Source organism: Elgaria multicarinata, chromosome 4 (genome assembly GCF_023053635.1).
Source record: "Elgaria multicarinata webbii isolate HBS135686 ecotype San Diego chromosome 4, rElgMul1.1.pri, whole genome shotgun sequence".
NCBI classification, from domain to species: domain Eukaryota; kingdom Metazoa; phylum Chordata; class Lepidosauria; order Squamata; family Anguidae; genus Elgaria; species Elgaria multicarinata.
Genome location: NC_086174.1, coordinates 2,400,553 through 2,466,454, shown reverse-complemented (window position 1 = coordinate 2,466,454; position 65,902 = coordinate 2,400,553). Strand labels below are relative to the sequence as shown.

At 47.3% G+C, this 65,902-nt stretch overlaps 2 protein-coding genes across 2 annotated transcripts; one reads left to right on the top strand and one right to left on the bottom strand.

The window, feature by feature from the left end:
- The first annotated feature begins 6,387 nt into the window (after positions 1-6,387).
- Positions 6,388-18,581, top strand: CIMIP2C (ciliary microtubule inner protein 2C). The gene is made up of 4 exons (XM_063123779.1): positions 6,388-6,486; positions 10,164-10,437; positions 18,043-18,155; positions 18,548-18,581. The coding sequence occupies exons 1-4, from the start codon at positions 6,413-6,415 to the stop codon at positions 18,561-18,563; spliced, it is 477 nt and encodes a 158-aa protein (XP_062979849.1). The 5' UTR covers positions 6,388-6,412; the 3' UTR covers positions 18,564-18,581.
- Positions 18,582-39,790: 21,209 nt separating this feature from the next.
- On the bottom strand, positions 39,791-42,917 carry CIB4 (calcium and integrin binding family member 4). The gene is made up of 3 exons (XM_063125366.1): positions 42,680-42,917; positions 39,997-40,107; positions 39,791-39,882 (listed from the first exon to the last, which is right to left on the bottom strand). Exons 1-3 carry the CDS (start codon positions 42,915-42,917, stop codon positions 39,791-39,793), a joined length of 441 nt encoding a protein of 146 aa, XP_062981436.1.
- Positions 42,918-65,902: the final 22,985 nt, after the last annotated feature.

The window sequence follows — 65,902 nt, the reverse complement described above, 5'->3', positions numbered from 1 at the left end:
TGTAGAGCGCATTGAGAAGTCGAGCCTCGAAGTTACCAGCTCGTGCACTACCGTCTTTAGGTCTTCCAACTCTAGGAAGGGGCGCAGCTGGCGTTAATGTTTTCCTCTACCCTCACTGTTCCCTTTCCTTGTGTGCTGATTGTAAACTTGTAGGCAGTTGACTGTCTTTTTTCTCTTTTTTTACTGAGTGCCTGTAAGATGTTCTGGGAGCCTTTTTGGCTGAAGAGCAGGATAAAGCTGGTTTGGGTGTATAGAGATAGATGATAGACATGCTAACAATGGAAGCTTCCACAAGATTACCTTGGAATGTTCAAGCTGGCCAATGAGAGAACAGCTCAGCTATTCAGAAAAAGAATCCTGGGTGTGGATGACAGTTGGAGAGAGAAAAGAACAGAACGGAGGAAGGGAGACCGGGCCAAGGAGGCCTGCTTTCTATGAAAACGCTTGAAGAGGAATTTTAGGCATGGGAGAACTGGAGAATCAACTCCCCAAACAGAGCAATGTACCGAAAGGGCTGGAAGAACCCAGCCACAACAAGAGTGGAGGATGAGTAACCCTGCAGATCCGGGTGAAGCATCAGTTGTGCTGGCATCTCACAGGTGGAGAGAGAGAAACTGTGTTGGAAAAAGCACAGAGAGAGCAGAGCCAGGATTTCTACGGACAACAGACAAATGGGAACGCACTTCTCGTGTCAAAGTAAATAGTGCCATTCTTGTTCTTCCCACTCTTGTTCTTCCAATGTGACCCGAGCAGCACACACTTGGGGCCCAGGAGATCTCCTCCCCAGGTAGCTTATAGGGCCAGACCTGAATAGCTACAGATTCAGCAGCATATGGAGCACACAACATCCTACGGACTATTCTTTGGGATGTAGCTAATGTAATAGTGCATAATGATGGATTATTTAATTTTTAGAGACAGAGAGAAATTATACCAGAATAGTTCTCTAATTAATCAGTCATTTGACTAGCTATTTGCTAATATAAATCACTCCACATCGTAGTTGCTGCTGGAGGGGCAGAGCAGGGAGACACAGAACTCTGTGATATCAGAGGACAACAGATATAAGGACTAATAGATGTTATGTGGGGCAGGAAGGAGCTCAATAAATAGTTAATGTTTTTTTGGAGCAAGGCACATTAATAAAAGGGTCACGGCTTATTCGATTCTTCCATCTGATTAACAAACTAGCTAAAAGTGGGCTAGATGGAACAACTATTAGGTGGATTCACAGTTGGCTACAGAACGGAACCTTCTCAAACTGGGGAGAGGCAACGAGTGGGGTACCGCAGGGCTCAGTCCTGGGCCCGGTGCTCTTCTACATTTTTATTAATAATTTGGACGAGGAGGTGCAGGGAACGCTGATCAAATGTGCAGACAAAAGACAGAAACAAACTTCAAAGGCATCTTGATAGGCTGGAGTGCTGGGCTGAAAACAACAGAATGAAATTTAATAGGGATAAAGGCCAAGTTCTACATCTAGGAAATAGAAACCAAATGCACAGTTAAAAGATGGGGGATACTTGGCTCAGCAATACTACAAATGAGAAGGATCTTGGAATTGTTGTAGAACACAAGCTGAATATGAGCCAACAGTGCAATATGGCTGCAAGAAAGGCAAATGCTATTTTGGGCTGCATTAATAGAAGTATAGCTTCCAAATCACGTGAGGTACTGGTTCCTCTCTATTCGGCCCTGGTTAGGCCTCATCTAGAGTATTGCGTCCAGTTCTGGGCTCCACAATTCAAGAAGGACGCAGACAAGCTGGAGCGTGTTCAGAGGAGGGCAACCAGGATGATCAGGGGTCTGGAAACAAAGCCCTAGGAAGAGAGACTGAAAGAACTGGGCATGTTTAGCCTGGAGAGGAAAAGATTGAGTGGAGACATGATAGCACTCGTCAAATACTTAAAAGATTGTCACACAGAGGACGGCCAGGATCTCTTCTCGATCCTCCCAGAGTGCAGGACACGGAATAACGGGCTCAAGTTAAAGGAAGACAGATTCCAGCTGGACATCAGGAAAAACTTCCTGACTGTTAGAGCAGTATGACAATGGAAGCAGTTACCTAGGGAGGTTGTGGGCTCTCCCACACTAGAGGCCTTCAAGAGGCAGCTGGACAGCCATCTGTCAGGGATGCTTTAGGGTGGATTCCTGGGGGGGATCTACACTACAGCTTTAAAGCGCATTGAAGCGCTTTATAACAGTTTTGACAACTGTTGGGGCCCAGGACACACTGCATATACAGGTTTCAAAATGTTTTCAAAGTGCTTTAAAGCGCTTTAAAAGCAGTAGTGTAGATCCCCCCCTGCATTGAGCAGGGGGTTGGACTCGATGGCCTTGTAGGTCCCTTCCGACTCTGCTATTCTATGTTTCTATGATTCCTAAATTATTAGAACTGAACCAACCACCTACAGGGACAATGCACCTTGTCCTTGAACATTTCTCCTAAGGGTCCCGGTGCCCATTCCTTGTATTCTGATCTCCACACTTTGGACCGCTGTCCTGGGTGGGTGTCACAGTGGCTCTGCATTAGCAAGGGAGTCGTGGCTGCTGTGGTAAGCTGAGCTCCTCTGGTCTTATATCCGGGCTGTGCCTTGCCTTAGGCCAGGGAGCTGAATGTATAGGGGTGGTGGTTTTAGACCTTGGAATCAGAGGCCTACGAGCATCCTATGCGTCCAATTAACCCCCTTTTCCCCCCTTAGGAATAAACTGCCCTTGGACACCTTGCAAGGGCAGGTAGTCAGTGGAGCCTTCAGAAATCTAATGAATAAGGCAACTTTCCTTGTTCCTTATTCCTTCTCACGGTAGCAAGGAGCATTCATATTTTGTAGCCATCGCAATCCATGCAATTAAGACCGCGAAGAGTCCCCCTGCCTGCAGGCTCCCGCCTGAGTTGTGATGTGTCACCTCGTTTCCATGCGCTGCCTTCCATTGCCTTCTTTCTCAAGGATGTGAGTTTTCCCGACATGCAAGGGGCACCTCAATGTGTCATATATGTCACCTTAGCAAAGAGCTCAAAGCTATTGCTTCAACGGCCTGGGAAGCCTCTGCAAGGTGATTTTGCCAAGGATGTGCTACTAGAATATGGCTTGGGATGGATGGTGGGATTATTTTCAAGATAGGAATGACGCACAGAAGACTTGTGTGGTTCCTTAAAGATGAACTGGCTTGTTGTTGTGGCACAAACTTGCATTGTTAACAGCCTATGGAAGTGGAAAGTGTTCACACAAGCCCCTTTGTTTGAAAGCAGGATTTCAGTGCTTATGATGATTGCTGACATACTCATGCCACCAATATCCATCCAGACAGGAGCACTCAGAATGGCCTCTCTCTACCTACGTTAGTGGTTATGTTTTCTACCTTCATTGCTTTAGCCAGCCTGCAAGAAAGGGCCCATTTCCCATCAAGAGACCAACAAACTAGGCCAACACTGGATGTGCTGTCTTTCATAGAATCATAGAATAGCAGAGTTGGAAGGGGCCTCTAAGGCCATCGAGTCCAACCCCCTGCTCAATGCAAGAATCCACCGTAAAGCATCCCTGACAGAGGGTTGTCCAGCTGCCTCTTGAAGGCATGTCTTAAAGCACCAGACAGATTATAGGTATGATTGTGGAGTCAGTGTCCAGTGGAAAACAGGATCAAACATCTCCCCCCCACCACCCAAATCAAGCCTCTTAAGGGTTGATTCACAAAACCATCACTTGTCACCTTCTGCAACCTGGTGCCCTCCAGATGTTTTCAGAGGGCTCATAGAGCTACCATTCAAAAAGCCTTGTGGCAGTGCAGCTATCCTATTTATTTTATTTAAGCTACTTGTATACTGCTTGACATCCCAGGATTTCCAACCAGGTTGCATAAAATCACATATGCAAGAGAGAAATCTTCCTGACTGTTAGAGCAGTACAACAATGGAACCAGTGACCTAGGGAGGTTGTGGGCTCTCCCACCCTAGAGGCCTTCAAGAGGCAGCTGGACAAGCATCTGTCAGGGATGCTTTAGGGTGGATTTCTGCATTGAGCAGGGGGTTGGACTCGATGGCCTTGTAGGCCCCTTCCAACTCTGCTATTCTATGATTCTATGATTCTATAAGAGCATAAAAACAGAAGAAGAGCCCTGTGGGATCAGTCCAAAGGTCCATCTAGTCCAGCACTCTGTTCACACAGTGGCCGACCAGCTGTTTCTTTCGTCAACCTGCTCCGAGGACCTTGATGGGATGTCCTGAGAGATGAAGGTGTTCACTGGCAGGCTTTTTGATGTTCTTAGTCTGTCCGATCAGTGCTTTTTAGATGGGTTGTGGGTTTTTAAATTGTTTTATTCAGACCGGCGTGTGATCTGTAAATCTTCTGCTATTTCTTCCCCCAATGTTTCTAACTACTTTTAATGCTCTTTTTATTTTTTTGGTTGTTCTTTCCATCCTAATTTTATGGTTTATAATAAAATGTACTTTTCACGAGATACAAGTGCTGTGACATAAGTAATACATGAGTGTGCCTAGGCGCTGGGCTGCCTCGTGTGTCACTGCGCTCTCGTTAAATTATGATATATAACCAGTAAAGCATGAATTCCGTTTTTATGCGGACTGAGAACTTCCAGGGGATGGTGGTGGCCGTGTTTTAAGTCCCTAGTATTTAGGGTTGCAGCTGTAACAATGTAATCCTACACACATCTACTCAGAAGCAAGCCCCATTGAGTCCAATGTTGTTGTTATTTATTCGTTCAGTCGCTTCCGTCGCCACCCCCAGCTCCCCCAAGGTCAAGTCTGTCACCTGCAGAATATCCTCCATCCATCTTGCCCTTGGTCGGCCCCTCTTCCTTTTGCCTCCCACTTTCCCTAGCATCAGCCTCTTCTCCAAGGTGTCCTGTCTTCTCATTATGTGGCCAAAGTACTTCAGTTTTGCCTTTAATACCATTCCCTCAAGTGAGCAGTCTGGCTTTATTTCCTGGAGTATGGACTGGTTTGATCTTCTTGCGGTCCAAGGCACTCTCAGCATTTTCCTCCAACACCACAGTTCAAAAGCATCTATCTTCCTTCGCTCAGCTTTCCTTATGGTCCAGCTCTCGCAGCCATAGGTTACTACGGGGAATACCATTGCTTTAACTATGCGGACCTTTGTTGCCAGTGTGGTGTCTCTGCTCTTAACTATTTTATCAAGATTTGTCATTGCTCTCCTCCCAAGAAGTAAATGTCGTCTGATTTCCTGGCTGCAGTCAGCGTCTACAGAAATCTTTGCAGTGCACCCAACTTTGTGAGTCCAGTGAGACCCACTCAAAAGTAAATGTATGTGGCAAACGATTGCAGCCTTCAATCCTTCTTTTATATATATAATTTTTATTATTTAACAACAACACAATAAATCATATACATACATAACATAACATTCCTCTTATTTCTTAGCTATACATTCTACTTCTTAAATAACTCACATTAATAAGTGCCCCCCACCCTCAGGATCTTATTCTAGTTTCCAAAATTGCATTGAGTCTTCTGGAGGAGTTCTTACTCTCCCTTTTAACAATACATGTTCATAGAATCATAGAATAGCAGAGCCGGAAGGGGCCTACAAGGCCATCGAGTCCAACCCCCTGCTCAATGCAGGAATCCACCCTAAAGCATCCCTGACAGATGCTTGTCCAGCTGCCTCTTGAAGGCCTCTAGTGTGGGAGAGCCCACAACCTCACCAGGCAACTGATTCCATTGTCGTACTGCTCTAACGTTCAAGAAGTTTTTCCTGATGTCTAGCTGGCCTTATTGCAGCCTTCAATCCTATCCCCCCTTATCTGGGGGGCCAGCCCCACTGAGGAGCTGAGCTTACACTGCATGTTTTTATTTATTTATTTATTTATTACATTTTTATACCGCCCAATAGCCGAAGCTCTCTGGGCGGTTCACAAAAATTAAAACCACAGTAAAACACCCAACAGTTTAAAACACAATGTTTTTTATGGTGTTTTAATTTGTGTTGTACCCCGCCTCGATCCAGAGGGAGAGGCGGGTAACATTATTATTATTATTATTATTATTATTATTATTATTATTATTATTAAAGTAAATCCCATTGAATACAGTGGATCTGACCTTTGGGAAACTGTGCCTAAGATTGGGCTGTGGACTAGCTAGCGTTAATTGAAGACTTTTTGTTGTCGTGTGTATGTATTAACACGTGTGCGCGTATTTTCTCCCCAGGGCGGTGCGGGCGGGGGAGGTTGAGCTCGAGTGACGGGCAGCTTTCTGCGCCTGCGCAGCTGAGCCGCTCTCGTTTCCCCCTCCCTTCTCAGCTTGCATCGTTGCCATGACGACGGGTTTGTGACTGCCGCGGCCTAGCCAGGCCTTGGTCGGCTTGAAGCCTCGGCCTCGCTTGGGCAGCCTTCCTCGTTCCGTCCGCCTCTCGCCGCCGGAGGAGTAGCAGCCGCCATGGCTTCGCGCAGCGCCGGGACCCTCCTGACTCAGAACAACGCGATCTATGTGCCGCCGGGGCTCATGCCCGGGTGGGTGGATGGGATGATGATGATGATGATGCTTCCGAACCGGGCCCCGTTGGGGGAGATGGGGGTGTCGGTCGTATAGATATATATAGGGTGACCCTATGGAAAGGAGGACAGGGCTCCTGTATCTTTAACAGTTGCATAGAAAAGGGGATTTCAGCAGGGGTCCTTTGTAGGCATGCAACGTTCCCTCTTCATCATAACAGTTAAAGCTGCAGGAGCCCTGCCCTCTTTTGTATCTGGTCAAGAAGGCAGAGTTCCTGCAGCTTTAACTGTGGTGATGAAGAGGGAATTTCACCAGGTTCTCCATATATACCAATGACACCTGCTGAAATTCCCTTTTCAATACAACTGTTAAAGATACAGGAGCCCTGTCCTCCTTTTCATAGGGTCACCCTAGATATATAGGGTTCCTTATCGCATCTCAGCCTGTGAGCTCAGGTTGCCGTGAGCATGTGCAACCCGCGTTTTAGTTCTTTATATCCGGACTTTAAAGCGCAGCTCTCTGCATGTGCTCAGAGGCATTCTTGCCCTTGTGTTAGCTTTTACCTTTAATGAGCTGGTCCTGGCCTGTGTGTGCTCAGAGGCTATTATTATTATTATTATTATTATTATTATTATTATTATTATTATTATTATTATTGAGTCCATACCCCTGCTCAATGGATTCCTGCATTAAGCAGGGGGTTGGACTCGATGGCCTTGTAGGCCCCTTCCAACTCTGCTATTCTATGATTCTATTATTATTTAAATTTCTGCTTTTTTTCCTCCAAGGGACCCAAGGTGGTGTACATAATCCTCCTCATCTCCATGTTATTCTCACAACAACAACCCTGTGAGGTAGGCTGGGCTAAGAGTGTGACTGGCCCAAAGTCACCCAGTGGGTTTCCATGGCCGAGTGGGGACTTGAACCCAGATCTCCCAACTCCCAGTCCAACACCTTAGGCGCTACACCACACTTAGACTAAGATTTTATTTATTTATTTATTACATTTCTATACCCCCAATAGCCGGAGCTCTCGGGGCGGTTCACAAAACATTCAAAGTATTAAACAACAGTATAAAACCATAATATAAAATACAATATAAAAGCTCAACCAGATAAAAACAGCAGCAATGCAAAATTACAAATTGAAAACACCAAGTTAAAATTTATTTATAGACTGTTAAAATGCTGGGAGAATAAAAAGGTCTTCACCTGGCGTCTGAAAGCATATAATGCAGGTGCCAGGCGAACCTCCTTAGGGAGCTCATTCCACAGCAGAGAAGGCCCTGTTCCTGGTAGCCACCTTTAATAAGCTGGGCCTGGCCTGTGTGTGCTCAGAGGCTACTACTACTATTATTATTATTATTATTATTATTATTGGGCTGAGAGTCTGCAACTGACCCAAAGTCACCCAGTGGGTTTCCATGGCTGAGTACGGACTTGAACCTAGATCTCCCGACTCCCAGTCCAATGCTTTAGCCACTACAGCACACTTAGACTAAGATGCCATGTTTTTTGAAAACAAAGCGAATGCAGAATTGTTGGAAACAAAAAGATGGCAATGTTTTTATGCTGCACACATAGACCCCTGCCATAAGATCCACATCCATCTCATAGCACCAAGGAAGCCGCACCGTCACACACACCACTCTCATCTAACGGATCAGGACCCCTCAGATGCAGTCCAGGTCCCTTCGCAACACACATTGCTACCGTTTTTATCACCTCCCACACACCCTTTTCTTTATATCCACCCACCCACAATCCCATGCCAGTAATTTCCCCAATTTTTAATTCATTACCTTACATCTCACCTTTCCAGCAACTCTTCATGGCAAAGGCAGCTTTTTAAAGTGCTCCCATTTTATAGATGGGCTGAGCTTCTGGGTGAGCTCTGAACTTAGATAGGGTGACCCTATGAAAAGGAGGACAAGGTTCCTGTATCTTTAACAGTTGCATAGAAAAGGGAATTTCAGCAGGTGTCATTTGTATATATGGAGAACCCGGTGAAATTCCCTTTTCTATGCAACTGTTAAGGATACAGGAGCCCTGTCCTCCTTTCCATAGGGTCACCCTAACTTAGAGCACCCCTATAAAATCTAAGGCTGCCATCCTATGCAAGTTGAGAGAGAAAGAATCCCACAACTCTCTAAACATTCATAGGAATGTGCTCTACGTTGCTTATATTATTTATTTATTATTTATTTATTGAAAGATTTATATCCCGCCCTATATCACAAGGATCTCAGGCCGGCGTGCAGATAAAATCATACATATAAAATAGAATAAATATACAATTCTAAAACAAATTAAACCATTAATATGTTAAAACCAATGTGAAGTTGTAAAACAGTAAGAAAACTGTAGGAAAGGACAGTAGCGAGAGGGCTATATAAAAAGCAAATAAATGACATGATAAGTTAAAGGCAACCAGTTTTGGTTAAACAGCTGCACTAAAGGACTGGGTTGATATATAACAATAATTGTGTAGTAGAGGGAAGTTATGTAGGTGCAGCTTATCACGTGAGAGGTGAGAAAATAATGCTGCTACTGAAATTCCCTGGGTGATTCTGAGCTAGATATAATGGAGAGAGGGGAACCATGTCCATTGGAGGAAAATTGGCTTATAAATGCAATAACTTTCCTCTTGATTTTTGGAAACGTTTTTCCAACAACCTGGAGATCACACGAAACACATAGTTAAGAAATTCATTGATATGGTGAGTAGGGTGACCCTATGAAAAGGAGGACAGGGCTCCCGTATCTTTAACAGTTGCATAGAAAAGGGAATTTCAGCAGGTGTCCTTTGAATTTCACGAGAGAACCTGGTGAAATTCCCTCTTCATCACAACAGTTAAAGCTGCAGGAGCTATACTAGAGTGACCAGATTTAAAAGAGGGCAGGGCATCTGCAGCTTTAACTGGTGTGAGGGAATTTCACCAGGTTCTCCATATATACAAATGGTACCTGCTGAAATGTCCTTTTCAATACAACTGTTAAAGATTCAGGAGCCCTGTCCTCCTTTTCATAGGGTCACCCTAATGGTGAGGGCTACTGCCACATTAAAAAAAAAAACTCCTTTAAAACTGAGATTAGACTGGGGTGCAAATTGGGCATTAGTGTTGCATAGTCGTTTAAAAATAATGTTAAATGATGTCGTTTCTCAGAGGCTTAGTGAGGGCAGTAGGTCAGCTAGACTAGCACTTTTGCAGCAGCTTTACTTTGGACCTCTTCAGGGAGCCTAGTTCGGCCATTGAATGATGCTGGTGGGAGCATGAGATAGTCAGAAATGTGCACTACTAGGCAGCTGTTGCCAGGGTGGGTGGGTTTCATTTTGTTTTGCTGTGTTTTTCACCATCGTTTTTGAGTTTACTGAGCAACCTTATAGGTCCACAGCCATTCTTATTTTGCCCCATGGCCAGCTCTTGAGGGCAGGAACACCTTCCCCACGCATTGAAAACACTTGCTGTGGCACGGAGGTAATATCCGAAGCAGCCCTCAGCTTCAGATCTGCATCTGCAAGATTGGCATATTAATCATCGCTTGTGGTGGTTGTGGAGACAAATAAGCTACTGATTGCAAAGCACCGCGCACATTAGGAGTGTTACTGAGGTGATTAAAAGTAATGAAAGTCACTTGGTCTCCTCTTCCCCCGTTTCACACGTCTTCCTTTTCCCTCCCTCCCTTCCTCCAGGTACCACGGACATGTCCCCAATGTGGCGTTTTCCTTTGGCGACACCTACGGAAACGCCACCATGAAATATTTCCAAGATTTCCGAAGCGCTGCCATGGAAAGCAGCTGCAGCCCTTACAGCAAAGGGGGGCAATTCCCCACGCTTTTCTCGCCGGACCCGGGCCTGGTTCTTGGTGCGAGGGCTCGGGGCTGGGACAGGTGGCTGCACACCCCCACCTACTCTCGCTTCAATTTGGATTTCAACCGCTCAGAGGAACTGAAGGAGTTCTACAAGGTAAGGCGGCCTGACGGCATGCGCCTCCCATGTGGTCATTTATGCCAGGGGTGGGCAGGCTTTAGGCTTGCAGGATCTACTTTATTTCTTACTAGGGCTCTTAAGATTTCACCAAGGTGCAAATGAATGGCTTAGGTGAGTGTACACCGGCTAAGAGTTAACCAATAGTTGCCTTGGAGCACATGCTCAGCCGAAGAATTTGTAATCAGTGCCAGAATCAAGCTGTCAAAGGCTTTCTCCTGTTTCCCCCCACAACAGTTATTTTCCAGCGACTGAATTTAGAGAGGGGGGAGTCCTTTTAGTTGTTGTTCTCGTTTGGCAACGATTCCTGATTCCTAATTGTCTCTCTACCATAAATCACCCAGAGATCTACCAGTAGATGCCAATTTATCTTCTTTTCTCCCTGATTTACACACAGGCTTGATTGTCAGTGGATTCAAAATGTGTTATAGACATACTTAGGGTGACCCTATGAAAAGGAGGACAGGGCTCCTGTGTCTTTAACAGTTGTATTGCAAAGGGAATTTCAGCAGGTGTCATTTGTATATATAGAGAACCTGGTGAAATTCCGTCTTCATCACACCAGTTAAAGCTGCAGGAGTCCTGCCCTCTTTTAAATCTGGTCACTCTAGTATAGCTCCTGCACCTTTAACTATTGTGATGGAGAGAATTTCACCAGGTTCCCTATATATACAAAGGACACCTGCTGAAATTCCCTTTTCATAGAATCATAGAATAGTAGAGTTGGAAGGGGCCTACAAGGCCATCGAGTCCAACCCCCTGCTCAATGCAGGAATCCACCCTAAAGCATCCCCGACAGATGCTTGTCCAGCTGCCTCTTGAAGGCCTCTAGTGTGGGAGAGCCCACAACCTCCCTAGGTAACTGATTCCAATGTCGCACTGCTCTAACAGTCAGGAAGTTTTTCCTGATGTCCAGCTGGAATCTGGCTTCCTTTAACTTGAGTCCATTATTCCGTGTCCTGCACTCTGGGAGGATTGAGAAGAGATCCTTGCCCTCCTCTGTGTGACAACCTTTTAAGTATTTGAAGAGTGCTATCATGTCTCCCCTCAGTCTTCTCTTCTCCAGGCTAAACATGCCCAGTACAACCAGGGTGACCCTATGAAAAGGAGGACAGGGCATCTGTATCTTTAACAGTTGCATAGAAAAGGGAATTTCAGTAGGTATCCTTTGCACATATGGGGAACCTGGTAAAATTCCCTCTTCATCACCACAGTTAAAGCTGCAGGTGCCCTGCCCTCTTTTAAATCTGGTCGCTCTAGTATAGCTCCTGCAGCTTTAACTGTTGTGATGAAGAGGGAATTTCACCAGGTTCCCCATATGTGCAAAGGACACCTGCTGAAATTCCCTTTTCTATGCAACTGTTAAAGATACAGGAGCCCTGTCCTCCTTTTCATAGGGTCACCCTAGACATACTGTACCTAACCAATTAATACTGTTTCATTATTGTGCTAGATACACAGTACCACAGTAGCATGGCTCTGTTCTGCAGAATAAACTGTTTATAGTCTGCTAATAGTTGAGCAGTTTGTACGATCAGCAGGATAAAGGGGCAAAACCTGTTTTGGATGATATAACTTCAGGTGCCTTCTGTGTGGGGGTGGGGGGTGAGGGTGGGGAATGAATATTTGAATGTTCCTCATCTAAATATCTCTGCACAGAGGCTGTTACTGGATTACAAAAGCCATAGTCACGCAATACCTTTACTAGGACCAACTTAAAATACGCAGAATTGTGGGCAAGTTTTCAAGATCTCCAGATTCCTTCAAGATGTAAACAAAGAGTAGGGTCAGATGAGGAAGAGATACGTTGAAGTGAAGGCGTGCATGGTGAGAGTCTTAAGATGGAGTGGAGGAGGCTGAGGCTTTTTGGATGGATGGCTTTTTGGCAGATAATAAATAAATAAGTCTGCAATCACATGCATGTTTAGTGAGATAAAAACGTCCTACTACAACTCCCAGTATACCCCAGACATCATGGCTGTCTGGGGCGTGTTGTGAGTTGTAGGACTTTTTTTGCTGTCGAAACATGCATGGGATTGTACCATAAATGCATCAGGCTGTACTAATTTATTTATATTTATTTTATTTTATTTATTACATTTATATAACGCTCCATAGCTGAAGCTCTCTGGGCGGTTTACTAAGTGTTAGAATACACACCTAGGACTGTTTCAGGTTACACACCTAAGACTCTTGGGACAAGCAAACACATAGTGGCTGAGTGTCCCATTTTTGAGAATCTAAAATCCAGTTGTTACTCTGACTGGATATTTTCAGAACCACGAAGAATCAGCAATTATGTTTGTTTGTCTTAACAGTCCTTCCTCTCGTCCCTGACAAACTGAGGTTCGGCTATTGGGCGGTATAAAAATGTAATAAATAAATAAATATTTTTTTCCACAATTGGGGAGTTTTTCGTGAAAGAGCATTCAAACATGGCACACAGAGACACCTATCTGCACCTTGGAGTGGTACAGTCCAAGTGGTGCTGAAACAGATGGATGAAATGAGGACAGGTTTTGATGAAAGTGCAGATGGCAGGGTGACAGAAGAAGGTATGAAAAAAAAGAGAGACTAGAATGGTTCAGAGGGAAAGGGATGGGTGAGTGGTAGAGGTTCTCTGAGGTTGCCCTGCCCTCTGACAGAAGCCTGTTGGACTAACTTCATGCCTTCAGGGAAGCCTTCCATGTTTTCATAGAATCATAGAATAGCAGAGTTGGAAGGGGCCTACAAGGCCATTGAGTCCAACCCCCTGCTCAATGCAGTAATCCACCCTAAAGCATCCCTGACAGAGGGTTGTCCAGCTGCCTCTTGAAAGCCTCTGGTGTGGGAGAGCCTACAACCTCCCTAGGGAACTGATTCCATTGTCGTACTGCTCTATCTGCTGGAAACCTCTATAAGTCTGCCATGAAGATTCTGGCATGAAGTATCAGAATCAGTTCTTTTGGGGCACTGGCCGGACCTCTTCTGCTCCCCCCCCCCAAACACATCCAATGTGAATCAAACTGTCAAACCCATTACAGATCTCAATGGAGCCATTGATAAGCGGCCAAGGGACCTTGCCACTTGGGTTCCCTGCAACCGTGTTTGGCAGACACTCTGATCCAATTGCTCCCTTAAGAGCAGAAGAAGAGCCTCCCTGGATCAGACTTGGGGCCCATCCAGCCCAGCCTCCTGTGCCTCCAAGCAGCAGCCCAGCAGCTGGGCCTCCCACTCTAGCGTAATGCTCTCTTTGCCCTGGAAGTCTGTTCGGAGCTCCCAGTCATTTGATTTGTGCAACGGAGTAGTCAGAAACAGTGACAGAAGGGATGCATCTTGAGCGCAAGGGTGTGTGTGGCGAGGAGTGGCGCGGGGGCGAGGACGTTTGTGCACAAAGGACCACGTCTGGTGGCGGGTGAGGGCTGCTTTCTTGAATCCAGAGTCAGGCCCCCCCCAGACCCCGCTGTGCTGAGCTCAGCTTAAATTTTGCTCCTTCTCCAGCCCAGACCTGGGCAATGGGTGGGGTATGGGGAATCTTTCTCCTTTTCCAACATTCAGCAGCTGCACAATAGTTCCACCAGCTATAAATAATTAAGAGTGGGTTGCCAACATTAATGAGCTGAGAACAGACACTGTTTAGTCAGATCTCGGTATTATTTGTTAGTGTTGGTATGGCGGGCGGCGAGGACTGAAGCTTTAGTACAAAGAATGTTTAAAAGTCCCCACCAACGCCGACGCACAAACACACACACACACAGAGGTTGCCTATAGATAATCATCCAGACTGGTGCTCTCTGCCCAACTCTGTTTACAGGGTTGTTGACACTCGGTTGAGGTTTTGCAGCTGTAGGAGTAAACTACAGATTGTATGTTAAGGTATGTAAGGGAGTCAGCCCAATTAGGGTTTTTATGTGTGTTTTCTTTAATGAAAAAGTGCTTTGGGAGAGTGTGATTTTGAGTGGAGGAGCAGCAGGGTGGTAAAAGGTTGCTTGATCCTTTCCATGCAGGCTTCCTGTGTCACACAGAGGAGGGCCAGGATCTCTTCTCGATTCTCCCAGAGTGCAGGACACGGAATAACGGGCTCAAGTTAAAGGAAGCCAGATTCCGGCTGGACATCAGGAAAAACTTCCTGACTGTTAGAGCAGTGCGACAGTGGAATCAGCTACCTGGGGAGGTTGTGGGCTCTCCCACACTGGAGGCATTCAAGAGGCAGCTGGACAACCATCTGTCAGGGATGCTTTAGGGTGGATTCCTGCATTGAGCAGGGGGTTGGACTCGATGGCCTTGTAGGCCCCTTCCAACTCTGCTATTCTATGATTCTATGATTCCCCGTTCTGTTTCAGGTGCACATCACTTAATTCCTTTGCACACACACAGACCTGTTCATCACGCTACTTCAGGAACAGCCGCACACCTACAATGCAGCCTCATCCTTTTTCTCCCTGCTTCCTGCTCCACAGCGGTTGGGTGCAGACAGCTTTTCAAAACTTCAGAGCAAAGCGAATGTTCAGTAGCACAGTGGCAGCTGAGAAGATGGCCAAGGAGGGCTCATTTCAATCCGATGATGCTAAAATTCTCACAGTCGATCGCAGTGGAGGCTTCAAAGCCCATAGCATGTGTTATTACCACAGAACTTTTTTCTTTTCCTTTTGTCAAAGCCATCTGATTTCAGGAGCAAATCAACAGATGCCTGCAGTTTGTCTGCATTTCTCTGTGTTTGGGACTTTAATAACGAGATCTCATTTTTTCTCTCTGTGACCCAATTGATTATGAAAAGCTGGCCTTTCCTTCAGGGAAAGATGAGAAGATGAAAGGAACCAAACATGCCATCTAGTTGATGCCCACCTAGCCGAACATTAGGGCCATAAATCTACTTCCCCTACTATAGCTTACTCTACGCCACCTACGTGCCAGCATGCCACAAGCGGAAAGGCATCTAAGAGCACAATGCTCTGAAGCACAAATTGTGACCCACCAGGGCAAATGAGTGCTGGGCTGAAAACAACAGAATGAAATTAAATAGGGATAAATGCCAAGTTCTACATCTAGGAAATAGAAACCAAATGCACAGTTACAAGATGGGGGATGCTTGGCTCAGCAATACGACAAACGAGAAGGATCTTGGAATTGTTGTAGATCGCAAGCTGAATATGAGCCAACAGTGCGATATGGCTGCAAGAAAGGCAAATGCTATTTTGGGCTGCATTAATAGAAGTATAGCTTCCAAATTGTGTGAGGTACTGGTTCCTCTCTATTCGGCCCTGGTTAGGCCTCATCGAGAGTATTGCGTCCAGTTCTGGGCTCCACACTTCAAGAAGGACACAGACAAGCTGGAGCGTGTTCAGAGGAGGGCAACCAGGATGATCAGGGGTCTGGAAACAAAGCCCTATGAAGAGAGACTGAAAGAACTGGGCACGTTTAGCCTGGAGAAGAGAAGATGGAGGGGAGACATGAGAGCACTCTTCAAATACCTGAAAGGTTGTCACACAGAGGAGGGCCAGGATCTCTTCTCGATCCTCCCAGAGTGCAGGACACGGAATAACGGGCTCAAGATAAAGGAAGCCAGATTCCAGCTGGACATCAGGAAAAACTTCCTGACTTTTAGAGCAGTATGACAATGGAATCAGTTACCTGGTGAGGTTGTGGGCTCTCCCACACTAGAGGCCTTCAAGAGGCAGCTGGACAACCCTCTGTCAGGGATGCTTTAGGGTGGATTCCTGCATTGAGCAGAGGGTTGGACTTGATGGCCTTGTAGGTCCCTTCCAACTCTATTATTCTATGGTTCTATGATTTTTCATCTCTGACTCAACTTTGCTAAGTGGTTTGTGATTGAGACCAAGATCCTAACTGTCCCTCCCAGAGCAGCTGGGATTATACAGTCACAACTCTTGAGAAGCAGAAGAGAAAAGCAATTTCCTGAAATGCAAGTGCTCTCTCTGTCTCTCTCTCTGTCTCTCTCTCTCTGTCTCTCTCTCTCTCTCTCTGTCTCTCTCTCTCTGTCTCTCTCTCTCTCTCTCTCTTCTCTCTCTCTCGTCTCTCTCTCTCTCTCTCTCTCTCTCTGTCTCTCTCTCTCTCTGTCTCTCTCTCTCTGTCTCTCTCTCTCTCTCTGTCTCTCTCTCTCTCTCTCTCTCTCTCTGTCTCTCTCTCTCTCTCTCTCTCTCTGTCTCTCTCTCTCTGTCTCTCTCTCTCTCTCTCTTTCTGTCTCTCTCTCTCTGTCTCTCTCTCTGTCTGTCTCTCTCTCTCTCTCTCTCTCTCTCTCTCTCTCTCTCTCTCTCTGTCTCTCTCTCTCTGTCTCTCTCTCTCTGTCAGGGATGCTTTAGGGTGCATTCCTGCATTGAGCAGGGGGTTGGACTTGATGGCCTTGTAGGCCCCTTCCAACCCTACTATTCTATGATTCTATGTATCAGGCCTGCTTTTGCTGCTTGCCTGGAACTGTAAAAGTGGTGGGCAGGGGGCCATTACGGGTGGAACCACCTCTACCTGTCTGTTAGGTTTTTATCCCAAATTTCTTTCAAAGCATTCAGACCAGCAGCCATGGTTTCCACTTCCCTTTTATCCTCACAGTGCTCCTGTGGGACAAGGTAGGGTGAGAGACAGTGGCTGGGTTCACACAACACACTAATCGCTCTTGGGTAGTGTCTGGAAGTGACCCACAAGGGGTTAGTGTGTCCAGTGGAGGACATTTTTTTTGCCCGCAATGGGTTTGGAACCCACACCTCCAGAGTGGGTTACACGCCCCCCCAAAGGTGGCTTTCCCTGTGGAAAATCATGACCGACCATAGAGATGGCTGCCTAGAGTGGCCGGAAACCCTGGTGACGCTCTGGTCCGCTCTGCTGATCTCTATGGCCGAGATCGCTCAGCAGCAGCTGGCATGGCCAGTGCAAGTCCATTTACACTGCAGTGGCCGTTGGGATGTACAGCTGCCATGATGGGAAGACAGTGGAGGGAGTGGGGTTATCGGGGGTGGTGGGGTTAAGTGAACCACACTGCCTTGCAAGGTTCAATGGTTGTGTGTGGAGGGGAAGCATGCCATGGTGCCCCTCCCCACAGCATGGTTCTGCTACCCCCCCCACCCTGTGATCGTCTGAGCATGCCAAGGGACTCCCTCAGGTCACTCAGAGAACCTCATGCCGGAGCAGGGCTTTGAAGCTGAATTTCCCTGGTCTATGTCCAACGCTCTCACCACCACGCCACAGGAGCTCAGTGGACTTGGCGGTAGAATCACAGAATAGCAGAGTTGGAAGGGGCCTACAAGGCCATCGAGTCCAACCCCCTGCTCAAGGCAGGAATCCACCCTAAAGCATCCCTGACAGAGGGTTGTCCAGCTGCCTCTTGAAGGCCTCGAGTGTGGGAGAGCCCACAACCTCACCAGGCAACTGATTCCATTGTCGTACTGCTCTAATGTTCAGGACGTTTTTCCTGATGTTCAGCTGGAATCTGGCTTCTTTTAACTTGAGCCCATTATTCCGTGTCCGAATAACATAAAATCTATCCATCCCAAAAGGAAGCGATTCTGGGTGCCACTCCGGATCCCCACGACGTTGCCAAGCCCAGCCCTGGGCCCGTGGGCCAGGGCCCCTGACCAGTTTGTTTGTCACCTGCAGCTTGCCCAGATGCATCGTGAACACTACAGAGACAAGACTGGGACGGTGCACCAGGTTCCGTACTTCATGCTGCCCGTGAAGGAGGAAGACAAGTATCCTCACCCTCTCGATCTGTGAGTCCCGTGGGGCAAGTGCAAACGAGGGGGGAGGAGGGCTGAGCCAACCTGGGGTGACTCACATAACGTAAATGGGCCCAAATTAAGAGAGCCAGAAGCCACAGGACTTGAGATCTGTAAACAGATGGATCCCGTTGGCTGAAATCACAAACTAGGCTGCCACGTCTTACACCCTTCTGCTGTTTTGTCCTGTGAGAGTGTGGTTCTCCTGCAGTCCACAATCAGAATGGGTTTCTAATATGGAGAAGAAGGGACTGGTGGACCTAAAGGAGTTAACATTTTCATTCCATCGGAGGATCGATTGACTGTTGTTGTATTTAGGGTTTTTGGTGTGTGTTTTTGCTGTTTTTCTCGTTTGAAATTTATTGTTCCTCTTTATTTTGCCATAGGTCTGATTCCATTTAGCTCTTAAAAACAAACAAACCCAAATGTGTTAACCCAACCTTGAAAATTCATCCCTGTTCATCAAGAAGGACTCTCTTTTCCTCATAAGTTCTGTCCTACCCTTCAGGCGGCTCACGCAAATTGTCAAGAGATGCTTTACAGCTTAATTGTGGCCCGGATTCCTCCAAAGGGGAAATGGTGCTTGTTGGCAGTGATGGATGAAGGAACTAGAACTTGCCGGAGACGTTTGTGTGAGGAAACTCTGTGTGTGTGTGTGTGTGTGTGACAGAGAGAGAGAGAGAAGGAGAAAAGATTGACAAATGGCATTAAGCCTACAATCCTAGACACGCTTACCTGGTAGTAAGACTCATAGTACTCAATGAGGCTTACCTTTGAGTAGACACACGTAGGATTAGACTGGAAGATACTCGCAGGCGAAGGGCAGACTGGTGTGCAACTTTGTACATAAGAAGCTGCCATATGGAGCAGGGCCATTGGTTCATCTACTCTTGTGTTGCCCCCCACCCCATTTGGCAACATCTCTCCAGGGTCTCCAGCAGAGAAAGTTCTCTCCCTTCCTTGCGACCCAACATCCGATGGCGCCTGGGACCTTCTGCATCATGGGTAGCACGTGCTGCACCCCTGAACGGTGGTCCCTCCCCATAGCACCTTGCACCCACTTAGGGACCCACCCGTGTAATCCAGGCCCACTGACCTGAAATAACGTCTTCCCTCTGGTTCCAGATTCATAATCATTGAGGCAGAATAGAATCCCGATTCCGCCTAACTAAGGAACTGAAAAGGGCAGGTTGGTTAAAAGAACTCCAGTCAAGGCTGTTAATGGACAACTAATCCACCTTACATGATCTTAAATGTATGACCTTTTAGGTTGGAAGGGGATCGCCTCAGGTATTCTAGGTCAGCCCCTTTCTGCGAGGCAAGGGTCCCCTACCACCCCAGACTTTTTAAAACAAAGTTACAGTCCCTTTCTCTCTTTGATTTCCCCTTGCAAATGTGCCCACAGGCCATTTTGCCGCCAGCCGGACTTCGTTCCAACGTCAGGACCCACCTAGGGGAGAAAAAGTGGGGCGGAAGGAGCATTTATAGGGCGGAATTGACACCAGGGCAGAAAGGTCCACAATCCCCTCCAACCTGGCTGTTGATTCTCTCTGGCCGATGCCACCCCGACAGTCGTGCTACCAACAAAACACAGGTTGGGAATTGCTTGAGCTTCCCTTACAACATGCTCTCACACACAAACACACACACAAGCTGAAAGTCTCTGGGTTTACTGTAGTGTCTAATTACTGTTGGTGCTACAGGAATAAAGAAAAACAGAAAGCCCTGAATGGCATAGCATGCCTACGTTGAGGGCCGGGGCCTTCCTGCTTCCTTGATTCCTTCCATCCATAGCGTGTGCTTGGTGGGGGCAGAGAACAGGACCCCCCAGCCCCACGTAATCAGCTTCCTCTTGGGGTTCCTCCCAGCCACCTCTAGGAAACCTAGTCGAATTCTCAGCTGTGTTTATGAATGTATTGGCTGAAGACAGCATTTGTGGTTTTATTGTGGATGTATTATTTCGGTTCCCTTTGACTGTAATGTGATTAAAATGCTGCTCCTAATGCCAGGGTTTAGAGCCTCTGGACCTTGGGCCAAATCCATCCCAGTCAGGCCTCCGGGGTTCCCTACCCATCCAGACCTCCTTTTCCCCTTAACTGCTAATTGTTTGCTGGTTTCTCGGTATTTGCATGTCCCCCCCCCCCAGTCTTAAAAGGTCGAAATGCCTCTCCTGGGGCTAAATGACTGGCAGTAAGTGCTTTAAGCTAAAATGTGGTGGCATTTCTGGTCTTTTGGCCCCGCCCCTTTTGCCTTCAGCCACACCCACCACTGGAAACTCCTCCCCCCTCCCAAATGTTTATCTGAAATTGGATTTGGCCCTTGGCTTGAAAGGCTCAATGCCCTGGGCTAACGTGTTGTACTCCACATGGCAGGTTATAGACATCTTTTAAAAAATGCAAGTAAATGGGGTGGAGGCCTTTGTACTTAGGGCCAAACCAGATACGACAGTTATAGATCCCTGTGTTCAAACCTGAATCTGTCTCAGTCGTTTGGAAAGGGAGGAGAGTCCAGTTTCAACAGCCCAAGTGTGAGGAATGCTGAGCCCTCCACGCACTGCTGACCTCCTCTTAAGTCTGTCCGCCCAGGCGCTTTCCCATTCAGTTGAGTTGATATGCTAGAAATGAGCTCAGCAGGAAGGAAAGGGCCTGCAAGGAGGCAAGTGATTCGGATTCCTCGCTGATGCAAAACTCCTGCTGTTAAAATTGGGCCTACACACTGTAGGTGGTTGAGGCAGGTTGAGGTTTGAACACACCCTTCTGCCGCTTTGACCCTGATGTAGCTTGACCCTGATGTGTGCCGTGGGAACAAAGCCCTATGAGGAGGGACTGAAAGAACTGGGCACGTTTAGCCTGGAGAAGAGAAGATTGAGGGGAGACATGAGAGCATTCTTCAAAGACTTGAAAGGTGGTCACACAGAGGAGGGCCAGGATCTCTTCTCGATCCTCCCAAAGTGCAGGACACGGAATAACAGGCTCAAGTTAAAGGAAGCCTGATTCTGGCTGGACATCAGGAAAAACTTCCTGACTGTTAGAGCAGTACAATGGAACCCATGGCCAAGGGAGGTGGTGGGTTCTCCCACACTAGAGGCCTTCAAGGGGCAGCTGGACAGCCACTTGTCAGGGATGCTTTAGGGTGGATTCCTGCATTGAGCAGGGGGTTGGACTCGATGGCCTTAGAGACCTCTTCCAGCTCTACTATTCTATGATTCTAAGTCTCTATCGAGGGATGTTCAGCCCTCAAATGTAGAATCATAGAATAGCAGAGTTGGAAGGGGCCTACAAGGCCATCGAGTCCAACCCCCTGCTCAATGCAGGAATCCACCCTAAAGCATCCCTGACAGAGGGTTGTCCAGCTGCCTCCTGAAGGCCTCTAGTGTGGGAGAGCCCACAACCTCCCTAGGTCACTGGTTCCATTGTCAAACTGCTCTAACAGTCAGGAAGTTTTTCCTGATGTCCAGCTGGAATCAGGCTTCCTGTAACTTGAGCCCATTATTACGCGGTTGCATTGCTTCCGTATGTGACCATTCCAAGAGCTGCCTGCTCCTCAAACTGATAAGTGGAATCCCTCACCTACCTGTCACTTTCTCCCACCTGGGATGCATCCCCACAAACAAACAGGTGGGGAACGCTGGCTGAGGGACAGGTGGCTGAGGGAGGGGGGGGATTGAAGGGGCAGAGCAGTATCGGGTGGGGGTGGGGGTGGGTGGGAGAAGGTTCTTGTCTGCAAAGTCCCTGAGTAGTTTAGGAAAAAGGCTCCGTGGCCAATCTCTGGCGAAGTGCCCGTTGCCTTGATTAGGGCTCCTTGCTCACAGGACACATTTCTTACTTGTAATTGCCAAGTATTGTCCTCTGAGATGATGGTTTGTTTCCTGCAAGCTCCTGTATGTAATTTTAAGATATAAGCTGATCAATGTCATTCTAAGAGAATTATGTATGCTTCTGTAAGATTAAATGTTTTTCGTTCATTATCCGTTGCTTATTTTTCTGGTTTGCTTTGAATAAAAGCCTGCCAAGGTTTACCTATCACACCTCATGGTTTTGAGCATCCTTTCGTAAAGGGGGAGGGGGGGCAGCCTGAGAATGCCAGACCTTGAGAATGCGCCTCCTGAGTGCTGTGCCGTTCCCCGGGTGCAGTGGGTGGCCAAGCCCTCTGGCGTGGAAGGTCACCGTCCGCTTACTTTCTCGGTGTGCAAAGCGGCCCGTGAACTGGTGCTTGTCTTCCAAAACCCTGTGACTGAGAAGGGGAGGCACCTTGTGGTCCACCTGGCGTGGTTGGACTTGGTGCGTTGCTTGCGCACTGTGAAGACTGGATTTCAAGAGCAGGTGGCGGTGATGCAAAATGCCATTTGGAAATTTAGGACTGGACGTCCCCAGCTTTGAGATTTGAATCCTTGAGGCAACTCTTCCTGTGCCGTGTTTATTGCTGCAACCTCCTTCTCTCTGGCCTCCCCTCATCTCACATCAGTCCGCTGGTCTCTGTCCACCACTCTGCCACTAAGATCATCTTCCTGGCCCGCCGCTCTGACCATGTCACTCCGCTTCTGAAATCTCTTCATTGGCTCCCAATTCACTCCAGAATCCAATATAAACTTCTCCTGTTGACCTTCAAAGCTTTTCACGGTCTAGCTCCTGCCTATCTCTCCTCTCTCATCTCACACTATTGCCCCGCTCGTGCTCTTCGCTCCTCTGTTGCCATGCTTCTTGCCTGCCCAAGGGTCTCTACTTCCCTTGCTCGGCTTCGTCCATTTTCCTCTGCTGCCCCTCATGCCTGGAATGCTCTTCCAGAACACTTGAGAACTACCAACTCAATCACAGCTTTTAAAACACAGCTAAAAACTTTTCTTTTCCCTATAGCTTTTAAACTTTGAGTTTGTTCTGACTCTATACTGTTAGCTTCACCCTTCCCGGTGCCTGTTTACACTTCCCTGTGCCTGTTTGCATTCTCTTTCCCCCCTTATTGTTTACTACAACTTTATTAGATTGTAAGCCTATGCGGCAGGGTCTTGCTATTTACTGTGTTATCTGTACAGCACCATGTACATCGATGGTGCAATATAAATAAATAAATAATAATAATAATAATAATAATAATAATATTTGGCCCCGTCTGTGCGTGAAGTGCTGTACGGATCTGAGCCGTGACACGGTGTCGTTCTCCCCGCCCACCCTAAACCTGAAGAGCGATTTCCCACGTTAATTTCCCCCAACCTGTTTCTTCAGGCAGCCAGAGGGGCAACATCCCGCCCTACCGTTTGGCCGTATGCCTCAGCCTCTCGGGGGTTGTTGAACTCGGGTCTGGGATGTAGCGCAGATATGTCGCCTCTGCAGCTCAACCGGTTCAGCCAGATGCATGTTTGGAAAAGTAAAATGGGTTGAAGCCAGGAGGTGACGGGGAGGCCATCTAGGAATGACCCGGCGTGGGGGTGATTCCATGGCACAGGATGCCTCCCTTGCTCTGTGTCCAGCACCAAATGCGTCTTCTGCAAACGACAAAGAGTAGCTGTGTCCACGGTGTGGTTGGTGTCTATAAAAGACAAGAGGGTGCCATTCATTGCTATTGATGTAGGTCGGCTCCACACCTGCCAAGGTGCCTTGCGATGACTGCCTAAAAAGGGTTGGTAGCCCGGTGCTGTGACTGAAACGAAACACGTGGGGCCAGGGCTTGATCTGACCTAAGTTTGCTAACTTCTGTCCCGGCAGGCAACGAGGAAATTTAGCAGGGAATGCTCTCCCCGTTGCTTTGCCACACAGCTCCCAAAGGCGCAGAAACCCTGCCAGAAACTACGTTGGCCATCCTAACCCAGCCCCTGAGTGGCCTGGCGGTGTGTGGGTGTATAAGGAGACGCTCAGCCAGGGCAGCACAACCGTTTCTGCTTGTGTCCACCCACCCCGCTCCCCTCACGCGCATGTGCCTGCCCTGCCCTGCCCTGCCCGGGACGGTTAAATAATGCATTCAGCGCTGCCTGTCAGCCTGCCGTTCCAAAAGCCGCTTCCGTGGTGCCCTCTCCACTGGGGCACGCTGGCATTAATCATGGATGATCGGCTCTCGGAAACGTTTTCTAGGGCAAGTTGCTCTGCCACAGACCAGTTGCTTTTATGGATTTGTGTTGGCTGGAAGTGAGCTGTGCATTTTTGGTCCTCTGTGCTTTTTGGAGGGCAGCGGCATTTCTGCCGCTGCTGCTGTTAAATGGCACGTTCCTTTCTCCTGCTGTCTTGGCACGAGTTGTTCCAGTGCTTGAGGGGCGGCAGGGGAGCAGAAGCCGAAAAGCAGGATTCAGGCCAGATGCTGCTGGGAAGCTTCTGAAGGCCGCTGCCGCAGGCAAGGGATCCCACCTGGGCGACAGGAGAGAGATGCCAGATGAAGCATGGGGTGTGGAACGGGCTGGCGGCCTGTTTGCTCCAGGGGCTACGTTGCCCCTCCCAGATCAAGCTGGTGGGCTGGATGACTTCATGGGGGCAGGGTCTCCCCAAGCCCCACCTCCTCTGTGACTCTCTTTGCGCGGAGAAAGGGACTCGGCCAGGGCGTGCAGGACTGTCCCCGTGACTCCCCTGCTGAGGTGGCCACCTCCTTCCCCCACCGCTCATGTCCCAACTGGGTCACAAGTGGCGCAGGAAGGGACTTCCGAAATCTACAGAACTTCAACGTCTGAGGAATCCCTATATTGGGAGAGTGAGCACATGCAAAGGGGGTGAGATTTAGGGAGGGCAGGGCTCACAGAGGGAGGCCAACCCCGTCCCTGGCTGGATTGAGGATCGCTGCAGGCTGGCTTGGGCCTGCTGGCCAGAGGTTGTCCTCCTCTAGTGTAGAAGAAGAGCACACAGAGAGAAAGAGAGATGTGCTCCGCTCTCTGAATGCTGGAACTCCAGGTTCTGCAGTGCAGCTGATGGGCAAGAGGTTCAGGACAGGCACCAGTACCTGCTTCCTCGGCGCATAGAGGCCGTTGATGGAATTTGCTACCCCAAGACGTGGGAATGTCCACGGGCTTAGATGGTTTTAAAAACAGATGAGCCAAACTCACCCAGGTGGAGAGGTCTTCCACTGGCTGTTCATCATGACAGCTGTTTATTTATTTATTGCATTTGTATACTGCCCCATAGCCGACGCTCTCTGGGTGGTTTACATAAGATTAAGGCACTTAAAAACAATATACAAAAATGAAAAACCAAAAAAAGCATACAGTATACACATTTAAAACTGCTATAACAACTTTTAAAAACTATGAGCCTAAAAAACCAGACTCAGGCTCATCACATACTGCTAAATGCCTGGGAGAAGAGAAAAGTCTTGACCTGGTGCTGAAAAGATAACAACGTTGGCGCCAGGCGGGCCTCGTCAGGGAGATCGTTCCACAGTCGGAGGGCCACCACCGAAAAGGCCCTCTCCCTTGTTGCTCAGGCACAGAGGCTGTGGGCTACTGAACACAATTTGGTGTGTGTGTGTGTGTGTGTGCGTGTGCGGGGGTGCGGGGGTGCTCTTGCATTCAGGTCCTGTTTGCTAATGTCCCAGAAGCATCTGCTTGGCTACCTTGAGAAAGAGGATGCGGGACGTTTGGGCTGGACCCACCAGCTGCCCCCTTTTTACCTCTTTAGCAGCAAAGAGCTCAAAGAGTTTTTGGCTGGAGTTGGGGGTCATGGTTGGAGGGCTGGCGGCTGGTTGAGCTTTTATATTGTATTTCATAGTATGGTTTTATACTTTTGTTTTATACTTTGAATGTTTTTAATTTTTGTGAACCGCCCAGAGAGCTCCGGCTATTGGGCGGTATAGAAATGTAATAAATAAATAGCGAGCGTAACGGGACATCCGGACAGGAAGCTGCATGGTAGCTTCTCCCAGCCCTGGCATCCTTTTGGCTGGATTTAGCCAGCGTTCCAGTGTACGTGGGGTGCCTACTCTGCCACCCAGCTACATGCCCCTCCACCCTTTGCCCAGGGAGGCAGGATGCTAGATGGTGCTGAGATGCGTCCTATATAATCAACCTTGGCAGTCCTGAGAGGGTGGGTTTGGCCGATTGCCCCTCAAAGGCATGGCTTTGGAAAGTGAAAATGATCAGCCCATAGAATCATAGAATCACAGAATAGCAGAGTCGGAAGGGGCCCACAAGGACATCGAGTCCAACACCCTGCTCAGTGCAGGAATCCACCCTAAAGCATCCCTGACAGATGGTTGTCCAGCTGCCTCTTGAAGGCCTCGAGGGTGGGAGAGCCCACAACCTCCTTAGGTCACTGGTTCCATTGTCGTCCTGCTCTAACAGTCAGGAAGATGTGGAAGGCCATGCCGGGGACCCCCGAAAACCACTGCCAATGTTCATAGAGTAGGTAACCCTGGGTGAGGTGGCTACCTTCCTCTGACCTCCTCCTTGGCTTTGTGTCCCAGTCATGCTCCGGGGTGTCTCCATCGTCCATTGCCCAGGCTCCACTGAAAGTCCATTCACCAGGACTTTTGCCTTTTGTGTGTGCTTTAGAGGTTGTCTTTTCTTCCACAGAGCCTGACCCTGAATCTTCTTCTCCGCTTGAGTACTCCTTTTCTTTCAAAATCTCCCCTTCTCTGTGCCAGGAGTATTCACGCGTGAAGCAAGTTCAGAAAAGTAATTTCCAGGGGGATTTTTTAAAGAAACCTGAAAATAGTCAGGCTTTGATTGGCTGGAGCTTTAAACCCATAAGAAAAGAAATAAGGATTAAATGGACCCACGTGGACCTATCTAATTCAATTTGGAGGACGTGGCTAGAGGTGGAAAGAGTCAGCAACAAGGGATTACTAGCAGATGAGCTAAGGAAAATACAGTTTCTTTGCCCTGTATTCTGCCGCTTTCCCCAACCAGGTGTCCACCAGGTGTTAGACTATAGCTCACATCATCCCCAGCTACCAGATGGCCCATGGGCCCAACACATCTCGAGGGCACCAGGTTGCGAAAGCCTGTTTAAGGTTATATTTTACTGTTGATAAATGTTCTTTGGAATTTTGACTTGCCGGCTTTATTTGATTGCTTTTGCATTTTGCTTCTTCGGCAAATGCTGCCTTGAGACCTTCAGCTGACAGACACAGTTCTGAGGAAAGGCGTCTTATGTGGTGATCTGTGATTGGGTGACCATTTGAGATCAAGAGAGCTCCAGCCAGGATCCTCTTAAATCATAGAATCATAGAATAGCAGAGTTGGAAGGGGCCTACAAGGGCCTACAAATCTTGGAGCCTTGTGGCCTCTCCGCCTTCCCAAAGGAAGCCAGCCTCTAGAGTTCCCATCTCATAGAATCATGGAATAGCAGAGTTGGAAGGGGCCTACAAGGCCATGGAGTCCAACCCCCTGCTCAATTCAGGAATCCACTCTAAAGCATCCCTGACAGAGGGTTGTCCTCTGTGCCGGCGTCGCTGTGGCCATTCGCCAGCCATGTAACGCTGCCTCCATTGTGTGCTTGTTCCCTCTACCCAACCCCACTTTAGTCCGCCTCTGAGTGCCAAAACAAAGTGGTACCTCCAACGGGCATCTCCAGAGAACCTACGGACGTACCAGACTTTCCCCTCGGGGAAGAGGGTGACCTCGCAAGAGAGAGAAGTCCGAGACAGCTATTTCGAATACAGAGCCTGAGTGGAGAGAGAGCGCCACCGTGGACCGAGCGGCTCTTGGGAGGAAAGCCAGAGCTGGGGAATCACGAGAATTTGGGAATGGGACCACGTGATCATAAAGCTGATGATTTTCACTTTACTGATGTCATGTCGCTCAGCAATACTTGGCGTAAACAGCGACATACCATCGAAATGAAGGTATCGAGGTGGAGCCCAAACACCACCCCATCTCTCAGACACAAATTTTTCACACTGTCGTTCACACTATAATTTTCATATAGTCAGGAAAGCCCTCGTTTCCCGACAGTAGCCTAACTGGGCCTTATTGAATCATAGAATCATAGAATAGCAGAGTTGGAAGGGGCCTACAAGGCCATCGAGTCCAACACCCTGCTCAAGGCAGGAATCCACCCTAAAGCATCCCTGACAGATAGTTGGTTGTCCAGCAGCCTCTTGAAGGCCTCTAGGGTGGGAGAGCCCACAACCTCACCAGGCAACTGGTTCCATTGTCGTACTGCTCTAACAGTCAGGAGGTTTTTCCTGATGTCCAGCTGGAATCTGGCTTCCTTTAACTTGAGCCCGTTATTCCGTGTCCTGCACTCTGGGAGGATCGAGAAGAGATCCTGGCCCTCCTCTGTGCGACAACCTTTCAAGTATTTGAAGAGTGCTATCAAACTGTTCCTGGCTGCCAGCAGCACTGAGGGCTCCATCACACGTGATCCCCCCCCCCCCCGGTGCTCTTTTGCTCGTGTGCTCGTCCACTCCACTCCACCCCGCCCCCTTCTCTTTCTCCCTCCAGTTCATTGGTTGCTCCTTCCTGTCAGCTCCTGTCAGATGAGCACCTTTCTGCCTGGCAAAATTGGAACAACCCTTTGGTCTGGCTCTTTGGGGGCATGGAGGAAGTACGACCCTGTCTCTGCAGAGATTCAGGCGTCGTACGATTCTGAAAAAACGCTTTCGAGCCTGGGATGCAAAGTTTGGGTTTCCTATTGCGGCTTGGAGCTAGTGGCTGGGAGAGATTGCTTTTCCCTGCCATGACTTGATGCAATCCATGCAAGCCAACAGCAAGGTCATAGCTAGACCTAAGGTTTATCCCTGGATCGTCCAGGGGTCAAACCTGTTCATCTAGGTGACACACAGGGGATCCAGTGCTCAGGCAGGGGCGAACCCTGGATGATCCCAGGATAAACCTTAGGTCTAGGTGTGGCCCAAGGCTCCTGTCACAGCACACGCCCCCAACAAAGGAAAACACACTTAGAGGAAATAATCTGGACTTTAGTCGTTCTAGGAAAAGACGGAAAGGGCTGGAGAAGAGGAGGGGTGTCAGCAGGACAGGCACAGTGTCATGTGAGTACCGTGCTGCAAATCCGCACACCGGCATGGCGAGAGGGCGCTAAATTACTGGTGTGATGATGGTACTCTGAGTTAGCCAAAGTTCGTTTGGGTTGTTCCTTGCTTGGTTTGGCCCGTTGTTGAGCTGCATTTGTGAATGGGTTAACCATACTGGTACTGGGTTAGCTAGACCCACCCCCACAGTTGCCAAGGGAAGTGATTCTGCCTGCCTCTGTCTTACAGCAAACAAGGTTTTGTGGGACCCACAGAATTAAGGCAACGATGGGGAGCATCACCAGAGGCACCCAGTGTGTGAAACCGATTTCACTGCAAGAGCATTTGCTAGGCATTTAAAAGATTCTGGACCCAGGCCCATAGCACAGAAGTCTGCATATGCTTATGCAAATTTAAAAATAATTGGTGGGATTTATTTAAATTTCACAGGAGGCAAAGCCAACCAATTAATTTCTCACCCGAATTATCTCAACTGACATACATTCTTCAATGAATTTGCACCCTGACCCAGAACATCCCAAACCCTATGGGAAAGGGTGGGTGGGTGTTTTCACCTAAGTTCAATTGCCATGGAGGGCATCACTTTTTAGTGGGATGTGGGAGAGAAAGAGTAAAAAGGATTTAGTCACGAGCGTATCCCCAATAACACCAATGATAATAATGAGGAACTTTCTGGGAAATTTTAAAAAAGGGTTGGGAAAATGTTTAAAAGAAGGAAAGGTATTGAAGATAAGAGATTGGATAGAAAAGATGAAAGCTGGGGAAGAAATAAAGGAGAGATTAAAAGAGAAAAATATATCGTGAAATAATTGTATTAAATTAGAACAGTCGACGAAGAAATGGTTAAAAGATAACAGAGAGTATAGAGGAATTACTAAGTTTGAGGAGTTGATTTTAAAAAAAGAAAAAGAGAAAAGAGAAAACAAAGCCAATAAAAGGCTTAATGAGTGAAATATATAGAATATTAGTGGAAAAGGGAGAGACGGAAAGCGTAGGTAAGGTGGTATGGGAAACCGATTTGAAGGAACAAATAGGGCAACTGAGTTGGAAGGGGATATGGAAACAGCGAGCGTTGAGAAACATGTCCGTGAGGATAAAAGAAAATTATTATAAGCTCGTCTGGAGGTGGTACCTAACCCCAGTGAAACTAAATATGATAAAGAAGACGAATTCGGCATTATGTTGGAGAGGTTGTCAAGAGAAAGGATCGTATATACACATGTGGTGGGAATGTATATTTGTACAAAAATTGTGGGAAATGGTGTTCAATGAGATAAAAGAAATTATAGGAATGAAGATAGAGGAGACACCAATCATGGCATTGTTATCAGTGTATGGTGAATTGAAATGTAATCCAGAGATAAAAGGATTGATAACGAATTTTGTTAACCGCTGCAAGATTAATGATATCCAAAAACTGGAAGGTTCAAGGGGATTATCATATAGAAGACTGGTATAAAGAAATATGGGATATTGCTATTAATGACAAATTAACATGTAACATCAGAGTTAGAAGAGGAATGACAAAAACGAATGATTTTGAAGTAATATGGAAACTGTTTTTGGACTTTGTATTATTAAGGGGGAGAGGGAAAACACCTCCAGAAGAATCAATGAGATTTTGGAAATCATAATAAGATCCCTGGGGTGGGGGGTTCACTTTAATGTTAATCAATGATTAGATCAAAAGCAGAATTAAGTGAAGAGAATGTATGTTTATTAGTTTGCTTAAGTATGTATTATTATGTATTATGTATTACAGGGTTATTACTATCGTATTGTCTGTATTGTTTAGAAGGATAGTTATTATGTAGTTATAGAAAATCAATAAAATGTTTGTTTTTTTAAAAAAAAGAGTAAACCCTTGCGTTCCCGGGTGCAGTCCCCCCCTGGAAATTGTCCCCCTGTGTGGCAATTAAGCTGGGGGGAACCCTTCCATTAGTACCAACGGATACTCAGGGCTCTGCAGAATAGATCCAGAGCACTGAGAAATAGATTTGGGCCCAGGACCGCATGGGCCCAACCCTAGCAGTGCCCCTGTTCCACTGTGTGAAGAATTCAGGGTGCCACAATTGAGCATTTTTCAGCCCACAGGCTTGCTCAAGTAATCCGGAGCGTGCTGGCAGCTTCTGGCGCTTGGCCTGGCCCAGCTCATCATGGAGGCGGATCTGCTGGGAGCTGGTTGACGGAGGAGCCCTTCCTTCCATCCAGCAGTGGAGGTTGGGCTACCTGGCCCACGGGGTAATTTATGGCCCTGGGGAGATGTCTTGACCTCTGCTTTTCATCATGAAATAGGCCCGGCCAGCCTTCCCAGCCTGGTGCCCTTTGGATCCGTTGGACAGAACCGTACCTTCATCCCCTGCCTTAGCGTTGCTAGGGCAACACTGGGTTTGGGAACTCTGAGGCCTAATCTACACCAAGCAGGATATTGCACTATGAAAACAGTATGAAAGCGGTATATAAGAGGCAGGAGCCACACGGCTGCTTTGTAGTGGTATTGAAGTGCACTAACAACTGTTGGGGCCCATTAACGTATCCCATATACCTCCTTCATACCACTTTCATAGTGCAATATCCTGCTAGGTGTAGAGCAGTGGTTCACAAAGTGGGCGGTACTGTCCCCTTGGGGGGGGTGGGATTGCATGGGGGGGCGTTAAGAAGCAAGGGGGCAGCAGGGGGCGCAAAGGGGCGGCAGGGGGGCACTTGAGATGGTCTTTTCCAAGAAGCTCTTCTCCAGAAGGTCTTAAAACCCAGGGACATTTTTATGGGAGAAGGTAGTTTGGTCCCAAGCCATATAGGGGAAGAATCCACACATGTATTAATACTGTTTAAGAAGAGTCCTTTTAACGGTGAATTGAAATGTTTCAAAAGCACCAAAATGCTAATGACGGGACATACCCTGCGTGGTGTGCCCCGCTACCCTGCACTATGGAAAGCGGTTCAGAAGCTCCTGGTTGAATTTCCAACATCATATTTGGTGGAATGTGGTTTTCGTGTGGTCTGCCTACTTCTCTCCAAGCAAAGAGATCGACTCCAGATTACTAAACGTGGTGATTTAAGACTCATGTTAAGTGACTTTAAACCAGACGTTGGGAAACGGGTATCACTTCATCAAGCCCATCCATCCCATTAAGGATTTACAGAAGAGTGAGGTACTCTATCTACCCTAGTTGCTAAACGTGGTATCTAATATTCTTGCTAAATGACTATCAGACTTTGAAAAGATGATATCACTGGATCAAGTTCATCAATTATGTTTAATTGAATAAACTAAAAAAATGAAATTGGAATTTGAATAAATATTCAATTAATTGTTACTGTTTTGAATTTTATTGTTATTATCTTCCTTAGCGGGTCGTTGAAAGCCGCTATTCCGAATGATGATTTTTATAGTGTAGGGTGGGGGGCACCGGGCATGAGTTTGTGGAACCAAGGGGGCGGTGACCTGAAAAAGTTTGGGAACCACTGGTGTAGAGTTTCTCTCCTAAGATCTAGTTCGGCTTGCAGAGCGTAAGTCACTGTAAGCCTGCAGTTTCCTTGCCTTGCCGTGGGCTCAGCAAGGGGTCCGTGTTGGCCCACCCGCTCTGGGGTAAGCACAGCCTGTTCTGAATGTTTTGTGTGTCTCCACCCACCCACCCACTCCCATGCACACATAGTTCCTGGTGAATCTGTAAATAAGGGGATTTTTTCTTTCCTGCAAAAAGACCACGAGACTCATGTTTTTTTTTCTAAAGGAAATGGCGAAGCTGCCCAGAACCTTCCCACAAAAGTAGCAACGGAACAGCTCACTCCTATTTGGCACGGGTCCTGAGGGTTGCTTGAAGTGAAGAGATATTGCAGCAGCAGAAGCGGGAAGGCGCTCAGTTCCAAACTGTCTCCCCTCCGGTTGGCTGGAAATCCTCCCTGCATCAACCTGGCAGCCCCCTGTCACAGAAGTCATTCACCAGCTTGCTCTGACCTGATGCCCTCCAACTCTGTTGGGCTACAACTCCCATAACCCCCTGCCAGGGGAATTATGGGAGTTGTAATCCAACACATCTGGAGGGGCAACAGGTTGCCACATGCATTGTGGAGGTTGGCGTTGGGGGCTAAGGATACACAGGCATGAACTGCGAGAGAACACCCAAAGAGATACTGTTTAAATGTGGTGAAAAGCACATCAACCTACTTAATTATGATTGTTGTTGTTATTAATTATAAAACTGTAAAAGGGAGTACTTTTTCACACAGCTGTAAAGAAGGCAAACTCCATGTTAGGCATGATAAGAAAAGGAATTGAGAATAAAACGGCCAGGATCCTACTGGCCTTATACAAATCGATGGTGCGACCACACTTAGAATACTGTGTGCAGTTCTGGTCTCCACACCTAAAAAAGGATATTATGGAGCTGGGAAAAGTGCAGAAAAGGGCAACTCAAATGATGAAGGGGCTGGAGCATCTCCCCTGTGAGGGAAGGTTACATCAACTGGGATTGTTCAGCTTGGAAAAAAGGAGGCTAAGGAGAGACCTGATAGAGGTGGATAACATTATGCATGGTGTGGAGAAGGTGGAGAAGGAGACATTTTTCTCCCTCCCTCAAAATACTAGAACCCAGGCTCATCCCATGAAGCTGATGGGTGGGAGATCCAGGACAAATAAAAGGAAGGACTTCTTCACACAGTGCGTAGTTAAATTATGGACCTCACTACCACAGGATGTAATGATGGCCGCCCATTTGCATGGCTTTAAAAGAGGGGTGGATAAATTCCTGTTGGAGAAGGCTATCAATGGCTATTAATCCTGATGGCTACGTCCTCCAGTATCAGAGGCAGGAAGCCTGTATACCCTAGTTGCTGGGGAACGTGGATGGGAAGGTACTGTTGCACCATGTCCTGCTTTGCTGGTCCCTGGCTGATGGCTGGTTGGCTGCTGTGTGAGCAGAGTGCTGGACTGGATGGACTCCTGGGCCAGAACTACACCAAGCAGGATACGACACTTTGAAAACCGTTTGAAAACTGTGTGGAGTGTGTCTGTCCTGGGACCCAACAGTTGTCACTACTGTTATAAACCATTTTAAAGCAGTAGTGTAGATCCTGCCTTCGTCTGATCCAGCATCAGGGCTCTTCTGATGTTCATCATCATCATCATCATCATCATCATCATCATCATCATTATCATCATCATCCACATTACTCCCCTACTAAGCACATTGTAGGGCTAGATTCATAAAGCTGAGGCAGCGCTCCTTCGAGGAAGCACATCTGCCCTTCCTGATCTTGCCTTTGGGGAACGCCAGTTAAGCTTTGAGGTGTCCCATTTCAATGCCCATTTGCCACACTACTCCCCGTGACCACCACCACTTTAATTGTGTTGATTCATTCACACACCCCTCCCATTCCCCTCTACATTATATCCTGGGTTTTACTACAGCCAACTCCTGGCCTTTCCCAATTAGCCACCAGAATCATAGAATAGCAGAGTTGGAAGGGGCCTACAAGGCCATCAAGTCCAACCCCCTGCCAAATACCACCAAATACCACTGCTCTTCATGACTGCAGCAGGCATGAAAAGAGAAACTTGAGGGTGGGGGTGTCACATCCTCTCTCCTCTGCCTTTCATAGAATCACAGAATAGCAGAGTTGGAAGGGGCCTACAAGGCCATCAAGTCCAACCCCCTGCTCAATGCAGGAATCCACCCTAAAGCATCCCTGACAGAGGCTTGTCCAGCTGCCTCTTGAAGGCCTCTAGTGTGGGGGAGTCACCTTTCTCAGAGTCATCTTTTATTCCCACATCCGCTGCAAAAAATAGAGACTGATTTTCCGCCTGGTTCCCTCCCTACAAATCCGTGATGACGGCGGTGGTGGCGGCTAGATTTGGTCTTCGCTCCCATGCTGCCATCTCCGTGCCCCTCTCTCAGAAGTAGATCCTAAAGGAGCTGGGAGAGGAGATCAATTAGATTCCTGGCCTAGAACCCTTACTTGCCTCGGGGTCACTTCTACCCTTCTTTGGCTGAAAGTGGGCAAGGCAGCAACACCACTATTTATGGTGTTTTGTATTTGTGTTGTACCCCACCTCGATCCAGAGGGAGAGGTGGGTAAGAAATAAAATACTACATCATCATCATCATTATTATTATTATTATTATTTCTTTCCCGCCTCTCCATTCAGATCGAGGCGGGGAGCAACAGTAAATATAAAATAAATAAAACTGAATTAAGAACATAACATACGTTGTTAAAAAACATCCTAAAAACATTATTATTATCATCATCATAGAATCATAGAATCATAGAATAGCAGAGTTGGAAGGGGCCTACAAGGCCATCGAGTCCAACCCCCTGCTCAATGCAGGAATCCACCCTAAAGCATCCCTGACAGATGCTTGTCCAGCTGCCTCTTGAAGGCCTCGAGTGTGGGAGAGCCCACAACCTCCCTAGGGAACTGGTTCCATTGTCGTACTGCTCTAACAGTCAGGAAGTTTTTCCTGATGTCCATCCGGAATCTGGCTTCCTTTAACTTGAGCCCGTTATTCCGTGTCCTGCACTCTGGGAGGATCGAGAAGAGATCCTGGCCCTCCTCTGTGTGACAACCTTTGAAGTATTTGAAGAGTGCTCTCATGTCTCCCCATCATCATCATCATCCCAACCGCCATGCCGCTCCCTGCCCCTTTAATTTCCATTCTTGCAGCACTCTTGCTGGCAGCTAAGACTCCCCAAGCCGAATATCAAATAACTCCAAATAGTGTGGGTCTCTTCTGACATCGCACCACAAGGAAATAGGGGATGGCGGTAGGGGAAACCAACAAACGGTCAGTGTTTGGGGAGAGGGCCAGGAGAAGGTGTGGGCCCATCTGCAGAACCCCGATTGCTGGATGGAGACCACAGGAGGGACGGATTCCCCTGTTTTACTTTGTACAGTGATCCCGGGAAGGGCCACACATGGAAACCATCTGAACTGGATGCCGTGTGTCCCATGCTTTTGCCCACTGAATCCCCAGAACTTGGGATCCAGCCACCCGGCTCACATCGTGCCACCTGCTCTTGCTTCACAGCCAGGACAGAAGTCACTGGTCCTCGTTCTCTGTGACCGGCCCCTGTGGGGACAGAGCAAACCATCGCCCGCGCCATTAAGGCAAAACTCAAGAACCCAAGGCAGAGCAAGGTTCTGAAACAGCACTCCTGGCTATCTCCTTAGGTTGGCAGCAATGTGGTGGGTGTCCTCATACTCCCCAGGGGTCTGGCAGAGAGAGTAGGAGAGCTCTTGGACAATAAGGAAGGAGGAAACCGCCATCATGCATCATCATCATCATCATCATCATCATCATCATCATCATCATCATTTTATTGCCCAGTTCTCCATTTTGATCAAGGCGGGGAACAATTAAGAACATAATATACATTGCTAAAACATCCTAAAAACATCTTAAAATGTTGGATCCTGGATTGGATCTGGTTTTACTTTTACCACTGTTTCATAAGTGCCTGGAGGCATGAAGTAATATGAAGAAACCAGAAAGAGTGTGTTTGCTAAATGCCAAGGCTACAGCTGGACAATTATTGAATAATTGGCTGAAGATGGTTTCAATTAGTCAATTAAGTGACTCCATGATTGTACAGTTTTGCTCTATTTAAATGCCTGTGTATCCATTCATTTTTATCTTCCACTTTTTCTTCCACTCCATCTGTAATGTTGTGTAAACTATGATCATCTGTGAGGATGTCTGATGCTGTAACTAAGTTATTCAACTGCCAGTAAAAGGCTTTGTTTTAACTAAACAAAGTATACTGAGCCTTTTTGTGTCTTTGCTGTCCTACACTGAGAGCCGCTGCTAATTTCTACTTATCTCTAGCATAGAGAGTTTAACTTCCAACAGACTTCCAACATAAAAATTCCACTGGATAGGCCTCCTCCGGCAGGCCATTCCACAGTCTGGGAGCTGCTGAAGAGAAGGTCCTCTGGGTAACAGTTGTGAATCTAGTTTTGGTTGACTGAAGTAGATTCTTCCCAGAGGACCTGAGTGTGTGGGGCGGATTGTATGGGAAAAAGTGATCCCGCAGGTACCCTGAGCCCAAACCATGTAGGGCTTTAAGGGTGATAACCAACACTTTATACTTTGCTCGGAAACTAATTGGCAGCCAGTGAAGAGATTTTAAAACAGGTGTAATGTGGTCCCCCCTAGGTGTGCCGGTGACCATTATTATTATTATTATTATTATTATTTATTTATTTATATAGCACCATCAATGTACATGGTGCTGTACAGATAACACAGTACATAGCAAGACCCTGCCGCGTAGGCTTACAATCTAATAAGTTGTAGTAAACAAATAAAGAGGGAAGGAGAATGCAAACAGGCACAGGGAAGTGTAAACAGGCACAGGGTAGGGCAAAACCAACAGTGTAAAGTCAGAACAAACTCAATATTTGAAGGCTATAGGGAAAAGAAAAGTTTTGAGCTGAGTCTTAAAAGCAGTGATTGAGTTTGTAGTTCTCAAGTGTTCTGGAAGAGCGTTCCAGGCGTAAGGGGCAGCAGAAGAAAAAGGACGAAGCCGAGTAAGGGAAGTGGAGGTCCTTGGGCAGGCGAGAAGCATGGCATCAGAGGAGCGGAGAGCCCGAGCGGGGCGATAGTGTGAGATGAGAGAGGAGAGATAGGCAGGAGCTAGGCAGTGAAGAGCTTTGAAGGTCAGTAGGAGAAGTTTATATTGGATTCTGAAGTGAATTGGAAGCCAATGAAGAGATTTCAGAAGTGGAGTGACATGGTCAGAGTGGCGGGCCAAGAAGATGATCTTAGCGGCAGAGTGGTGGACAGAGACCAGCGGACTGATGTGAGACGAAGGAAGGCCAGAGAGAAGAAGGTTGCAGTAGTCCAACCGAGAGATAACCAGTGCGTGAACGAGAGTCTTGGCAGAAGAGACAGACAAAAATGCTGGCTGCCATATTTTGAACTAGTTGAACTTTCCGGACTAGGCACACAGGTAGCCCCATGTAGAGCGCATTGCAGAAGTCAAGCCTCGAAGTTACCAGCGCCTGCACTGAGCTCATCAGCAACCACCAAATATCTTATGTCTGGCGATCGGTTTTTGAGGGAAACCCAAAGACGAGAGACAACACCTCCCTAGAGATGGGTGAACCAACCACGGCCCACTGGATCAGGTTCCCCCAAAATATCAGGCAATGGTTCGTTGCATTTCTGAGCCCACCCAGATTCAACCCACCCAGGCCCATTTGTCAGAGAGGATTGCTTGCAAGTGTTAGATCAATGTTCTTTTCACCCAAGGACGAAAAGAACATTGATCTAAGAAATGGTGCCGTGACCTATCAAGCAAGCGCTTCAGGCAACTAGAGGAGATCTCTCTGCACAGTGGGATGCATTTGGGGTAAGTAATAGGCCACACAGCCAAGAAAACTGCCGGTAAAGCCCGCCCACCCAACTGCCTTGTACTGAATCAGCCCCTTGGTCCATCTAGCCCAGTTGTGTTGACACTGACTGGCAGCAGTGTCTCTCCAGGGTTTCAGGCGGGATTTTTCCCCAGCCCTAAATGGAGATGCTGCCAAGGAATTGAACCTGGGACCTTCTGAATGCAAAGTAGGGGCTCCACCACTGAGCCACTGCCACCCCACCCCCCCAAGCAGCATAATCCTGATTCGGTCATACCTATGACTACATCAGTACGTCCCGGTGTGGCTGTCAAAGGCAGCCAGGGATCCCTGCAAGCTTGAAAGCCTCTTGGATCCCGGACTAGCTTTGGCACCTTCACATGGCCAGAAAAGGCTTGGATGGAGCTTCTCCTGGCTGCACAAAGCTGGGAGGTTTAGGGCTGGTTGGGGGGGAGGCAGTAAGTTAGGAATTCTTCCCCAGCTTGGGTGTGAATATAAAGCCCAGTGCTTAACATTCTACAAAGACAGCTGTGTTAGTTGTCCTCGTAATGCGGACTTTCCAAACCTGGGGCCAATATCAGGGTGACCATATGAAAAGGAGGGCAGGGCTCCTGTATCGTTAACAGTTGTATTGAAAAGGAAATTTCAGCAGGTGGCATTTGCTAGAGTAACCTGCTAGCTTCCTATGGGTGACCATAGGAAAAGGAGGGCAGGGCTCCTGTATCGTTAACAGTTGTATTGAAAAGGGAATTTCAGCAGGTGGCATTTGCTAGAGTAACCTGCTAGCTTCCTATGGGTGACCATAGGAAAAGGAGGACAGGGCTCCTGTATCGTTAACAGTTGTATTGAAAAGGGAATTTCAGCAGGTGGCATTTGCTAGAGTAACCTGCTAGCTTCCTATGGGTGACCATAGGAAAAGGAGGACAGGGCTCCTGTATCGTTAACAGTTGTATTGAAAAGGAAATTTCAGCAGGTGTCCTTTGTATATATGGGGAACCTGGTGAAATTTCCTCTTCATCCCAACAGTCAAAGGTGCAGGTGCCCTGCCCTCTTTTAAATCTGGTCACTCCTGCAGCTTTAACTGTTGTGATGAAGAGGGAATTTCACCAGGTTCTCCATATATACAAAGGACACCTGCTGAAATTCCCTTTCCTATGCAACTGTTAAAGATACAGGAGCCCTGTCCTCCTTTCCATATGGTCACCCTAGTATAAAAGTCTGTGGCACAGGGAGGGGAGGTTAGATATTTCGGTGCAGGATGAGGGGCTTCAGAGTTGGTCTCTGGACACACAGCCCAGGTGGGGTTGATTATGGGGGTGCAAGCGAGCCTCGTGATGCTGTGCGGCACTCAAAATGTCCCCGGCTCTTACTGTAGGAAGTCTGGAGACTTTGACATGGCGTGCTCGAACTCTGCCAGGGAGAGCATTTTGTCATTATCCAAATCTGCCTCCTCCAGGATTTGCATGGAATGCAAAAGTAAGCGTATGACACTTTGACCATCCCAGGAGAATCCACCGCAGCAGGCCTCAGACTCAAGGTCTTGGGAAAGGGGATTGCCATGGAGGAAACACACCTGGTTGGCCAGGGACATGATCCCTTCCTCGCTGAGCTTGTTCTCGTGGACCAATCTGCGGATGACGTTTTGGAGGTCTTCTTTATCAATAAAGCCATCGTCGTTGAAATCTGCGGAAGAGAAGGGTTGCAAAATGTCAGGCTTGGGAAGGGTGGGGGGGCAGGTTTGCAGCCCAACTGGCAAAAACAGGACAAAAGAATCGTTTAAGGAAGGCCTTGCGGCATAACACCAAAGGTCCATCTGGTCCAATATTCCAGAAATCCTCATCAACATCATCCCACTGCAGTAATGCCTGTGACTCAGTATTTCTAAAAGCACCTGCAGAGTTCTCTGAAAAAGATGACAAAAGGAAGTACTTCACATAGCACATAATTCAACTATAATATATACCGCTACCACGAGATGTAGAGGTGGCTACCCACTTGGGCGGCTCTAAAATGGGATCAGACTGATCAACAGAGGATAACTTAATCAATAGCTACCAGTATTGATCAGAAGGAGTAGGTCTATGTAGAGATGTGAAGGCCTGGAAAAACCCCGGAAAAATTCAGAAAAAAACTGGGTTTTTTCCAAAGCCTTTTTTTGTTTTTTTCTGAAAAATTGGAAAAAATGAAGAAAAATGGATTACGGGATGTTTTATTTTAGCATGATGAATAAAACGTTTAAGACAAGGTGTTCAGATATTTACTTCTCCAAATGATTTCTAAAAACTGTACAGTATCAGATTATTACAATGTCTGTGCACCGAGGACAAGCAAGTCCTAGGTTGCAAACTGAGACTACAATTCTCAAATGCAAGAGCAAGATGCATTTCTGCCTCTAGGGGGCAGCACTGCCATTGAAGCAGAGACTGAAACTAATACTGAAAGCTATAGGTCAGGAAATGAGTTTGATTACATTTCATGCACATTCATTGAATCTTGGTGTCCCCACCACCACCACCATTTTTCTCCATTCTTTTTATGGGAATGGGGGCTTTATGTCTTGACACTGGAGTGTTAGCAGAACTGGATTATGTTCTGGATTATGACTAGCGGAGACATAAATAATTTTCTTTGTTACTAATGTTGGTGGTTTTTTCAGTTGTTTTTTAAAATTGATTTTTTTTTTGCCTGCTTCTCATAAACTGGCAGAACCAAAGAGGTTTCTTACAGTTCAGGAGCTTGTAGCTCCATTTGTTACCAAAAAAAAAAAGGTAAAAAAAAGTAAATTAAATTTGTAATAATTGTTTGAATACACTAGTTTTAATATACCAAATGTAATAATTTTATGCCATACCAACTTGGACATAATTACATTTTATGTTCCTAAAGTAACAAAGTGACTTTCAATCTGTAAAAAGTGCTAATATTGCGTTAATTCAATTTTTCTGAAAATTTTCTTTAAAAAAAAAAAAAAAACAGGGAAAATACGGGTTACATCTCTAGGTCTATGTACACTGGTTTCTGGGGAACATGGGTGGGAGCATGCTATAATTGTGCTCATGTCCTCCTTTTGGGCTTCCCAGAGTCATCTGTTTGGCCACTGTGAGAACAAAATACTGGACTGGATAGACCTTTGGTCTGATCCAGTGGGACTCTTCTTATGTTCTTATACTTTTTTATGTAGATTTTTTTAAATTTTTTAAAAAATATTTATTTATTTATTACATTTCTATACCGCCCAATAGCCAGAGCTCTCTGGGCGGTTCACAATGTGCATTAGCCAAACACAGCACAAAAATATCCATGCGGGCCATCACCTCCGTATCAGCTCTGTTTTGTTTCGCTGGGTTTTGTCAGTGCACAAACGCACATCAGTAATGCAGAAGAGGGAAAGCAGATGAAAGCGAGCTGAATGAAGTGAACATGCCAGCGAATTGCAGCTGCTCCATTTCTGGAATCAATTGTAGTTTTTCCTCCCCTGGATAAACCTGAATTCCAGAGGGGTAGAAAGTGTATATACCCACAGGAATGCAAAGCAATTAGGGGTTGAGGTGGGGCAGAATTTGACCATCCCTAGTTGTAGATCAGGCAGTGGCTGTTCTTGTGGGTCCTGCTGCACTTGGGTTGGTCTGAGACAAATGTTCAGAACAACGACTCCCCCACAAAAGATCCATGGCTCTCCCAAGGGTGCAGTGAAAAAACCCAGGTGGACTTTGAATTGTTGGGTCACAAGTAGAAGAACAACCCAAAGGCTCCCCATCCCATGTGACTTCACAAGAGCTGAAGAGAGGATCGAGGATCACAGAATCCTAGATTTAGAGGGGGAATCCTAGAGGCCATCTAGTCCAGCCCTCTGCTTGATTCAGGAAACTGCCTTCACGAGGCAGCTGGACAACCCTCTGTCAGGGATGCCTTAGGGTGGATTCCTGCATTGAGCAGAGGGTTGGACTCGATGGCCTTGTAGGCCCCTTCCAACTCTGCTATTCTATGATTCTATGATTCTAAGCTGGCGAGTCACCTCTTGGCAATGCGGAAGCTCTGAATGTCCTGTATTTGTGTGTGTGTTTGTGTTTGTTTTTGAGGGCCTGATCCCTGAAAACTAACTGGCTGCACTCCTGCCCTGGCTGCCAACACCTTGGCTTCTTGGTGCCTCCCTCACAGCACCAGCCGAGAGGACGGCACCCTCCTCATCACTGGGGTTTTGCCGTTCCTTGGACCGAAGCTGCCATAGGGGGCGTTACAGAAGGGACCACCGTACCGTATATCCGAAAAGCATACTCAATCTTAAGGCTGAGGCAGGCCAGGTCGCTGAAGATGGACGCCATCCCGACGATGTCCTCGAATGTAAAGTAGCCATCCGAGGAGAACACCTTGCAGATCCTGTCCCTGAATGGATTCACCTGTTGCGGAAAGGAGGAGGGCTTGGCATTAACCATCACCCAGTTCCACGAGGCCTGGAGAGGAGGGGAGAGGCCTTCTTGGTAAGACTCAGCCATGGCTGGCGTCTACGGTAAGGTGGCCCTATGGAAAGGAGGACCGGGCTCCTGTACCTTTAACAGTTGAATAGAAAAGGGAATTTCAGCAGGTGTCATTAGTACGCATGCCGCAACTGGTGAAATCCCCTCTTCATCACAACAGTTCAAGCTGCAGGAGCCCTGCCTTCTTTTGTATCACATCACTCTAGTACAGCTCCTGCAGCTTGAACTGTTGTGATGAAGAGGGGATTTCACAAGGTGCTGCAGGCACACAAATGACACCTGCTGAAATCTGCTTTTCAATGCAACTGTTAAAGATACAGGAGCCCGGTCCTCCTTTCCATAGGGTCACCCATGGGCACCTACCGAGGGCCCACAACCCAGCAGGGTCCCGCTGACAAGGGCTCCCTAGACTCGCTCCTCTTCACTATTGCAACCAGCTTGTTTTATTTTATTTATTTATTATTTCATTTATATCCTGCCTTTTTTCCTCCAAGGAACCCAAGGCGGCGTACATAATCCTCCTCTCCTTTCACAACAACAACCCTGTGAGGTAGGTTGGGCAGAGAGTCTGTGGCTGGCCCAAATTCACCCAGTGTGTTTCCATGGCCAGGTGAGGACTAGAACTCAGATCTCCCGACTCCCAGTCCAACACTTTAAGCCACTAAAGCTGTGGCCCAGACAACGGTGGTGATGTGGAGGAGGAAGAAGAGGAAGAGGAGAAGGAGGAGGAGGAGGAGCAGAGGCCCATGGTCAGCTTCCTCATTGGCCTTCTATCTCTCAAGCCAGGAACTGGTCGCAGCAATGAAAAGAGGATGAGGGCTGGTAGCAGGTGGTGACAACCAGAAACTGGACTCCCTGACGAAGGGCGCCTTGCCCAAAGGCCGTCAGAAAACAGGCGCTGTCACGGGATTCATTCAGCCCTAGATTCTCACCCAAAGAAGCAAGTCTGACAGCTGCCTAAACCTAGGGTGACCCTATGAAAAGGAGGACAGGGCTCCTGTATCCTTTAAAAGTTGTATTGAAAAGGGAATTTCAGCAGGTGCCATTGTATGGGGAACCTGGTGAAACTCCCTCTTCATCACTGCAGTTCAAGCTGCAGGAGCTATACTAGAGTGACCAGTTTTAAAAGGGGGCAGGGCTCCTGCAGCTTTAACTGTGGTGATGAAGAGGGAATTTCACCAGGTTCCCCATATATACAAATGGCACCTGCTGAAATTCCCTTTTCAATGCAACTTTTAAAGGATACAGGAGCCCGGTCCTCCTTTTCATAGGGTCACCCTATGCAAACCCCACTCTTGACGGGATGTCATCATGCGTATAAACTTCAATTAAGAAAACCGCCAGTGCCTTTAATACAGCAGGTACCCACCCACTCCAGTGCACAGCTTTCAATTAAAAGGTGCATTTATTATTTAACCCTTCCATCATAAATAACGATGCGGCCTCTCTCCGTCCCACCAGCAGGTGGCAGTGGTGCCTCAGTTTGTCTCGCCTTGCTGCCTTTTGTCCAAAGAAGATTACATTTCCACTCCGGGTAATTCGATAATCTCTGCTGCAGACTATCTTTCCCTGTCTATAAAATGCCCTTTTGAAAAGAGCACTTGATTAATACGTTTAAGATCAGAAAGAGGAGCGAAGAGATTCAGGGCAAACCTTTTAAGCGGTAGAGGAGTCGAGCCACAACCAGAGTCAGCTGCTGCAAGAGGCCTGCTGGGTTCCCCTGCTCCTTGGAATTGCCCGGGGCTGCAAAACAGGGTGGCCACATGGAAAGGAGGACCAGGCTCCTGTATCTTTGAGCTTTATCATCACACCAGCGTTATATTGTGCAATCACTGCGAATTGCATGCAAAGGACTCTGAAGTTTTCCACCTTATTATCTGCTTTGATTGTGAAGTACTCCCATGCGTCCCTGCCTTAATTGTGCAATAAAGCAAAAAAGATTCGCCGTATTTAGCCCCTACTTTTTGAGCGTATCTTCCGAGCCGCCGCTGGGGCGCAGGAGCGGGGTTTTAAAGAAATGCTTACATCTGTGTAAGCTTTAAAGATAAAGACAGCAAAATTGGCACAGTAATAGATATTAGGGAGAGCTTTAAGCATACCAAATTTGAATTGAATTGGGTCATCCAATGATTTTTTAATGATTTTTTACATGTCTCCCCTTAAACTCACTTCCTGGTATGCAAAGGATTGCTGTCGCCCAGTAGCAAAAACAACAACCACGAAAGCTTAGCGCGATGGGGATAATCCAAGGGAAGCAGGGACGTGGGATGAAGCACCTGGTGAAATTCCCTCTTCATCACAACAGTTAGAGGGCTCATGCAGGAGCCCTGCCTAACATGACCAGATACAAAAGAGGGCAGAGCTCCTGCAGCTTTTAACTGTTGTGATGAAGAGGGAAATTCACCTGGTGCTGCATGCATACAACACCTGCTGAAATTCCTTGTTCTGTAAAATTGCAAATGCTTGCACATCCTGGCCAAATGCCTATCACAAAGTCCACTGTGGACCTGTTCAGACAACACGCTAAGCCATGGTTAGGTTTATTTATTTATTTTATTATTTTATTTATTACATTTTATAACGCCCAATAGCCGAAGCTCTCTGGGCGGTTCACAAAAAGCTCTTTTGCAGGAAATGGTTAGCGAGCATGTTTAAACAGTGGTTTTGTAGCCACCACAGTGAGGAATGTTTCACATGACATGCTAAGTCATAACGTTTTGCTCAAAATGCTTAACTAGGGTGACCCTATGAAAAGGAGGACCGGGCTCCCGTATCTTTAACAGTTGTATAGAAAAGGGAATTTTAGCAGGTGTCATTTGTACATATGGAGGACCCGGTGAAATTCTCTCTTCATTACAATAGTTAAAGGTGCAGGAGCTATACTAGAGTGACCAGATTTAAAAGAGGGCAGGGCACCTGCAGCTTTAACTGTTGTGATGAAGAGGGAATTTCATCAGGTTCTCCATATATACACCTGCTGAAATTCCCTTTCCTATGCAACTGTTAAAGATACAGGAGTCCTGTCCTCCTTTCCATAGGGTCACCCTAGCTTAACCACTGTGGCTTAGGGTGCTGTCTGAACAGGGCCTGTGTCAAGCCAAACTACCACCACCCTTCTTCTTGGAAAGATCTTTGAACAAAGAACATGCCTGGCTATAATAAAGGCACCCCTTCCACTCCTTCCAGGCTGACTCAGTTTATGTTAAAGAGGTATTGAAAGCCCGTGTGGTGTAGTGGTTAGAACAAAGGTAGGCAAACCTTTTGGATCTAAAGGGTCATTTGTCACTTTTTGGGGGCAGAAGGTAGATTTGTCCAGTGGTCATTTGGGCCCACAGGCATTTATTTTTGGGTTTCTCTCTCTTCTGAAACCTCTATCTATCTATCCATCCATTTATCTATCTGGAGGGTACTGCAGAGCTGAAGGGAAGGACATTCTGGCCCCATTGATTAGTGAGGGTACTAGGGGCTGGTTGCTGGATTGTGTGTGAAGAGTCTCTGTGTGTGTGTGTGTGTGTGTGTGTGTGTGTGTGTGTGTGTGTGTGTTCGTTCGTGTGCATATATTCTTCAAGTCTGTTGTAAGCTGCCTTGATAACCATTAGATCAAAAGTCAGGATATAAATCTCCCAAGTGACATAAAGAAATATTCTGCAAAACATGGTGCATTTTCATGACACCACCTCCCCTGTAGATGGCAGCCTGTGATCACCGAAGAGCCTTTGCCTGGCCAAGGCCTGAACCACGACAAGCCCTGAGAAAACTGGATCGAAAAAGCAGCGAAAGTGTCCCTGTGTGCCCCGAAATCTACTCCCATTCTTCTCCTCCCTAAGATTTTCTCTTTACTGCGCGCTTTTTTCCTTCCCCGGCTGTTATTTTAAAAAGAATTAAGAATGCAAACATACAGAGTACATTATGCGTCTGTCGGCATAAATGGAAAGAGATATTGGACATTGGACACCATCCAGAGAATATCAAGAGTTACATACACTGTTAGTAGTGATCTGCAGTTTCCTTTTCCAAAACAAAAGCGCCCCCGCCCCCCAACCCTGCTTTAATAAGCAACTGGCAATGCTAGGAGGAGCCCAAGGGCACAAGTGTTCAGAAAAGAACACCACTCCTTCTCACGTATGTAAACCTTTGCCTGGACGTCATAGCACTCCCTGGATTGTGGCCACGATGTTCCACGACCGAGAGTCCAACTTGGACAGCTGGCATTTGGTTTGTGCACAAACAAGCCCAGCCATCTTCATCCCCCCTTCCTCTGATTTGAGTGGGGACTCCTCACCTGGGAAGGTGCCTAGGAGGGCAGCCCAAGCTTCTAGGCCCAGCCCCAGAGGAGGGAAAGAATGGTGAGGTTTGGCTTGGATGATCTGCTCACAAGTAAGGGGGAACGATTTCTTTTCTCTTATGAACATATGTGTCAGACCCTTGGGCCATCTAGCCCAGTATTGTTGACACTGACTGGCAGCAACAGTTCTCCAGGGTTTCTGGCAGGGATCAAACCTGAGACCTTCTGCATGCCAAGCGTGTGACCTCCCTCAGAGTCACCCTGCTGTCCTTTTGTTTGCCATTGCTGAAGCTGATCTCTCCACTAAAATCCATTTGCTGCCAAGCCCTACTACAAAATGTATTTATTCAGAAGTGAGACCCTTTGGAGATTCAATGGGACTCAAGGGGACATGGATTTGCAGGCTAGCATATAGATGATAGGATAGATAGATAGATAGATAGATAGATAGATAGATAGATAGATAGATAGACAGATAGATGATAGATAGATAGATAGATAGATAGATAGATAGATAGATAGATAGCTGGGCATGTTAGTCTGGAGAAGAGAAGGCTGAGGGGAGACATGAGAGCACTCCTCAAATATTTAAAAGGTGTCACACAGAGGAGGGCCAGGATCTCTTCTTGATCCTCCCAGAGTGCAGGACACGGAATAATGGGCTCAAGTTAAAGGAAGCCAGATTCCAGCTGGACATCAGGAAAAACCTCCTGACTGTTAGAGCAGTACGACAATGGAACCCATGACCAAGGGAGGCCAAGGGCTCTCCCACACTAGAGGCCTTCAGGAGGCAGCTGGACAACCATCTGTCAGGGATGCTTTAGGGTGGATTCCTGCATTGAGCAGGGGGTTGGACTCGATGGCCTTGTAGGTCCTTTCCAACTCTACTATTCTATGATTCTAGATATGGTGCCCCTGTGTACTATATTTATAAGGGAGCTACTTTTTATAAGGCAGGTTGCGTTGAAACAAAATGCCTTCTTGGCAAATGTAAGGTTGCGGGCACCATTTTATATGATTTAGCTAATATTTGGGGAGGTGGGTGGGGGACAACCCAACCATCTACTGTATCTTGTATCTGTGTTTGAACCCAGTCGAACAGGAAGTCCTTTGTCCATGTCCCATTGAGATGGGACAGTTCAGACTTCCCCACCCGGGCACCCTCCAGTTGTGGTGAATTACAACACCCATGAGGCCCAGCCAGCAGGGGCTGTGAGATAGGTTCACGATGGGCTAGGTTCACACAGCTTGGGGTGAAAGAACCCTTAGGGGTTTGCCCCATTCGCAGGAAGGTCCTAGGATAGGGTGACCATATTTGGGAAACCAAAAAAGAGGACACCTAGCGTGTGTGGGGGGGGAAGCAGCTTTCTGAGTCCTGCAGAAAGTACGTTATTCCCCCGCCACCTTAAAGAACCCGATTGGAGTGGAGGAGGGAAAGGATTTCATTCTGCACCACCACCATCCACTCCAATTGGGGCCTTTTCTATAATGTCCACGAATGACCCACTTTCCCCTTTAAGACCTCAATTGGAGCTCGGGGTGGGGGAATGATGTGCCTCAAGAAAGCATGTCACTCCCTCCTGCCATGCTAAAGGGGAAGGTGTGTCATTCCAGGACATTCTTGAAAATTATAGAAAATCCCCCCTGACACCATGGAAAGAACAAAAACCAGGACAAATCCGGGGAAATCCTGACAGTTGGTCACCCTATCCTAGGAAGTTTTTTGTTTGCCCCAGTGTATAAAATGACGCAAAAGATCATCTGTTACATTGCCAGGAAGACATCGTGTTTTTTATCAGCCTGCAACAAGTGCTGTGCAGTGGGGGCCCCACAAGCAGACATCTCGTTGGATTGCATATGTATTCTGCACCCCCCAGTTTTCATTCACTCCCACCATTGCTGTGAAGAGATCCCTCATCCTCCACGCAGCCTCCAAGACGACAAAGGGCAGAGAAAAGCCACCGGGAGGAAGGAGATTCATCAGGAGTTTGACAGTGACTGACTTTCGTCATCTTTTTAATTTTTGTGAACTGGCCAGAGAGCTTCGGCTATTGGGTGGTATAAAAATGTAATAAATAAATAAATAAATAAATAAATAAATAAATAAATAAATAAATAAATCTTTTGATGAAAGTGCACTTCAACACTTTTATTAATGATTTGGACGAGGAGGTGCAGGGAACGCTGATCACATTTGCAGATGACACCAAATTGGGTGGAATAGCGAATACCCTGGAAGACAGAAACAAACTTCAAAGTGATCTTGATAGGCTGGAGTGCTGGGCTGAAAACAACAGGATGAAATTTAATAGGGATAAATGCCAAGTTCTACACTTAGGAAATAGAAACTAAATGCACAGTTACAAGATGGGGGATACTTGGCTCAGCAATACTACAAACGAGAAGGATCTTGGAATTGTTGTAGATCGCAAGCTGAATATGAGCCAACAGTGCGATATGGCTGCAAGAAAAGCCAATGCTATTTTGGGCTGCATTAATAGAAGTATAGCTTCCAAATCACGGGAGGTACTGGTTCCTCTCTATTCGGCCCTGGTTAGGCCTCATCTAGAGTATTGCGTCCAGTTCTGGGCTCCACAATTCAAGAAGGACACAGACAAGCTGGAGCGGGTTCAGAGGAGGGCAACCAGGATGATCAGGGGTCTGGAAACAAAGCCCTATGAAGAGAGACTGAAATAACTCGGCATGTTTAACCTGGAGAAGAGAAGATTGAGGGGAGACATGAGAGCACTCTTCAAATACTTAAAAGGTTGTCACACAGAGGAGGGCCAGGATCTCTTCTCGATCCTCCCGGAGTGCAGGACACAGAATAACGGGCTCAAGTTAAAGGAAGCCAGATCCCAGCTGGACATCAGGAAAAACTTCCTGACTTTTAGAGCAGTATGACAATGGAATCAGTTACCTGGGGAGGTGGTGGTCTCTCCCACAGTAGAGGCCTTCAAGAGGCAGCTGGACAACCCTCTGTCAGGGATGCTTTAGGGTGGATTCCTGCATTGAGCAGAGGGTTGGACTCGATGGCCTTGTAGGTCCCTTCCAACTCTACTATTCTACTATTCTATGATTCTATGATTTTTCATCTCTGACTCAACTTTGCTAAGTGGTTTGTGATTGAGACCAAGATCCTAACTGTCCCTCCCAGAGCAGCTGGGATTATACCGTCACAACTCTTGAGAAGCAGAAGAGAAAAGCGATTTCCTGAAATGCAAGTGCTCTCTCTCTCTCTCTCTCTCTCTCTCTCTCTCTCTCTCTCTCTCTCTCTCTGTTTCTGTCTCTGTCTCTGTCTCTCTCTCTCTCTCAGCCCATTTGATCAATGCAACATTTTGCATTTCGTATTCCGAGGAAATGGCTTTGCCTGCAGGGGAATTCTTCATTTCAGTCCAGGCAGAGAGGCTGCATGTGAAATAGTCACCAAAAGGTCCTTGAAAAATCCTAGCCGTTTGTGCTGTTCTGCATAAGGGGAAGGGGGGGGGCAACGGGAAACTCAGAGGGTTGTGTGGGAAAAGGAAGTTGCTTGGAAACAGTGGCAGTTCTAAGTTTACAATGCCTAGTGCCCTCCAGATGCTGGCTGAGGATTATGAGACTTGTAGTCCAACACATCTGAGGGAGAGCACCAGGTTGGTTGGGGAAGGTAGAACCAGTGGGTAAAGCTAGATGACCTTTCAACACGACTCTAACTCACATCCCAGAATGGCACTTCCTAAATCTCTCTGCTGTTTTTAAAGGCTGTCTAAGCTGGTGGGCATTTCTGCACCTTGTGCCAACACATTTCCAATGTGAAAGGCGTCGTGAGTCAAGGAGGACGTCTTTGGCTTGTTCTGAATCAGGGTGCAAATTTGGGGGAGGGGGGAGTACACACACACACACACACACACACACACACACACACACACACCCCAAGCAGTGAAAACACATGTGAGGGGGTTATCATAGAAACATAGAATAGCAGAGTTGGAAGGGGCCTACAAAGCCATCGAGTCCAACCACCTGCTCAATGCAGGAATCCACCCTACAGCATCCCTGACAGATGGTTGTCCAGCTGCCTCTTGAAGGCTTCTAGTGCGGGAGAGCCCACCACCTCCCTAGGTAACTGATTCCATTGTCATACTGCTCTAACAGTCAGGAAGTTTTTCCTGATGTCCAGCTGGAATCTGGCTTCCTTTAACTTGAGCCCGTTATTCTCCCACTCTGGGAGGATCGAGAAGAGATCCTGGCCCTCCTCTGTGTGACAACCTTTCAAGTATTTGAAGAGTGCTCTCATGTCTCCCCTCAATCTTCTCTTCTCCAGGCTAAACCTGCTCAGTTCTTTCAATCTCTCTTCATAGGGCTTTGTTTCCAGACCCCTGTGGAGTCATGGTGGCTAGTTTCGCCACTGCTGCTTCCACACGCTGGCCACCCACCCACCTACCTGCCGTGCTTTCGGTGGGCAAGGAGCCCTATGCGTGTATTGATGGTCACACCTAGAACTCTTCATGTTTGGCCAGGGAGGATTCCTCCTGGTGTGAAGGAGCCCTACGCTCATGCATTGGGATGTATGTAAGGCCACTCCACGTGGGCAAGGACTGTGCAGCTGATGGGGCCATGACGGGTATGCATGGAGGAGGGGCCAGCTGGCCTGACCTGATAATCCTTTTGCTGCTGCTTTCCGTAGGCGAGGGTCTTTGTGTGTTACCCTCCCTACTATAATCTTCTGATCCAGGCATGAGAAGACAAAGGAGCCACTTTTGATAAGTATATTTAGAGGGCCCCTAATGAAGAAACGATCCCTTGAAGAATTCCTTGCAATGTGCACCGTCCAAGAGATCAACTACAGGGTCCCACTGTGACTTTGTACCTAACCTTCTTGGAATGCAGGGAAGCTGATCCCTGTGATCTTTCTGGAGAGCTGGATCCTGGGGATGTGGAAGCCAGGCAGTAGTTCTCTGAGGAGGCACTGGACCTGAGAGCCCCATGACTGAACTGGAGACCCCTGAGCCAGAGGTGCCCAAGCACTCCAACACCAACACCCCACGTTTTCTTCTCCCCAGGCTCCATCTGGCCTCCTGAAAGACCTACCACTAACATAGCTTGTTTTTAGTAAACCTAGCCTTGCTCAACCTGTGCCTGTTTCCTGCCTGTCCTATACTTGCTGGATTTGCATTCTCAATACCCATCTATGGGCTCTGCTTTATAAGGACAGGACAAATCTTAAGTGCCAGCAGCAAATCTGCCATCTTGCTGAAATTATATCATTCTCCTCCATGCTGAGATGATCAAAATCCTTGAACAGGAAGGAGCTGTCCAGCAGTAAGAAACAGGTCCTAAGTTCCCAAGTGACTGGATCTTGGAGAAGCCCCTGAGGAAGAGAGGCTTTACTTCAGGAATAGCCAGAGCCCAAGTCACACTGCAGAGTGCTCAACCCCAACTTTCAATGGGGAATTGTCAGGAATTTAAAGAGACAGAGGCCTGGATTTGAAGCAGTATACTCTGTTATGACCGGCCAGAGTCCTGCATCCTCAGCCTGGAGCTGGCCATAGAGTGAAGGGCTTTGGGCAGCTGGTCATGTGGTGGAGGTGCATACTCTCCTGTTTGCCTTGAGCAGTCTCAGCTTCTGGGCCCAGGAGTAGGCCCAATGGGCAAATCCTCTTCCTCGGGATATTTTGTAGCGCTCTCCCTCAGACTGGGTGCCAGGGAGACTTTGGGGATATAAAAGCCATGAGGCAGATGGCTGATCATAGAATCCTAGAATCATAGAATAGCAGAGTTGGAAGAGGCCTACAAGGCCGTCGAGTCCAACCCCCTGCTCAATGCAGGAATCCACCCTAAAGCATCCCTAACAGAGGCTTGTCCAGCTGCCTCTTGAAGGCCTCTAGTGTGGGAGAGCCCACAACCTCCCTAGGTCACTGATTCCATTGTCGTACTGCTCTAACAGTCAGGCAGTTTTTCCTGATGTCCAGCTGGAATCCGGCTTCCTTTAATTTGAGCCTGTTATTCCGTGTCCTGCACTCTGGGAGGATCGAGAAGAGATCCTGGCCCTCCTCTGTGTGACAATCTTTCAAGTATTTGAAGAGTGCTATCATGTCTCCCCTCCATCTTCTCTTCTCCAGGCTAAACAGGCCCAGTTCTTTCAGTCTCTCTTCGTAGGGCTTTGTTTCCAGACCCCTGATCCTCCTGGTTGCCCTCCTCTGGACACGCTCCAGCTTGTCTGCGTCCTTCTTGAATTGTGGAGCCCAGAACTGGACACAATACTCTAGATGAGGCCTAACCAGGGCCGAATAGAGAGGAACCAGGACCTCACGTGATTTGGAAGCTATACTTCTCTTAATGCAGGCCAAAATAGCATTTGCCTTTCTTGCAGCCATATCGCACTGATATGTCTTTGATGTCTACTGTGTCCACTCTGGTGCCACTGTTCAAATTGGACCACATGGCAGATGGATGTGGGACACCCTGCCCTGACCTGAAGCCATCTGGTTATCCCAGAGGGAAGCCATTGAACATTTCATGAATGAGAGCCAAAGGTACGTACATTTTCTCTCAGGAGCGCCGAGGGCTGTTTGGGATGCTGCTCTCTTCCTGACTCCTTGATGTTGAGGCAGCATTTTACGGACGACTTTTTAATAAAAGCCAAAAGCCAGGCATCTATTTGTGTTTGTTGACATGGCTTGTGGATGTCAAGGCGATGCTGAAAATAGCCGTCTTCTGCAACACGGTCTAATTAGGGAGGGAGCTGGCTGTACGAAAGCGAGGGACAGGCTTTGCAATGTATTCTTCAAGGAAGCAGGAGCCTGGGCGTCTTAATGAGGCAGCTTTTTTTGCAGCCGAGTTCTGGCGTAGTATTGGGGCGAGCAGTGAGTGCTTAGGAACTAGAGAGTGTGTGTTTGCTACAGGGCTGGTGTAGAGCATGGCGTCCAGTTCTGGGCTCCACAATTCAAGAAGGACGCAGACAAGCTGGAGCGTGTTCAGAGGAGGGCAACCAGGATGATCAGGGGTCTGGAAACAAAGCCCTATGAAGAGGGACTGAAAGAACTGGGCAGGTTTAGCCTGGAGAAGAGAAGATGGAGGGGAGACATGAGAGCACTCTCCAAATACATTTATTTATTTATTTATTTATTTATTTTATTTAAGTATTTTTATGCTGCCATTCAGCCAAAAAAGGCTCTCATGGCGGCTTACAAAAGTATTTCTTGACAGTCCCTGCCCACAGGCTTACAATCTAAAAGACATGACACAAAAGGAAAGGGGATTGGGAGGGAGGAGGAGGAGGGGGGAAAGGAAAGCAAACTCAGGCACTACAATCTTAGTTGGAAAGTTCAGCAGTTACAGTTGGTAGCAGGAGGGAGGGGGCTCTCAGCTGGAGCTGGACCCAGCCACGATGGAGAGGTGCCTGGCTGCTGCTTCCTCTCATATACTTGAAAGGTTGTCATGCAGAGGAGGGCCAGGATCTCTTCTTGATCCTCCCAGAGTGCAGGACACGGAATAACAGGCTCAAGTGACAGGAAGCCAGATTCCAGCTGGACATCAGGAAAAATTTCCTGACTGTTAGAGCAGTGCGACAATGGAATCAGTGACCTAGGGAGGTTGTGGGCTCTCCCACACTAGAGGCCTTCAAGAGGCAGCTGGACAACCATCTGTCAGGGATGCTTTAGGGTGGACTCCTGCATTGAGCAGGGGGCTGGACTTGATGGCCTTGTAGGCCCCTTCCAACTCTGCTATTCTATGATTCTATGAAATTTAAATCCTTTATCTAAATTCAGGCTGTCATCCAACTCACAACTTTTTAAAAAAACACAAGTAACTGTCTGGCCTTTATTAACTGATTAATATATTATTCATTTATTAATAATTATATTTGGCATGGGAGGAAATGCCATCTTTAATATCCGCATTTTCAACAAATTTGGGACTTGGAGTGTTCCTTGCTGTAACCACATGTAGCAGAACTAAAATAACTTTGGTGGGGGTGGGAGGAGGACGTGGTCAAGGGCCAACTGTCCAGACCATACAGGCCAACCCGGGGTCATCGTCCCATGAAGCTGATTAGTGGGAGGTTCAGGACAGATGAAAGGAAGGACTTCTTCACAGAATGCAGAGTTAAATAATAGAATTTGTTGCCACAAGACATAGGCCAAATCTACACCTTGTGTCAAATCTTTACGATCCCATCATGGTAACACTACATTCCTAAGAACATCAGAAGGGCCCTGATGCTGGATCAGAGCAAGGGTCCATCTAGTCCAGCACTCTGTTCACACAGGGGCCAACCAGCCATTGACCAGGGATGAACAAGCAGGACATGGTGCAACAGGCTGCCCATACCCTCTGGAAAATTCCGGAAAACTCCTGGGAAAGCTGGGGGTCCGGAGGAACCGGGCTTGGGGCCCAAAATACCAGGGTTGTGGTTACTGGGCCCGCAGCAACCACAACCCCAACTTACCGGGCCTAAATTTCCCCAGCGAGTGGCGGCAGCCATCGAGATCTCGGCAGCTGGCTGGGAACTCTATGAAACCGAGCCAACAGCCAAGATCTCGCATGAGTTCGGGCGAGATTCAAGATGGCCGCTGCAAGGGGTGGGCGGTGAGGGCGAGGTGAGTGGTTGGGGGCTGCGTGCAGGAACTTCCAGCACCGCAGCCTCCAGCACCCCATCCCCTAGCACAGAAGAAGCAGAAGCAGCAGCAGCAGCAAGAAGAAGCAAGCAGGAGGAGGAGAAGATAGAGTAGGAGTTAAGACTGAGGTCTGTGTATGTGTTTGTGTGAGAGAGAGAATGTGTGGGTGCATGGGGTCTTTGAGTAAATGCACGTGTGCATGCATGTGTGCATGCATGTTTTTGGAGTGAGTGATGCTGAGTGTGTGTGTGTGCACGCATGCACACGTGTGTTGGCAGTGGGAGTGTATTGATGTCTGAATGGGATACCTGGTCATTTGACGAATGCATGCATGTGCATGTTTGTAGTGCGGGTGGCTGTAGTTTTCTGTGAGTTGGGGGGATGATTTGGAGGTGATGTTCCTATTAAATAATGCATTTTAGACCCATGGTACCTTCCTTTCCAATTTGCATGACTTATATTTTGTAACAGTGGCTATTGTTCATCCTTCTTAAAGAAACTTTTAAAAAATTAACAGGGTTGCTATCATCATCATCATCATCTATCTCTCTTTTCTTGCTTGTGGTGGTTTTTCTAGATGAACGTGATGGGCTTCACCAAGTCATGTTGTCTTTTACTGATTCAGAAATGTCCTGACTATTGAACAAGTTTTAAGTATGACTGCTTTCTGGATGCTGGCGTGCATGTATTTCGGTAGGCCTAATTTCTGAAGGTTTTCTGTAAAAACAACCACAATGTCATGCTGGCGACTGATGTGACTAACAAATAATTGTAAGTCTTTCCTGTTGCCATAGTTCTTTAACTTCCATATCCAGTGGTGTATGTTTTTCTTTTCTGCAACATTTTTGTCATTAGGCATTGCAATTTCAATGTAGGTGTGTTTTTCTCGGTTGTTTTTGACTGTTATGTCTGGTTGAAGTTGAAACAAGCTAAGACACGCTTTAATCCATTTTGTTCCATGGCTAACGTTTGCAGGCTAATAGTAGTTTATACCCTTTCTGAATGCTTGGTTGTTTGGTTGTTGTATACTTGTCAACTGCTTCATTTGTTCAGTGGTAGCAGTATGCAGTAAGGTGATGGGGAAAGAGTGTTAAATGTTAGGAAAGGTTAGACTATGGTCATCCAGTGAAGGATTTGCAGTCAGAAAAGATATTTGAGGGAAGGGAAGACTGTATCACACACAGGGCTCATCTACACCAAGCAGGTTATTCCACTTTGAAAGCGGTATAGAAAAGCCAGGAGCCACACGACTGCTTTATAGTGGTACTGAAGTGCACTGACAACTGTTGGGGCCCATGACACATCTACACGGGCCCCAACAGTTGTCAGTGTACTTCAGTACCACTATAAAGCAGTAGTGTAGCTCCTGCAGTGCAGTTAAATACCTCTATAAAGTAATAGTGTGGCTCCTGCCTTTTATATACCGCTTTCATAGTGGAATACCCTGCTTGGTGTAGCTGAGCACACAGTATAGCAAAAGCTTCAATGTATAGCAAAAGCTACAGAAGTAGGAATGAGTGAAGTTAATTTCAGATACATTGAATGTCTCACTTATACTTTATTCCAGTGATTTTAACATTAAGATGTTATGTAGAACAGGTTTGTCTTAATTGTGTGCTGTGAAATCAGACCTGTGACCAAGGCCATGTTTGGGTGGGCACGCCCCTTTGGGGGCTGGACATGCTGGTGAGCACGCCCCCTTGGGGGCTGGACATGTTGGTGGGCACACCCCCATGGGGCGGCCATGTTGTCCTCCTTTTTGGTTTCCAAAATATGGTCACCCCCTCCCACCCACATCCCCCAGCAACTGTTGCACACAGGCTTCTTCTTGCACATTTATAAAAGCAATGACATTTGTTGAGGTGTTTTGGATAATGTGGAGGAAAAAGCAGGAAATAACACTATGAAAGAGGTGTATATGGAATGTGTCAATGGGCCCCATCAGTTATCAGTGCACTTCAATACTGCGATAAAGCAGTCGTGTAGATCTAGCCATAGTGATGGCCACCACTGTGGTTGGCTTTTAAAGGGAATTGGAGAAATTCCTTTAGGAAAAGGCTGTCATTGACTAGTCCTGATGGCTCTACACTACCACCAATATCAGAGGCAGTAAGCCTATGGACACCAGTTGCTGGGGAACATGGGCAGGAAGGTGATGTTGCATCCATGTCCTGCTGGTGGGTTTCCCACAACCAGAATGATGTGAACAGAATGATGGACTAGACAGACCATGGGCTGACCCAGCACAGCTCTTCTTACATTCTTATGTTCCTAGACTCAGGGCCCCCTGGAATTTTAGCAGGCCATGTCCATACGCCAGCCGTTGTGTCAAATTGTGGGGCTCAGTTCCAATTCAACTCATGTTTCAATGTTGAGGATACATTGAGTGACAATGCTTTATACACATGCCATGCAACAAAGATCAGTTTACCTTTCCCAGTCAATCCACCGCAAGCCAAGTATCTGAGAATATTTTGGTGTCACAGTAATAGAGCAAGTGTGGTGTAGTGGTTAGAGTTTGGGGCTGGGGCTGGGGAGATCTGGGTTTTAGTCCCCACTCAGCTATGAAGCTCACTTGGTAACTTTGGACCAGTCACTGACTCTCAAACTAACCTACCTCCCAGGGTTGTTATGAGGATATAACGCAGAGGAGGAGGATCTTTTGAGGAAAAAGCAGATTGTAAATGCAAAAAATAAATGAATAAGTAATAGGGGACCTCTCTATTACTGGTTCCTTTCTATTCGGCCCTGGTTAGGCCTCATCTAGAGTATTGCGTCCAGTTCTGGGCTCCACAATTCAAGAAGGACGCAGACAAGCTGGAGTTTGTTCAGAGGAGGGCAACCAGGATGATCAGGGGTCTGGAAACAAAGCCCTATGAGGAGAGACTGAAAGAACTGGGCCTGTTTAGCCTGGAGAAGAGAAGGCTGAGGGGAGACATGAGAGCACTCTTCAAATACTTGAAAGGTTGTCACACAGAGGAGGGCCAGGATCTCTTCTCGATCCTCCCAGAGTGCAGGACACGGAATAACGGGCTCAAGTGACAGGAAGCCAGATTCCAGCTGGACACCAGGAAAAACTTCCTGACTGTTAGAGCAGTACGACAATGGAATCAGTTACTTAGGGAGGTTGTGGGCTCTCCCACACTAGAGGCCTTCAAGAGGCAGTTGGACAACCACCTGACATAGAATCATAGAATAGCAGAGTTGGAAGGGGCCTACAAGGCCATCGAGTCCAACCCCCTGCTCAATGCAGGAATCCACCCTAAAGCATCCCTGACAGATGGTTGTCCAGCTGCCTCTTGAAGGCCTCTAGTGTGGGAGAGCCACAGGGATGCTTTAGGGTGGATTCCTGCATTGAGCAGGTGGTTGGACTCGATGGCCTTGTAGGCCCCTTCCAACTCTGCTATTCTACTATTCTATGTTTCTATGACCTCAAAAAGTAATAATGCTGGCATTTTTTTTCTATCAATGTGATACACTTCGTTTATTAAATGGAAGTTATCTGACACTTCCCAAATATGATAGAAATGTGGTCCACTTGAGGTTATCATGGAGATGTGAAAGATTCATGGAGCAACTAAAGTGTCCAGAGATTTTTGGCTGAGATCAGACCTTCTTTGGAAAAACGACAAGCAACCGCTCGGCTTTCTCGGGGAGAGAAATGTCACCTTGTATTAGCACTGCAATGAATGGAGAGGCTTTGCTTTTGTCACTCCATTGAGTATCCTTTAAGCCGGCTCCTTCTCAGCCCTGCACTTGCTGAATTCCTAAATAAGGCTCATTTGGATGTTTTTTAGCCAGTGCTACAAGACGATACTGTCAACAAGAGAAATGATGGCGTGCAAAGAGTGCCGAGCGTGGCTGAGATGATTAATTTCACTTTACAAAGGCTGCCTTGCAAAGAGCTCCAAGCGAGTTCAGGGAGGGGAAGTGAACATTGCGCCGTTTGGCCACCAACAGCTTCGTCAGGAACCCTGGGCCACATTATGGGAAATGCCACAGTGTTTGATCAAATCATTGAGATTGTAAGGAGTTACCTAAGAGCAGGGAAATTGAGCACTCCCCACCCCATCCTGTGCTTATGGAGATTTCCGGTATAGGACGGAGAAAGTCATTTGATGAAGCAAAGGACTGTGGCTCAGTGCTAAAGCACGTACTTTGCATACTGAAGGTCCCAAGTTTAATCCCTGGCAGCTCCAGGGTCAGGTTTCACACACATACACACTGGCCAGAGGTTCCATGCTCCTGCTGCAGACAACAATGAACCAGATGGACCAATGGACTGACTCAATTTCAGGCAAATTCATAGAACCATCGAATAGCAGAGCTGGAAGGGGCCTACAAGGCCATCGAGTCCAACCCCCTGCTCAATGCAGGAATCCACCCTAAAGCATCCCTGACAGATGATTGTCCAGCTGCCTCTTGAAGGCCTCTAGTGTGGGAGAGCCCACAAACTCCCTAGGTAACTGATTCCACTGTCGTACTGCTCTAACAGTCAGGAAGTTTTTCCTGATGTCCAGCTGGAATCTGGCTTCCTGTAACTTGAGCCCGTTATTCCGTGTCCTGCACTCTGGGAGGATCGAGAGTGCAGGACACGGAATAACGGTAAATTAAATTCCTGTTTAAATCATCCCTTCATCGAGAACTATGAGGACTGGAACCTTACATTACTTATAGGGAAACAGCTGCACTTCAATGACAGAAGACTTGCTTTGCACACAAAACATCCCGGATGGAACTCTTGGCATCTCCAGGGAGAGCAGGGAAAGACCCCTGCCTGGAAGTCTGGAGAGACATTCCCAATCAATGTAGACCAGCCTCCCCCAAGCTGATGCCTTCCAGCCATTGGCCAGGCTGGCTGGGGCTGGTGGGAGTTGAAGGCCAAAACATCTGGAGGGCATCAGGCTGGGAACATCTGGTGTCGACAATCTGGGGCTGGATGGACCAACATTTGCTTTCACTCAGTATAAAGCAGCTTCCTATGTTCCTAAGAGATAATATTGGAGATGTAAAGGAATCCATCCCTGCAATGCTGCCCAAAATGAAATGATCTATACCACTTCAAAACCATGATCCAGTCTCTGGAGAAGAGAGCTCCAGGCATAGGGAGAAGAGACCCCAAATGTCTCTCTATGACCAAATTTGTCTCATTTGAACCCTAGTTGTAATGGGTCATAAGATTTGACTCTGAAATTTGTGAGCCCATTTCAGCGTCAGGCACTAATCAGCAACACAGGACATAATCCAAGAAGAAGTTCTTTTCAAGCTAGAAAGCTCTGGCGTGGGCTGGTCCATGAAGTCACAAAGAGTCGGAAGCGACTGAACGAATAAACAACAACAAATACTGACTTAAAAGAGGGATAACCTGTACATGGAGCATAAGAGATTCTTTGATGGCCTCTAGGAACAACCACTAAATAGAATTATAGAATAATAGAATAGCAGAGTTGGAAGGGGCTACAAGGCCATCGAGTCCAACCCCCTGCTCATTGCAGGAATCCACCCTAAAGCATCCCTGACAGAGGGTTGTCCAGCTGCCTCTTGAAGGCCTCTAGTGTGGGAGAGCCCACAACCTCCCTAGGTAACTGGTTCCATTGTCATATGACAATGTCTGAACATAGAAAATGTTCAGAGTAGAACTATGACCAAGTGGGCTCTCAAAACTCTCCACCGTGTATGTTGGCAGAGATGTTGGACGGGGCACCATTTCACCGAATTTCTCAAGGGTGAGGAGAAACTCTCCAACAGTTTCTCAGGGATGCATCCCACCATTAACAGTAGCCCAGCTTCTCTGCAGGGTTGTTTGCTGCCATGCACATGCCAACTGCAGGAACTCTATCAGCAGCCCAAACACTATTTTGCATCCGTGACAATGTCAGAGATCCAGCTTTGTTCCAGGACATTGATGAGTTGGGAGGGGAGGAAATGGCGGCTGCCACAACAAAATGGTGGAGAATATTTGGAGAACATTCTGCCAATGTTCAGCCTTCCTTTTCTAGTGGTAGGGGCGAGAAAAATAAAAAATCTCAGGAATCTTCTCAGCAAAGAACTCACTGGAAAAAGTTTGGTTCTGGTGTAGTTCAGGGTAGGGTGACCATATTTGGGAAACCAAAAAAGAGGACACCTAGTGTGTGTGTGAGGAAGCAGCTTTCTGAGTCCTGCAGAAAGTACGTTATTCCCCCGCCACCTTAAAGAACCCGATTGGAGTGGAGGAGCGGAAAGGATTTCATTCTGCACCACCACCATCCACTCCAACTGGGGCCTTTTCTATAATGCCCACGAATGACCCACTTTCCCCTTTAAGACCTCAATTGGAGCTCGGGGTGGGGGAATGATGTGCCTCAAGAAAGCATGTCATTCCCTCCTGCCATGCTAACGGCAGCCTTAAAGGGGAAGGTGTATCATTCCAGAACATTATTGAAAATTATAGAAAATCCCCCCTGACACCATGGAAAGAACAAAAACCAGGACAAATCCGGGGAAATCCTGACAGTTGGTCACCCTAGTTCAGGGGCTTGATGGCTCTGAGTATGTATTAGCTTGGGGCAAAGTGTATGGAAAGGGATTTTGCCTTCACATCCTACTTGTGGGCTTTCTCCTAAGCAGAAGCACCTGACAGACCACTGCTGTATTTATGGGGATGCACGAATCAGCCAGATGCAAGTTCATCAAGGTCCTCTGAAGTCCACCTCAAAGCTCAGTCCAACTCGTGTCTGTATCAGATTGTGCGCGTTTTCATGCACATTTTTTAAAGATGGCCGCATCAATTAGATGTGTTTCTGAAATGTATGCATTTTCCTCCTATTTTCAAATGTAGAGATTTCTTGTATACATTTTGTTCTACGAATCCTGCGGCAAGCTTTGAAAAGTACAGGAGTGGCCCAAAGTTTGTGTTCGGGTCCACATATGGCTCTGGGAGATGCGAACTGGGTACATTCTGGTTAAAAACAAAGTGAAAGGAATTCCTCATCCATCCTTAGTTGGGAACAGGGTGTTGGGTCAGATGCTGGGCCTTTAGTCTGATCCCACAGGGCTCTTCTTCTTATTATTTTTTATAACAGCTGGCCAAGTCTTGCGTTTGTAGATTTGACACAGGCCTTCATCACACCTACCCATTTCCCTCGAAATATCCCATAGCGTATGAAAGCTGTAGTTGTTGTTGTTGTTGTTGTTGTTGGTATTATCCCCATCACGCCACCTGTGGAGGGGGAGGGGGAGGGGGAGGAAGGAAACTTTGCACCGGCAAGACGATCTCTTTACGGGGAGGGTGGGGGTGACAAGGGAGAGACGCTCCCTCAGGGCCCCTCTGCTTTTTCTGTGTGTGTTTTCACTCAAGAGTAAGCATACACACACCCCACACACTAGCAAACGCAACTTGAAAAGAGCTTACTATTTCTGTAACTGGCAAGGGATAGGATCGGGCTGTTAGCCTGTTTACTCGAAAGTAAGCGCCTTCCTGAGTGCCAGAACCCTTGCTTTTCAGTACGGAGGGCTCCGCGCAGTGCTCGCTTGGGAGCCGCAAAGGGAAGCGTCTGGGCGACTCTGCTGTTGTCATCCTCTTGCGCCCCCAGTGGCCGCTCGGAGAACAACAAGAGATTCGCTCTTAAAGGGGTCCAAAAATACGACGCTTCTTTTGGCTAAGAAGCACAATTAAAGCAGGATGCGTGGGAGTGCTTCAGATTATAAACTGGAAAACACTGGAGTCCTTTGCATGCATTTCGCAGTGATTGCACAGTATAACCCTGGTGTGATGAAGCTCACAGAGTGTGTACTTCATTCATCAGTTCCTCCCGGATCCTGACAGAATCAACATACTCCTGTTTCTTCATCTCCTTCAGAAATCCCGACGGGGCGTCTGCATGTGCACACGTACCTGGGAGTGCAGCCGTCTAATCCGTGCCCTGTACCACCTCCAGTGGTATTTTGAAAAGGAGCTGAATCACATTTCTCCATTGCAATGTGCGCAGTGAGCAATGCTCAAGGCTGCCCCATGCATCCATCTATGCAAATAGCATTAATTAAACATGTAAAAAAAAAATGTAAACGCGCTCCCTGTAATCTAAATTGACAGTGTGGCTAAATATATTTATTTCTTGGATTTTAATTAAACCCCGCAGTGCTTGAATCTTTAAACATGGCTCGCACGTGCTCCTTCTGTCTTCTCACAAAAATGCTGTCGTGGATCAGTGTGCGCATTTCGGAGGTGCTTCCAAATGAAGGGCTCCTCACGCTACTAGTCAAAAGACATTGCTCCATCTTTCCCCTAAGGAATGGATTTCCTCTGGTAACAACAACAACAACAAAAAGATGGAAGAAGCAGTGGAAAATGGAAGATGATGGCGTCCAGAACTCCCTGGGAAATTCCCCGAATGGGGCAGGGCGACTGTATGGCCCAAGCCTCGTCTGGAAGCACAATTGCGCCGCCTTTGCGCATGATGTGCGACTAGCTCGCCTTTCCCAGCCGGGTTCCCTCCACAAGTGCTGGGCTGAACCTAATGACATTCCCAACCAGCATGGCCACCTGGGAATGATGGGAATTAAAAGCCACCATGTTTGGAAGGCACCAGGTTGGGGGAAGCTGAACAAGCTTTCTACACGGCAAGGAAGTGGGATGGGTCTTCAACTCAAAGTCCAAGGGCATTTTCTGATTCTGCAGGACAGCGCCTGATCATGGGTTGGGACTAGGTCAGCCCTAAGTATTTGAGAGAGTGGAGCAGGAGCCCCTGTGGGTATCTCCCCACATCCTCCTATGAAAACAGCTGCAAACCTTTTCTTTTCTTTTTTGGTAGGACTTCCTCCAGCAGCCTGTGGTTCAACCTGAGGAGGGATTGCATAGGCTGTTCGGGAGGAAAGGATGAAGGAAGCACACTGGGTTTATCTAACACAGCCTGTGGTTGGAGGCCCAATCAGCCCTGGGAACCTTTTGCATTACAGCTGATAATAGAGCAAAGAAATTATTTATTCCATGAAGCGGTCAGCAGACAAGGACTGGCAGGGCCACTTGTGGGTTTCCCTGTTCATCTTCCCATGGGCTGAGAGCTGACCTGGGCTAAAAGATGACGGAATGAGAGGACAAGTTTTCCATGTGCCCACCTGAGATGGGCGCATTTTATCATTAATAAAAAAATAAACATTTTTTATTAATGATTTGGATGAGGAGGTGCAGGGAACGCTTATCAAATTTACAGATGACACAAAATTGGGTGGGATAGCTAATACCCTGGGAGACAGAAACAAACTTCAAAGTGATCTTGATAGGCTGGAGTGCTGGGCTGAAAACAACAGAATGAAATTTAATAGGGATAAATGCCAAGTTCTACATTTAGGAAATAGAAACCAAAGGCACAGTTACAAGATGGGGGATACTTGGCTCAGCAATACTACAAACGAGAAGGATCTTGGAATTGTTGTAGATCGCAAGCTAAAAATGAGCCAACAGTGTGATATGGCTGCATGAAAGGCCAATGCTATTTTGGGCTGCATTAATAGAAGTATAGCTTCCAAATCATGTGAGGTACTGGTTCCTCTCTATTCGGCTCTGGTTAGGCCTCATCTAGAGTATTGCGTCCAGTTCTGGGCACCACACTTCAAGAAGGACGCAGACAAGCTGGAGTGTGTTCAGAAGAGGGCAACCAGGATGATCAGGGGTCTGGAAACAAAGCCCTATGAAGAGAGACTGAAAGAACTGGGCATGTTTAGCCTGGAGAAGAGAAGATGGAGGGGAGACATGATAGCACTCTTCAAATACTTGAAAGCTTGTCACACAGAGGAGGGCCAGGATCTCTTCTCGATCCTCCAAGAGTGCAGGACACAGAATAACGGGCTCAAGTTAAAGGAAGCCAGATTCCAGCTGGACATCAGGAAAAACTTCCTGACTGTTAGAGCAGTACGACAATGGAACCAGTTACCTAGGGAGGTTGTGCGCTCTCCCACACTAGAGGCCTTCAAGAGGCAGCTGGACAACCATCGGTCAGGGATGCTTTAGGGTGGATTCCTGCATTGAGCAGGGGGTTGGACTCGATGGCCTTGTAGGCCCCTTCCAACTCTGCTATTCTATGATTCTATGTCACTTGCATTTTCCAGTTGTGGGTATGCATTGGCACACACTTCTGGCAATA

Excerpts from the sequence above, each read along its gene's own strand:
- CIMIP2C (XM_063123779.1), top strand. The coding sequence starts at position 6,413 with ATGGCTTCGCGCAGCGCCGGGACCCTCCTGACTCAGAACAACGCGATC. Across the intron at positions 6,487-10,163 it reads CCGCCGGGGCTCATGCCCGG|GTACCACGGACATGTCCCCA; the intron begins GTGGGTGGATGG and ends CCCTTCCTCCAG. Across the intron at positions 10,438-18,042 it reads AACTGAAGGAGTTCTACAAG|CTTGCCCAGATGCATCGTGA; the intron begins GTAAGGCGGCCT and ends TGTCACCTGCAG.
- CIB4 (XM_063125366.1), bottom strand. The coding sequence starts at position 42,917 with ATGGCTGAGTCTTACCAAGAAGGCCTCTCCCCTCCTCTCCAGGCCTCG. Across the intron at positions 40,108-42,679 it reads GTATGCTTTTCGGATATACG|ATTTCAACGACGATGGCTTT; the intron begins GTACGGTGGTCC and ends TCTCTTCCGCAG. Across the intron at positions 39,883-39,996 it reads CATGTCCCTGGCCAACCAGG|TCCTGGAGGAGGCAGATTTG; the intron begins TGTGTTTCCTCC and ends ATTCCATGCAAA.